This window comes from Sciurus vulgaris (assembly GCF_902686455.1).
Source record: "Sciurus vulgaris genome assembly, chromosome: 18".
In the NCBI taxonomy this organism is placed as follows: Eukaryota; Metazoa; Chordata; class Mammalia; order Rodentia; family Sciuridae; genus Sciurus; species Sciurus vulgaris.
In genome coordinates, this window is record NC_136479.1 from 35,285,939 (window position 1) to 35,353,032 (window position 67,094).

General features: G+C 55.7%; 5 protein-coding genes and 1 long non-coding RNA gene across 8 annotated transcripts; 3 read left to right on the forward strand and 3 right to left on the reverse strand.

Annotated features, from left to right (window-relative positions):
* Window positions 1-8,399: 8,399 nt before the first annotated feature.
* VPS37D (VPS37D subunit of ESCRT-I) lies at window positions 8,400-11,978 on the forward strand. Its single transcript, XM_079120713.1, is given in 7 exon segments — window positions 8,400-8,462; window positions 8,464-8,487; window positions 8,490-8,531; window positions 8,533-8,556; window positions 9,693-9,864; window positions 10,297-10,379; window positions 10,929-11,978. Coding segments are annotated over 7 exon segments (756 nt in total). The 5' UTR covers window positions 8,400-8,414; the 3' UTR covers window positions 11,292-11,978.
* A 4,301-nt stretch (window positions 11,979-16,279) lies between these two features.
* Window positions 16,280-18,991, reverse strand: DNAJC30 (DnaJ heat shock protein family (Hsp40) member C30). Its single transcript, XM_079121133.1, has one exon. The coding sequence runs from the start codon at window positions 18,927-18,929 to the stop codon at window positions 18,249-18,251; it is 681 nt and encodes a 226-aa protein (XP_078977259.1). The 5' UTR covers window positions 18,930-18,991; the 3' UTR covers window positions 16,280-18,248.
* A 39-nt stretch (window positions 18,992-19,030) lies between these two features.
* BUD23 (BUD23 rRNA methyltransferase and ribosome maturation factor) lies at window positions 19,031-28,518 on the forward strand. 2 transcript variants are annotated; one of them, XM_079121122.1, is made up of 12 exons: window positions 19,031-19,175; window positions 19,265-19,302; window positions 20,997-21,092; window positions 21,183-21,265; window positions 21,363-21,459; window positions 23,028-23,124; window positions 24,086-24,136; window positions 24,789-24,874; window positions 25,010-25,055; window positions 25,348-25,406; window positions 28,079-28,168; window positions 28,258-28,518. In XM_079121122.1, exons 1-12 carry the CDS (start codon window positions 19,128-19,130, stop codon window positions 28,310-28,312), a joined length of 846 nt encoding a protein of 281 aa, XP_078977248.1. In that variant the 5' UTR covers window positions 19,031-19,127; the 3' UTR covers window positions 28,313-28,518. The 2 variants fall into 2 exon arrangements, with proteins under 2 accessions (XP_078977248.1, XP_078977249.1); XM_079121123.1 differs by lacking the exons at window positions 19,031-19,175; window positions 19,265-19,302 and adding an exon at window positions 19,403-19,421.
* Window positions 28,519-29,262: 744 nt separating this feature from the next.
* STX1A (syntaxin 1A) lies at window positions 29,263-44,944 on the reverse strand. 2 transcript variants are annotated; one of them, XM_079121132.1, is made up of 10 exons: window positions 44,837-44,944; window positions 37,821-37,898; window positions 37,453-37,552; window positions 35,072-35,146; window positions 34,584-34,657; window positions 34,389-34,497; window positions 34,214-34,287; window positions 33,419-33,556; window positions 30,825-30,935; window positions 29,263-30,585 (listed from the first exon to the last, which is right to left on the reverse strand). In XM_079121132.1, exons 1-10 carry the CDS (start codon window positions 44,864-44,866, stop codon window positions 30,508-30,510), a joined length of 867 nt encoding a protein of 288 aa, XP_078977258.1. In that variant the 5' UTR covers window positions 44,867-44,944; the 3' UTR covers window positions 29,263-30,507. The 2 variants fall into 2 exon arrangements, with proteins under 2 accessions (XP_078977258.1, XP_078977257.1); XM_079121131.1 differs by lacking the exon at window positions 29,263-30,585 and having other exon boundaries at window positions 30,825-31,015.
* A 6,987-nt stretch (window positions 44,945-51,931) lies between these two features.
* Window positions 51,932-53,650, forward strand: LOC306649634. The gene is made up of 4 exons (XR_013760670.1): window positions 51,932-52,757; window positions 53,030-53,124; window positions 53,311-53,431; window positions 53,514-53,650. It is a non-coding gene; the product is annotated as an uncharacterized lncRNA (long non-coding RNA).
* Window positions 53,651-53,660: 10 nt separating this feature from the next.
* Window positions 53,661-56,124, reverse strand: ABHD11 (abhydrolase domain containing 11). The gene is made up of 6 exons (XM_079120746.1): window positions 55,898-56,124; window positions 55,589-55,724; window positions 54,763-54,936; window positions 54,440-54,610; window positions 54,151-54,332; window positions 53,661-53,949 (listed from the first exon to the last, which is right to left on the reverse strand). The coding sequence occupies exons 1-6, from the start codon at window positions 56,017-56,019 to the stop codon at window positions 53,817-53,819; spliced, it is 918 nt and encodes a 305-aa protein (XP_078976872.1). The 5' UTR covers window positions 56,020-56,124; the 3' UTR covers window positions 53,661-53,816.
* Window positions 56,125-67,094: the final 10,970 nt, after the last annotated feature.

Genomic DNA, 67,094 nt, shown 5'->3' on the forward strand with positions numbered 1-67,094 from the left:
TAACTATGGCTGGCAACAATTACTTATATATTTCAAAATAGCTAAAAGAAGGTTGTGAATGTTCCCAACACAAAGAAATAATAAACATGTGAAGTGATGGATACACCAATTACCCAGATCTGATCATTACACACTGTACACAAGTATTGACCACATCACACTGTACTGCAAAAATATGTTCAAGTTTGTGTCTTTTGAAATTTAACAATACCTTTTTAAAACAACCACAAATAGGCAGCAAATTGTTAGTGAATGTATAACATGCAAAAGGACCTACACCCCTGTCAGAAGGGCTAACATCAAAAAGACGGAGTAGCTGGGGAACGGTGGCACACGCCTATAATCCCAGTGGAACTAGAGTCCGTGGCAGGAGTTTGAGGCCAGCCTCAGCAACTTAGGCCCTAAGCAACTTAGTGAGACCCTCTCTCAAAATCAAAAGTTAGAAGGGATGGTGATGTAGTTCAGTGGTAGGTGCTCCTGGGTCCAACCCGTAATATGAAAACCAAACCAAAACAAAGACTTGTACATAACTGTCCATAGCAGCTTTGTTTATTTTCCTAACTGGGAAACAATTCAAATATCCATCAACGGGTGAATGGATCAACACATCGTGGTATGTCTGTGCAATGAACTACTATACTTCCCCAAAAAGGAAAAACTGTCGCCAGATTTAATGGCATGGGAAAATGAGAAGTAAGTCTGGGCCAAAGAAGCCAAATGAAAATCGAACACACGTATGATTTCATTTACATAAGTTCTAAAAACTGCAGACCAACCCTCGGTGAGAGAAAGCGGATCAGAGATGCTGAGGACGGGGTTCAGGGGGAGGGAGAAGGGATAGAAGAAGGGATAATAAAGGGACACATCAGCTCTTCAGATTGTGCTCTTTAAATAAGCACACTTTATTGTGCATCGATTGAACCTCAATACAGCTATTTTTAAAAAGCCAGGGAATCATCGCTCCCAAATTCAGGAGTGTGGACAGAGGCACAGCCTTGGGCAGAGGCACCTGGTAGGACATGCCTGGAAGGGTTTATTTTGTTTTTTGGTACCAGGGATTATGGTTGAGGTTTCCGTGGTGGAGCTGGTATTCATTATAGATTAACGTCATGGTTTGGATGTGAGGGGTCCCCCAAAAGCTCACGTGTGAGACAATGCAAGAAGGTTCAGAGGAGAAATGACTGGGTTGTGAGAGCTTTAACCTAGTCAGTGAATTAAGCCCCTGATGGGAATTGACTGGGTGGTAACTGAAGTGGTGGGTGTGGCTGGAGGAGGTGGTTCAATGGGGTGTGGCTTTGGGGTATATATTTATAAATGGGAATTGAGTCTCTCTCTGCTTCCTGATCACCATGTGAGCTGCTTCCCTCTCCCACCCTGATGTTCAGCCTCACCTTGAGCCCCAAGGGATGGAGCCAGCCATCTATGGACTAAGACCTCTGAAACTGTGAGTCCTCAAATAAATTTTTCCTCCTCTACAATTGTTCTGGTTAGATTATTGAGTCACAGCAGCGAAAAAGTTGAGTAAAACAATAATAAATACATAAATAATCTTTTGCAGTGTGGGGGATTGAACCCAGGGCACTCTCCCTATGAGCCACATCTCCAATCTTTTTTTATATTTTATTTAGAGACAAAGTCTCACTAAGTTGTTTAGGGTCTCTCTAAATTGCTGAGGTTGGCCTTGAACTTGCAATCCTCCTGCCTCCACATCCTGAGTGGCTGGGATCACAGGCGTACACCACTGTGCCCAATTAATATATAAATAAATTAAGTGAAAGTAGGGACGTATGGATCAAAGATGAGAATGTATTAAAATACGTGCACACACACATGAATTGGGATTAATCTATTTCTGCGTGTCAAGGTTCAGATTTTAAAAAGAGGTGTCTGCTGGGATAACTGGATTTCTACATTCGAATGTATGAAGTTGAATCCTTACCTCACACCATATACAAAATTACCTGGAAATGGATTCATATCGGAATGTAAGAGCTGAAGACATAAAACTCTTCAAAGCAAAGGTGAATCTTTGTGACCTTGAGTTAGGAAATGGTTTCTTAGGCATGATGCCAAAGCACACGCAACAAAAGAAAAAACAGACAAATTTGTCTTCATCAAAATAATAGTAAAATAATACAAAATTTTAAAATGTATGTACTTCAAAGGATGACCACCATTAAGAAAATAAAAAGATAACCTACAGAATGGGGAAAAATTGAGAATTATGTATTTGAAAAAAGACTATTTCCCAGAAACATTAAGCATTCTTATAACTCAATGATTAGAACCCCTCAAATATCCAATTGAAAAATAAACAAAGGATCTGAATAAACACTTTTCCAAAGAAGGTATAAAATTGACCAGGGTTACAGTTTTGATGTGAAATGTCCCCCAGAGTCTCACACACACAGAGGTGGCACTGTCAGGCAATGCTGGGCCATGAGGGCTCTGACCATTGACAACCGAAGGGACCACTGCGGTGGGACCCGGATGGAGGAGATGGGTCTCTGGGGACATGCCTGGAAGGGTTTATTTTGTTTTTCGGTACCAGGGATTAAACCCAGAGGCACTTAACCACTGAGCCACATCCCAAGCCCCTTTATATATTTGATTTAGAGACAGGGTCTCGCATAGAGACAGGGTCTCAATGAGTTGCTGAGGGCCTCACTAAGTTGCTGAGGCTGGCTTTGAACTTACTGTCCTCCTCCCTCAGCCTCCCGTGCTGCTGGGATTACAGGTGTGCACCACTGTGCCCAGCTAAATGCAGTTCTGATGGTGTCACCTTCTAAAGGTCTCCAAAGACTTCCTGCTACTTTCTGGCCAGCTGCTCCTCAGACCCCCACTCCTCCTTCATTGCCATCTGCCTCTTCAGGCCCCAGCCGGGACCCTAAACTGCCTTTGGTTCCCTCCTGAGTGAAGGAAGAGGGGCGGGGCCACAGGCCGGTGACTCCACCCCCCTCCTGATCCTGCCAAGGGAGGTTCCTCTACAGACTTGTCCATCAGCGGGAAGACCAGGGACCGGAAGTGTGCCGCCTTGCCCAGCTCCTGGAAGGGTTCATCTTCTCCTTGGCCCCTTCTCCTCGCTTTGCCTCCTGGAGGCCATGAGCTAAGCAGTTTCCTACCCCTCACCCTTCCACTGTGATATTCTGCTTCACCTCAGGCCCAAAGAAACGCAGCCAGCTCACTGTGGTCTCAAACCTCTACAACTGTGAGCCAAAGTAAACCTTTCCTCCTCTAAGTTGTTCTTGTCAGTTATTTTGGTCACAGCAACAAAAACTTGACTAACACAGCCAATAATCCCAGGGGTGCTTGATATCATCAAGAAAATGCCAATCAAATCACGGGATCCACTTTGCTCCCATTAGGGTGGCTATTTAAGGCAGACAATAAGTGTGGGCAAAGAAACGGCACCCTCCTACATCGCCAGTGCATGTTTAATACGGTGTGGCAGCTTTGAAAGACTGGCCTTTCCTCAAAAATGGGAAATGTTATCATCTATTAACTCTTTGGCATAGACACACAAGAGAATTTTTTTTTTAAAGTCACACAAAATCTCGCATGAAGATGTTCATCACAGCTTCATTCATAATAACCAAAAGTGGAAACCACCCTAATATCCATCAACAAGCAAACGGATGAACTAATTGTGGTATACATAACATGGAATATCATTCATCCTTAAAAAGGAGCGATAGTCAATGGAATAGTACTCAGCCTTAAAAAGGGAGGGAATTCCAGCACACACCGTACTGTGGATGAATCTTCAAAGGCATTGCTGCACCATGTATGATATGATTCCACCCACATGAGTTTCCTACAGTAGTCAGATTCACAGAGACTGGAATTTAGTGGTTGACTGAGGCTGGGAAGACAGGAAAGTTCTGGAGGCTGATGGTGGTGATGGTTGGGCAACAGCATGAATTTACTTAATGCCACTAAACTGTACATTTAAAAATGGATATACTAACCAGGCATAGTGGTGCATGCCTGTACTCCCAGTGGCTCTGGAGGCTGAGACAGGAGGACCGCAAGTCCAAGGCCACCTCAGCAACTTGGCAACATGGTGAGACCCTGTCTTACAATTAAAAAAAAAAGGGCAAGGGATGTGACTCAGTGGTAAAGTGTCCCTGGGTTCAATCCCCGGTACCACATAAAATAAAAAATCAAAAAATGGATAAAATGGCAAATTTTATATTATAAATTTCCACCACAATGAGAAAATAAAAAGAAATCATGTACCCATATATGCTGTAATAGGAATGAATTTTGAAAACATGCTAAATGAAAGAAGCAATGTACAAAAGACCATATATTATATAATTCCAATTATACAGAATGTCCAGAGTAGAGGAACTAAGTAGAGAATCCAAAAGAAAGAAAAATAGCTTAGGGGGCCTGGGGTGGGTGGGATTGGGTGTGTGACTGCTAATGGCTACAAGGTTTCTTTGGGGTGATGGAAATGTTCTAAAATTCATTGTTCAATGGTCGCACAACTCTATGAATAAACACAAAAAACATTGATTTGTACAATTTAAGTTGTTGAATTGTATGACATGTGAATTATAGCTCAACAAAGCTTTCTTTCTTTCTTTTTGAGAAAAGCAAAGGAATAGATCCCTGGAGAACAATGCACTTAAAAACTAAACCAGGGGCGGCGGAGTCCTGTGGACGAGGTCTGTCTTTTGCATGGCGAACCCCCTGGAAACCCCTGGCAGAGAGTAGGTACTTATAAGTTAAAAGCTGAGGGAAATTCCGGAGAAGCACTCTCTGGCTGCTGTTTTTTATTTTATTTTTTAGTTGTAGATGGACACAATATCTTAATTTTATTAATTTATTTTGCGGTGCTGAGGATCAAACCCAGGGCCTCACATGTGCTAGGCAAGCGCCCTGCACTGAGCCCCAGCCCCAGCCTCCTGTTGCTGTTTACCGAACCCTAAGAGCCAGACACTCATGCTCATCCTTGTCTGATCTCCCATCCACCCATTTTTTCGGGGGATATAATTGAGGCTCTGGGAATGACAGATTTTCTCTTGATCATAGTCAGGATGTGGCGAAGCTCAGACGGGATCCAAATCTGCCTGGCTCCAAAGCTGAGAACTAAGAACAGACCCTCAAAAATTCTTCATTCATTTTGTATGAAAACTCCCAGACTTACCCCAAAGCCTAAAGAATAATACAGTGTGTACCTGTGTATGTGCCCTCTCGCAGCTTAAGAGATCAAAATCTACCACAGGCTGGGGATGTAGTTCAGAGGTAGGGCAATTGCCTAGTGTGTCCAAGGTCCTAGGGTCAATCCTCAGCACTGAAAAAATAAAAATAAAAAAATTTAAGAAAGAGTGAGAGATATCAAACCATCCTTGCCACTGACATCTCCAGTGTCTACTGCCCTCCCTACCGCCAATTCCATATCCCTTCCATAGGGTAGCCATGCTCTTGAACTTGATGTTTATCATTGCTTCATTTTTACTCTGTACTTATCTGTAAGCAATATGTACTTTTGCCTGTTCCTGAACTTTAGAGGAAAAGTAGTATCCTACTGAATGGGTTGTTATTTTAGGGTGTGTGTGTGTGTACTGGGGATCAAATCCAGGGGCACTTAACCACTGAGTCACATCCCCAGCCCTTAATATTTTTTATTTTGAGACAGGGTCTCCCTAAGTTGCTTAGGGCCTTGCTAAACTGCCGAGGCTGGCTTTGAAGTTGGGATCCTCCTGTCTCCGCCTCCACAGCTGCAGGGATGACAGGCACTTGCCACCCCGCTTCCAGTTCTTTCTTACAAATACTGTTGCTGTGAACATTCCTGTCCTTGTCTCAAGTCCAGGGGAGCAAAGCCTGCAATGTCGCATTTTAGATTTCTCTCTGGCGATGACCTCTGCTTCCACTGTCACATTTCCTTCTCTGATTCAGACCCCCCTGCCTTCCTCTTATAAGGAACCTTGTGACTATGTGATCCAGGATCATCTCCCCATCTCCAGATCCTTAGGCCAATGGCATCTGTGAAGGCCCTTTTGCCGTGTAAGTTCACGTATTCACAGGTTCCAGGGGTTGCTTTGGGGGGAGGGCATTATTCTGTCCACTATAGAGAGAAATAGCTGGGGAGGGGGAGATACAAGATTCTTTTTTGTGTTTTTGGGGGGGTATGGGGGATTGAGCTCAGGGGCACTCAACCACTGAGCCACATCCCCAGCCCTATTTTGTATTTTATATTTAGAGACAGGGTCTCACTGAATTGCTTAACGCCTGGCTTTTGCTGAGGCTGCCCTTGAACTTGCGATCCTCCTGCCTCAGCCTCCAGAGCCATTGGGATTACAGGCGTGTGCCACTGCACCCAGCTTCTCTTTGAATTTCTTGTTTGTCAAACTGCTCTCCAAAGCGAGCGGATGCTCTCTCCCACCAGCCCTGTGGGTGCCCTGGTGTTCCCGTCCTCTCCATCACTGGATAGTATCTGACTTTTTAACTTTCACTAGCCTGATAGGTATGAAATGCCTGGTTTCTGGTGGTTATGTGTCAAAAAAAAAAAAAAAAAAAGTGGGGGTCAATGGTTTGGCATGTGAAGGAGAGGCTCCCTGGCAGGAAGTGAGGAGCGATGACCTTGCTGGACAGATGCCCTTGGAGTGGTAGGATGGTGGTGAAATGAGAATGAAATCAAGTAATGGGCGGGTGGGGGTGGGGAGGAAACGGAGGCAGGAGGAAAGCGTAGAGGGAACTTGAAGAATATTGGTGGGGAGATGAGAGGGAGGTGTAAGTCTAAAGGCAGAAATTAAGGGCAGAAGAGAGAACAAGAGATATTAGTGGCAGTGCCTCTAGGGCTCGGATGGAGGCGCAACTCCAAGCAAAGCATTTGGAATGAAGAAGGAGGGAAGCAGGGCCCTGGGCAGGTGCTCAGCACGCCCAGAGGGGAGGCAGGACAGGCTTCTCCCCGCTGTGCGCAGTGGAGTTGGCTCTGAGCTGGGGAGGAGTGGGGGAAGGCTCACCAGGGGCAAGGCTGTGGGCGCTGGGGCTCCGCCAACAGGGCAAGACAAGGAAGGCACCGCCTTCAGGTCCTCCTTTGGCCTCCTAGGAGGAAGGAGGTTGACCACCCCAGAACATGAGGCCAAGGGAGGCCAGGGACGGCGTGGTGTCCAGGAAACCCCTGAAAGCTTTTTGGAGATAGGGGAGCTCTGGGGAGGCTCCCATTCCTTGGTTTATGGAATTCTCTTTGGTTCCAGTATTTTCTCCTTAAGATTCAGAACTCCTATTCATCCTTTGAAACCCAGCTCAGAGTCCACTCCTCGGATTGAACTTTCTGATGACCCTGGTTTCACAGCAATGAGGTGATGTGCAACAAGCTCACTCATCGCGCTTCGACGCAAGCGACTTCATCTCTGAGCGTTTATTTCCTGAGATGGGGAACGTCAGTGGCTGAGCCCGCCTTTTCTTTGTAGTGCTCATTTTTTTTTTTTGTCGATGGACCTTTATTTTATTAATTTATATGCAGGGCTGAGGATCGAACCCAGCGCGTCATACGTGCTAGGCAAGCGCTCTACCACGGAGCCACAACCCCAGTCCGGTCAAGCCCACTTGTAAAGATAGGGTATCTTTCTGGTATCACATGGGAAGTGGAAGCCATTCTGTCTTGTACTAGAGTAAGCTCAGTGGGAATGTGACTGCCTTAATCGGACAGCTCCCCAAGGGCAGGGACAGTGTCCCCCCCACACCCCCCACAGGGTGTATAGCTCAGTGTCCTGCACAGACAGGCATCGTGTGCTCTCTGGACCCTGCACAAGAGGGAAGAACTGGTTTGTCTATCGTTCATCTGTAATGGGACTTTAGGGAGTTGACATCCTTTAAGGAGTTAACAGTAGCTCATATTAGGTACCTAACCACCTACTACGCTAAGGCATCAACATCCGCGATCTCAAAAGCTCGTTGTGTATCATCTTCCCATTTTACAGAAGAGCAAACTGAGGTCGGGAAAGGCGAGTGACTGGTCCAAGCTCGCAGCAGAGCAGAAGCTCTTGGAGCCCTGCGGAACTCCAAAATTGTGTAAATCCAAGGGGAAAATGAGAAATAGCCCTGCAAATTGTAGCCACGGACTGGGGTGGGACGGTCCACGCCTGCCTGCAGGTGTGGAGACCGGAGGCCGGGCGAGGGCGTGCGGAGAGAGGCCCTCGGATCTCGGGCCCGCCGCCGAGCTTCGGTGTCCCGGCGGGTCCCGCGGCGCCACCCGGGCGGCCACGGGTGCGGCCCGCCCCTCCCTGCCCCACCCCCAGCCCCGCGCCGCGGCCCCTTTAAGAGCGGGCGGGGCGCCCCCTGGCGGCGGGCGCGGCGGCGCGGCCGGAGCCGGAGCGGATCCCGGAGCCGGAGCGGAGCCGGGGCGGAGCGGGCCGAGCGGGCCGAGCCAGCAGCCGAGCTGGGGGCGCGGGCGGGGCGGCATGTACCGGGCCCGGGCGGCGCGGGCGGGGCCGGAGCCCGGCAGCCCGGGGGCGCTTTGGGATCCTCAGCACCGGGGCAGGCTGCGGGACCTGCTCCAGGACGAGCCCAAGCTGGACCCGGATCGTGCGGCTCAGCAGGAAGGTAGCGCGGGGGGGCGCGCGCGGGGGGCCGGGCCGCGGCCTGCCGGACCCGCGAACCACCGAGGCCGCGCCGCCGGGGCCGGGCGCGCCCGAGGGCCCCGCGGAGCCGCCCCGGGGAGGGGGCGCCGGCCCCCGCGGGCGGGGCGCGGGACCGGGGCGCCGCGAGGCGGGTCCTCCGGCGGATGCTCGGGAGGCGTGTTCCGGGTCCGGCCCGCGGCCCGCGCCCCGCGGTCCGGAGGCCGGGAGGGAGGCGCCTTCCGCGGGGACCGCTCGGGCCTGTCTGGCCGCGGGGCGCCGCGGGGCTTTGTGTCTGCCGCCGAGGCCGCCGGGGCGGGCGGCGCTGCCTAGGCCACCGGAGGAGAAAAGTTGCTATTCGGCGGCCGATAGGCCCGGGCTGGCGGCCGCGCGGGCGGGAGGGAGCGTGTGGCGGCGGCGGGGCGCCCTCCGGGGACAGGCGGCGGGAGCGCCTCTCGGGGCGGGCGGGCGGCCCTCGCGGACGCTCCAGGCCGGGCTCCTGCCCGAGGAGAGCCGCAAGCAGTGCTGGGCACCGAGGAAAAGGGGGTGTGTGTTCGCGGGGGCGTGGGATTCCACTGGAGGGCAGGGAGGGGGTGTGAGCGGAGGGAGAGGGCGACACCGACGGGGTGCTGCCGAGGGACAGGGGTGCAGACGGCGCGCCGGAGAGTAAGCCCGGGTGGGAGTGTTGTCGGCACCAACACCTGAGGAGGAAGCAAGACAAAGGCCTGGAATAAGAGCGAAGCTGCCCATGCATGGAAAATGGGACAGAGGAGGGAGGGGAACTCCTCAGGGACCCGAGCAGACATATTAATTGAAAAATTAAAATTAACTAACATTTGTAGAGGCCTTCATAGTTTTGCTCACTTAAATCTCGCAGTGACCCCGTAAGATAGGTGTTTTGAACTGGCTGTGTAGAGAGGAAACTGAGGTCCAGAGAGGAGCTCAGGGCAAAACGGAGTCCCCGCCACTACACTCCCTCCACCTGTAGGCTTGCAGCCCTGAAGGTTGGGGCCCTGCGGGCGCCTTCAGCTTGGCCCATGGGCACTACTGTGGCCCAGGATGGCAGCGAGGTGAGCCTGGGCAGACCCGGGAGTCCACCTCTTAGCTCTTCTCTGCTGGCAGTTCCAGGGCCTGCAGCTGGAGCGGGAGGCATGCTTGGCCTCCAACTACGCCCTGGCCAAGGAGAACCTGGCTTTGCGGCCCCGCCTGGAGATGGGCCGGGCGGCCCTGGCCATCAAGTACCAGGAACTCCGAGAGGTGGCTGAGAACTGTGCAGACAAGCTGCAGCGACTCGGTGAGGGGCCCTCTGGAAGGACGACGGGGTGGGGGAGCCGTTGGCCTGCTGGCAAGTTGACCCAGGCATGGACCAGGCTCTGAGGGGTGGGACTTGGGTAGACCTACTCCTGGCCAAGCTAAGGGTGCCATCCCTAGCCTTCTGGAAAATGGAGTTGGGCAAGGGGCTCTAGGTGGGTCGAGCTGCTTGGGGAGGCTGAGGGCGGCCCTGGGAAGTGGGGGAACTGGGTGCCGCAGGAGTCAGCGTGGCTGCTTTCTCTTCACTGGGACTGGGGCAGAGCCTTATTGGGGAGGGGCACACAGATTAATCACAGGGCACTGTACAGATGAGGACTCTGGGGCTCCAGAGAGGGCACGGGAAGTGTGGAGTCACAGTCAGTGGGCTCTGGCTTGTCCATCCTGGCTGGTCACTCTGTCCCTCTGTGACCCTCAGAGGAGAGCATGCATCGCTGGAGCCCCCACTGTGCGCTGGGCTGGCTGCAGGCTGAGCTGGAAGAGGCTGAGCAAGAGGCGGAGGTGAGGGGAGGTGGCTGGGCCTGCGTGGGGCCTAGAAGGGAGACCCATCCTGTTCCACTCCGGTGCTCGTCACATGGAAGATTTGGGAGTCATCCTCTGGGAAGCCTGCCCTGCGAGTCTGGCTACGGGCGAGCCCAGCGTGGCTGTTGGCACTGCCCCGAGTCCTGGACAGAAGGGCTCACTGTCCCCACCTGTGACTTTTGCCCTCATTCCCTTGTGAATGTCTGCCTCAGAGCAGTTATGGCGGGAGGGGTCTGCAGAGGACCTGAGTGTGGCACTCAGTGAGGTGAAGGACACAGGGAAGAGGGCCCTGCTGGGTGTCCTGATGAGACCCTTGTCTGTCCCCACCTCTGATCCTGCCTCAGCTCCCACCTGGCAGGTCTGGTGATGGCATCCTCCTTCTGGAAGTAAGGAGGACATTTACGCAGTCCCTCAGCTAGTCAGGCGGGTCCAGACTGGAACTCGGGCCCAGCGGCTGGTCGCTGGGGGGAGAGGGCCAGCCTGGGTCCCTGGTCATGCTCCTCCCAAGCCTTCTCTTCCTCGGTCCAGGAGCAGATGGAGCAGCTGCTGCTGGGCGAGCAGAGCCTGGAGGCCTTCCTGCCCGCCTTCCAGCGGGGCCGGGCCCTGGCACACCTGAGGCGGACCCAGGCTGAGAAGCTGCAGGAGCTGCTGCGGCGTCGCGAGCGGTCTACCCAGCCAGCACCCCCTGCTGCCACGGACCCCCCCCAACCCTTCCCGGCTGCAGCTGTCCTGCCCACTGGGGCTGCCCGGGGGCCACCATCAGTGCCCCGGAGCCTGCCCCCCTTGGACTCCCGCCCAGTGCCACCGCTCAAGGGCTCCCCTGGGTGCCCTCTTGGCCCAGCCCCTCTGCTGAGCCCTCGGCCCTCTCAGCCAGAGCCCCCCCACCGGTAGGATCCAGGGTGCGGCCCCCCAGCAGGGGGCCCAGCCAAACTTGATTCGTGGCTCCTCCTCCTCCCCCACTGCCTGGGTGGGGGGAGGGGCAGGCCCCTCCCCCTGGCCTCAGGCAGGCCCTGGCCCTGGAGGCTGAGCTGGGGAGGAGGGTCACCCCAAGAGGCCCAGAGAGGGCTGGGGTTGGGTGGGCAGGGTGTTGGGCCTCCAGCACTGAGGAAACTCTGCCTTTTTGTCTCCCTGGCTGGGGCCTCTGGGGTGAGGGGCCAGCCCCGATGAGGCCTGGAAGGTGCCCCTTCCCCTCAGGGCCTGTCGCACCCTACCACTCCACTGGCGTGCACAATGCCAGGGCAACGGGGATGTTTCCGGCACGTCTTGAGCCTACCTTCCCCCGTTCTAGGGCCCACACCACCTAGGAGCCAGGTGGTCAAGGGCCCAGCTGCGGGGGCAGGGATACCACCGCCCTGGGGCTGCTACGTGCGCTTATGCTCCAGACCCTGGGGCAAGGTAGGCCAGTGTTTCTGAACCTGCGCAGGTGAGAGTGGGCCATCCCCAGGGAAAGACCATTCTGTATTTTCTGTCCCTGTCTCCTTAGAATGGAACCTTTTTGAGGGGCAGGTCCTTGTCTTTGTATGTTCTGTCCCAGCCCCGCCTCCTAGGGGCCGTCAATAAATGTGATGATGAGGATGACATGCTGCCAGACTCCTCTCTGCTCCCTCCGCCAGCTGCTCTGCGGCACAGCCCCACAGCTCAGCCTCCGCTTCCTCTTCTTGAGATGCCCTCCCTTCCTCTCCGCCCATCCAAAGCCCAGCTGTCCTGCAGGTCCAGCACCACTGCTGCCTCTTCCGCCAAGCCTCCTCTGGTCACCAACCCATGAAAGCCCTTCCTAAATTTTACCTCCCAGCACTTCTGGGAAGCACATTCTGCTCCGCTGCGGTCTGCAGTTGCTTCACCCACATGCACCTTCCTTTGCAGGGTCTCTTGTAAGCCCAATCAGGATGGTACCTGCTCCCTTGGGCCTGCCAGATGACCACCTCCCTGTGGTCTGTAGGACGAAGGCCTGTGTCTTCAGCTAGGTCAAGACTGGTGGTCAGTTTGGCCTGTGAGTGTGGGGCAAGAAGATGGGTGAGCAGGAACATGCCCCGTCTCAGTGTGGGTTGTCTAAGGAGATGGATGACATCGGGAGGGAGAATGGAAGCTCTCGCAGGCACGGGGAACTGTTAGTGCCTGGAAGCTTGCAGAGCTGGCGTGGTCACGTGACCAGGAATAGCACCGTCTTGAAAGAGGGAGGTATTGGGTTGGCTCTACATCTTGCTGAAGTTTGACACTATGAGATCCCCTAAAAGGGCACCTTTGGAGTAATGAGTGGGACAAAGTCCCAGGAAGGATCTGTTTAAAAATACACGTGTGTGATGTTTAGCTTTGGAGTTTCTAAAGGACTGTTTCGTGTGGAGTCAGAGTCAGAGGCAAGACCAATGGAGGCAGACTGTGGGGAGCCAGATTGGGCTTGGTGCGAGGCCCTTGGTGGCTTTGCTTCTGTGTAGGAGACCCCCACTAGATGTGTGTGCAGTGCCTGGTGGGACCTTAGGGATTAGGCAGTAACTGGAGGAACTGGCCCATGTGAACCTTGGAGAGCCCTTCTGGGCCAGTCACTTGCCCCTGGTAGGGGCACAGTTAAAGTCCTGAGTGTCCACTTGAGAAGCCCCATTCCACCCTGGCCTTGTTACCCCATGGCTGAGATGACAGCAGCTGAGCATAGAGGGAAACTTCTTCGTTCTTGGCTCAGCCAGGGGCAGGTTGGGCCTCTCTTGCCTTGGCATCCCATTCCTGGTCCCAGCTTCCAGAAGTTTTGTGGTAATCAGGAGAGAAGGGGGCCAAGGCTGGGCATGACCAAGATTCTCTGCCATCATGATTTGGGGGAACAGCCTCTAGAGGCAGCAGCTAGGAGAGGGCAGGTGAGCAGCAAAAAGACCCAGGTAGATAGGGACCCGGGAAGGGAGAAGAGCGTTACCAGGGGAACTAGACGAGGTCCTTCCAAAGGCCTGGTACACACCTCACTTTCCACCCAGAGCTCAGACCCACCTTTAGAGGGAGTGAGGCCCCTCAGGGTTCAGCTCAAGCCTGGATAAGACCTGAAGCAGGTGGGGAGAAGGAGTGGGCATCCTGGTGGGCCATGCTAGAGGCTAAGAATTGGATGGCTAAAAAAACTTCAGAAAGCCCCTGGCTTGAAGGCACATGGAATATACTGGAATGTTCTGGAAGGGTTCAGGCAGTCTGGGCCCTTCCTCCTTCCTGAGACTTTCCGCTTCCAGGTTCTGAGGCCGGAGGGAAGTGATCCTGACCAGATCCTCCTGTGAAAGAGAACAAACTTGAGGGTCTATATCGAGGGCCTTTATATACCACTAGTGCTTTTACAAACCCAAACCAAAAAATCCCCCAAATAACAATCTCCTACCCTTTGGATAAAAACAGTTCTTGTTTCTCAGAAAGTCTTGCATATAGCCTCCTGGTTTGGGAATCATTGGCTTTCCATGATTTCCTAGGCCTCCCCTCTTTCCCAGAGACAACTGATCAAGGCTCACTGAGCTAAGCAGGCCTGAGCCAATGTGGCCTTGCAAAGCCCTGGCTAAGGGCTCACACCCTGACCTCCAAGATGAGAGGGAAGTGAATGGTTTCCAAGAGGACAGGCTGGTTGGACTTGCTGCAGGTTTATCCGTTTTATACAAGGATTTTCCACAGAAGACTGCGCTGGAGAAATTGGTGTCACTCTATTAAAAGGACTGTGGCTTTGTGTAAGACCTTGCTGTTGCTGTAGACTTCTCAAAAGATTCTTCTTGCCCCACAGTGAAAATAATATTTACACTCAGGGGCTGGGGATGTGGCTTAGTGCTTGCCTAGCACATGCGAAGCCCTGGGCTCTGTCCTCAGCACTGGAAAAAAAATAGATTTCCACTTAGCCTGCCTGTATAAAGTGTGTGTTCTTGCAGAGACATCACTTTAGCCTAGGGACGTAGGGGTCAAACGTAGGGGTCAGGGATGTGACACGGGTGCAAAGCAGTCCATTCTACAAATACGTAATGCGCCTGCCCCCTTCCTCTGGAAATGCTTTTCCTTCTTGGTGGACCTGGGGAAAGATGTTTCTGTACTCTGGGGGAAATGGGGCAAGAGTGTGGATCCAGGTCTTACGTACTTGACCTCTTCAGCTGGTGGGCAGGCAGCAGCCTGGGGAGCAATGTCGCATCTACAAGTGGCTGTTACTCGGCTTCTCCCACGGTGCTGGGCCGTTAAGTGAGCTCAGTGGTGGCAGACAGTTTCATTTTTCAAGAGGTCAGCAGTCTGTATTTTTCTGAAAGAATCTCCCAAGTTCTGAATGTTGGCCTAAGTTATTTTAAGGCACATCCCAGTCAGACAGGATGGCTGTGGCCTGTGAACCATTATTCTGCTCCTGGTCCTCTAAACAGGCCTTCTTTTGTCTAATGCAGTCCCTCCCAGGATTGCCATGGGAATGTCAAAGGGGCAAAGGCAGGTGAGTGGGAGGTCAACCAGCCTCCAGACTAGTGACAGGAGCCCAGGTTTGTGGCAGCCTTAGAGACTGGAGAGATGTCTCGATCAAGGAGCACATGACCTCAGGACGCCAGTGGGAGATGAATTCCGCATGGGCTTCGCCTTCTTGGCACAAGCAAGGTGACAAGGTCCATTCAGATCTCACCAGGGTTCTAACACATTAACAGAGGGACACTCAGCTGCTCTGCACAAACCCACCTGGGCTGCAAGCTGGATCTGAGAGCTGAGCTGTAGGGGGCAGGAGAGGCAGGTCCTCCCCCATGCCCTTGCTCATGGGCAGATGAATCGAGTTGGCTAAGGCCAGGTCAGAGCACTTTTTTGTGCACTGAATTCAAGAGTGTGGGTTGGGCTAGGGATGTAGCTCGGTGGTAAGGCATGTGTCTAGTGTCAGGTGTGAGTTGGGTATGAGGCCTGGGTTCAATCCTCAGCACCTTAAGTGAGGGGGTGGGAGGGAGAAGGAGATGACTGAAGGAGTACCACCTCTGACCAGTGTCCCATCTCTTGGCCTGTTTTCATGGGGTCTGGTGACCTCCCCAAAAGCCCAAAGGTTCAAGACACAGGTTTCTCCCATTTCTCAAAAAGGGAGTGTTGGTGGCCACTCACTTGGCACCTGTGAAGACCTGAGTCAATCGTGCCAGTGGAGGACTCCTCAGGACAACAACTTCTGGAACCATGACAGAGGCTGACGGTGCATCCCGAGAATGACATGCTGGAATCTCAGAAGAAAATAGGGAGAAATCCCACTGTCAACACTGGGGTCTGCAAAGTGTTACTTTACCCAGCAAAAAATAAAAGCAACGAGGGGAGAGCGGTTTGGCTCAAAAGGAATGAAGTTTGCATCAAATCCAGAGCTGCCTACACACGTGCGTTTTTGGTTCCTGCCTTGCTGCCTGAGTCTTCCCACCTGGGACTGCACGGTGCCTGCTGCTGGCTCCCCCTCTAATGCCCTTGCGCCCCCTTCCCCACCCCCTGAGCACAGCCTGGGGCAGGCTGGGCCCTTCTTGCTAGTTTCCCATTCTAGGTCCAAAGTTCTGAGGCTTTTTGTCTTTCGTCTGCAACCAAGAGAAGAAAAAAGACTTAAGACTGGACATGTCTGAGCCTGCAGCCTTGGGAACTGGGGAATAAGCCCTACCAGGCAGGGGCTAACATCCATGGCAGCCTCCTTTGCCAGGGCAGGTAAATAGACAGACCTGGAAAGCTGGGGATGGGGGAGACAAATGTTATCATGGGAACCAGTTGGTGATCCTTTAAAAGTTCTCCCATACACCTCCCTTTGCACAAAGGGCTCAGACTCAGTTTTAGGGACAGTAGGGAGTAGAGCCTCTTGGAGTTCTGCAATGGCCTAAAAAAAAGACCAGAAGCCTGTGGGGATGGACACTCTCAGAGTGCAGTGGTCCTTGTTGCAAGCCATAGGGAGAGGCTTACAGTTGGACTATGCTTAATAAACTTTACAGACTACCCTGTTCAGAGTTGCGTGGAATGTTATGGAAAGTCCCAGAATTTTCACGTAGCAAACCATCCCCCAAGTCTGAAACCTGTAACATTCTATGTATCTATGGGTTCTAGGCCACAGGAAACATTCTTGGCTGAGAGGAAACAAATGTGAGGTCTATGTCCAGGGTCCATGCTGTTACAGATCACCAGTGCTTTTACAAACCCAAACAAAGGAACTCAAGCCCCTCTGATGGAAACTGAATGCCCCTGCTCAGGTACGGTCAGGCCTGCTTTCTGGGCTGGGAAATCACTAACTTGTGCACTTTCTGCTAAGCTCTGCTTCCTCTAGTTTATATTTCAAAAAGAACAGACTTCCCCTCTTGTTTTCCAAACTTGAAACATAATAACATTAAATGTTCTTTTTAAAAAGTACATATATCCTCTACCAGGAAAACCAAGGCTCAGAGCCAAGCAGCTCAGAGCTTCCATGGGTTTCAATCTTTACTACCAAGTCATGATCACTGGGAACCTGCTGGCTAGTTTACCCCAACCTCCAGGGCAAGAGAATCAAATAGTTTTTACGAGATCAAGCTGGACTGTGTGGGTTTACCCCAATTTATACAGGGCTCTTACACACAACATCAAGAGCAGGAGTTGCCATTAACATACGTAAGCACTTTGGGCTTTGTTTAAACCCTAGACTTGGGCCCTCTTCCTGGCCTAGATGTCCTGGAAGGGATTTCCTCTCCCACAGAGTTATACTCAACTCCTTGCATAAACGCTGCCAAACCCTGCCTTCTCACTCCCCGCAGGTGGTGAGCCAAAGGAGCCTTACTACCCAGCTGCTCAGTGCCAAAGAGAAAAAAACCACAAATACCCAAGACAACCCTTCATCCAGCTGTGCACGAGGCACACTCTCCACCTTGACCAGCAAGCTTGGTGACCCCAGTAGGCCTGGCTACTCCAAACCCCCAAAGTTTCCCACAGCCTCTAGTGGCTTGGTTTTAAGGATATGGCTTGTGGGGTCTGTGATAAGCATTGCAAGCTCAACAGGAGTATGGGTCATCCTCCAGGGACTCAGTCTCTATTTTTTGGAGGAGATGGGCTGCACACTTAGCGAATAGACTGGCTAATAAAGGCATGATAGGCACACCGTCCCAAGGTGAACTCTGCCCTGCTACCATCATACTATAATCACTATGGGCCAGAACTGTGGTTAATAAAGGGTGACAGACCTCGGGAGGGCGAATGATTCACTCCTTTGCTGTTGTGCTCATGGAGAAACTTCTCCAAGGTCATACACTAGCTACAAATGGAAACAGGCACACACTCCTTATGTTGATGACCTTGTTTTCCCTCTTCCAAGTGCCACCAACAGAAGGGAAAAGTGGTGTTAGGCAGACCCTTAAGGAATGGCAAGCTTTCCACAGACCACATTCTTACCCTGGATGGTTCACATCTGCGGTGTGGGGGACACACAGAAAGACAAGTTTTGTACAGCCCCAGAATTTTTCTTTTGGCAGCCAACAACTGGACATATTGCACATTTCAAAAGTTACAGAGGAGCCCCGAGACACAAATACGGGGCAGGAGCAGAAAAATATTGCTCAGGGCTTTACCATCAAGCCAGAGCAAGTGTTCAAAAGTGACGTGGGCAACATCAGGAAGGCAACCTCTGGAAGCAGGCAACCAAGGGACTCCAGAAAACCCTCCACTTCCGGGCCTTCGGGACTTTTCATGCTGGGGCCTGCCTCTTGGGCATCGGAAAAAATCCTCCTTTTTTGAACCGCAGGGAAGGGATGTACAGGTTACCTGTTAGGATGGGCGGGTTCGGGAGGGCAAAGGGTCCCCTTGCCTTCGGACCCCAGCAGAGGTAGACTATGCAAGGCCAATGGTTCAGAGAACAGGAAAGGCCCTTTTCTTGGGGCTGGCTGGGCAGCTCTCCTTTCCTCCTCTCTCCCATTAAATACGAAGGCCGATGAGGATGAATACTATGAGGAGAAGGAAAACGAACGTCGTGTCTCGGGTTTCTTCCCACTGGAACCCCTTCTTGGCCTGGTCCTCTCGCCGTTTGCGAAGGGCCTCCCGCCGGGCCCGGAGGCGCCGCTCGCGCTCCAGTTGCTCTCCGTAGTGCGCCTGGTAGAAGGCATCGAAGTTGAACATGGTGCGGTTGGCGCCGGCAGAAGCCCCGCCGGCCTCGCGCGCCCGGGAGCTGGCCGGCTGGGTGCGGGGCGGACCCGGGTCGGGCGCGGGCGTCGCGGAGGGCCGGACGCCGGGTCCGCGTAGGTCCTGGTCGCTAAGCAGTCCGCGGTCGTACTTGCGACGGAGGGTGGCACTGCCCAGCACCAGGTAGGCTTGGGAGATGCGCGTGAAGCGCTCGGCAGCCTCCGCGCTCCCCGAGTTGCGGTCGGGATGGTAGAGGAAGCTCTGCCGGTAGTAAGCCGCCTTGATTTGCGCCTGGGTGGCGGTAGAGGGGACACCGAGCAGCTCGTAGAGCGCCGTGCGCGAGTATGGGCCGTCTCCCCGGGAATGAGTGCTCGCTCGCAGGCCCAGGCCTGCCGCCGAATTTTGAGGAAATCTCGGGATCTGCCACAACCTCCACGGTGACACCCGCAGCCGCCAAGGCCCGTGCGCGGCTGCCATCTTGAAGGGAGGTGGGCGGCACTGAGCGAGCCAATGGGAACCGCGCGTTGGTCGCAGCGGCGTCGCGGGTAGCCAACCAGGGGCAAGAGGGGGCGGGGAGAGGGGCGGAGCATGCGCGTTACACGGCGGTCGCGGGGTTGATGACGTAAACGCCCGGCTCCCGGAGGGCCGGCGCCGGCGTGCTGTGACGGCGGGAGGATGGCGTCTCGCGGCCGGAGACCCGAGCACAGCGGACCCCCGGAGCTGGTGAGGCACGGGGACCGCATTCTCTTCTCCGAGGGCCACGGCGTCTGAATTCTTTCCTCTACCCGCTTTTCTCTTTCTCTTCCCCGCAGTTTTACGACCAGAACGAAGCCCGGAAATACGTTCGCAAGTGAGGGGAACCTGGATATCGCGCGGCGTCGGGGGCCGGGGACCCGCAAGCCGCCCAGATTGTCGGCATTACTTGGAAAACACGCAGAATTTGGGGGTGGGGGAAAGGAGGGAGCTGGGGTGAGCCCGTTTCTCTGTCCCTGATAAAGTCAGCGTTAAGCCAGCCGTCCCTGTGGGCCTCGGGGACCTTAGCGCTAGAGAGGGTGCGATCGTGCCTGCTTCCCTGGGTGGCATTCCGAGTTAGTTCAGTGCGACAGCTTGTCCAAGCGTGGGGCAAAGTAGGCAGTAGGCGGAAGGTATAGTAAGAGCCCAGTTCTATTTGGGGGAAGGGAATAATACGTCTAGAAGGTTCACGTTCTCGATGTTCGTTATTGCATTGCATTTTCACAACGACCGACCCGGTTGGCACAGGGATCTGAAATTCCTAGAAGGCAGTGACTTGTATGGCTGCAGAGTAAAAGCTTAGGCCGGTGAAGCTTAGGCAGGGACTTCCAAACCTGCCCTTTCCAATGTGCTACTCTTTGGAAAATTCTGCAAGATACTCACATTCTCCTCCGTGTTCAAACTGGAGTCCAAGACAGAGGGTCCACCAAAACCTCTGGCCCAGTTGTCTTTACAAATCAAATATAGACTTCTATCTGCTGAGCTTCATGTTTAGGCATTGTGAAAACTATTAAGTGTGGTGGTGTCTCCCCCTCCCTTCCCCCATCTTGAGAAGGTTGGATATACTGTCTGTCCATTGTGGCAGCCTGTAGCCATCTGTTGAAATGTGGGTGGTCTGAATGATTTGGTGTGGAGATATGTAAAATGTCTTATAATTTTTTATGTTGATTATATATCAAAATAATATTTGGAACATATTAGGTTAAATAAAGTATTGATATATGGAATTATGAGTAAACAATAAATACAGTTTATCTGCTTTTTAACTGTGGCTACCTGAAAGTCATACAAGACTTGCATTTTGTTTCTTATGGATAGAACTGCTGTAGATGTTGTTGTTTTTTGTTTTGTTTTTGGTGCTGGGTATTGAACCCAGGGCCTGGTGCATGCTAGCCACATGCTCTATCACTTTTGGGGATTCCCAATCCCTGCTACAGCTTTTTTTTTTTTTTTTTAAAGTCCTAGGGATTGAATCCATGGGCTTTACCACTAATCTACATCCCAGCCCTTTTTATATTTTATTTTGTGACAAGATCTTACTACATAACTTAGGGCCTTGCCAAGTTGCTGAGGCTGGCCTAAACTTGGGATCCTCCTATCTCAGCCTTCTGAGATGCTTGGATTAGAGGTGTACTGCCATACCTGGCCCTGCTACAGGTTCTTGTTGCGCATTCTTGATCCTTGTATAGGAGGGTTACTCTTTCTCTGGAAGATTACATTCATAAGTAATAGAGCATTGAAGCCTGATAGAGCTGCAGCTGGTCATTGGCTGGCCATTTTCTAAAGGATTTGCTCCCTTCACATCAGCTTTGCAGGTGATGCTTATAATTTATGTCACAATAAAATAATATGTTGCTGTATTCCATGAACTTTTGGGACCACTCTTAAACAGATGTAAGTTAGAATTATCAGGTAGCGGGGTCAGGGGGGAGTACCTCTGGCCAATGGTTCCTTTCTTCTTTTGGGGTTTTATTCTGGTGAGGTACAAGCCCTGCACTCCTTTACCACTTACTTGGGCTTCTGCCTTCCTAGCTCCCGGATGATTGATGTCCAGACCAAGATGGCTGCGCGAGCACTGGAGCTCCTTAATCTGCCTGAGGGTCAGCCCTGCTACCTGTTGGATGTTGGGTGAGATCCTGGGGCCTGTTCAGATTGCCTGGGGTAGCATTTTTGCTGTTCAGCACTGTGAGTCCCTCCCTGTTCCATTGTGTCTTCCAGCTGTGGTTCTGGGCTGAGTGGAGATTATCTTTCAGATGAGGGGCACTATTGGGTGGGCATTGACATCAGCTCTGCCATGCTGGGTAAGTACGCTGCTTCACACCAGGGTGGGCTACTCTCATGAATATGGTGCACCTGCACTTCTTTTCTGCTTCCCTTATGATGTCTTCTCCCATGTAGATACAGCCTTGGACCGAGACACAGAGGGAGACCTGCTTTTGGGGGATATGGGCCAGGGTATCCCCTTCAAACCAGGCTCTTTTGATGGTTGTATCAGGTAAGGGTCTTCATTTCCTGTCTTTAATTTTGAAGTTTTTCTTCATCTTCCTAGCTGAGTTCTGTTCAGTGTTTGGAGCGCTCTGTTGCTGGGAGTGGAAGCAGGGGAAGGAGAAGTCACAGTCGTTCTGCTGGGGAGACTCCTTTGGTGATCCTAGGTTGAGGGGTAGGAATCTGGGCCAGGAATCAATATTTGAATTTCAAGGTTTCCTTACGTGTAGGAGAAAGACTTGGGTCGGGGGACATTTCAAGGGTAGCAGTTACTTTTTTCTTCAGTGATGATTAGGTTAGGTGTTTTAAGCTGTGAAAAACCAAAGGCCAACAGTGTAGTCTGTCTATTTCAGGAGTGAGTAGTTGCGTGGGGGCAGGGCTGGGGTAGAACTTGGGCCTCATGCATTTTTTGAGACAGGGTCTTGCTAAATTGCCAGAGCAGACCTCTAACTTGCAGTCCTCCTGCTTCAGCCTCTCAAGTCACTGGGATTAGAGGTGTGGACCACTGCACTGATTTCACTTTTTTTTTTTTTTTTTCTTGGTACCTGGGATTGAACCTAGGGGTGCTTTACCTCTGAGCTACATCCCTAGTTCTTTTTTTATTTTTTATTCTGAGACAGAATCTGGCTAAGTTGCTGAGGCTGGTCTCAAACTTGAAATCCTCCTGTCTCAGCCTCCTGAGTTGCTAGGATTATGCCACTATGCCTGGCTCATTTTTGTTTTAAAAAAAAAGAGGTGTTATGGCAGGTTTTTACAAAAACATTTGTATACGTAAGACATTATACAAAGTGCTATGGAATACGTAGAAATAGTCGCTGCTTTTAAGATCGTCTGTGCTTTGCGAGGGGCATAGACGGCCAGACCACTGAACACAAAGCCGCACGTGGGTTGTGCCCTGGGGAGTTGTGGAGAAGAGCAGGAAGGTTTGAAGGCGAGAAGCCAGGTGGGATTCGGGTAGTGAGGGGTCCTTCGCAGGATGGAGGAGTGAGCAGAGGGCAGTGGTGGGTAGGAAGGAGCCATGGAGCACAGGGTGAGCGCGGGGTTTCATGGGAGATGGTATCACAGGGGGTTGGCTCCTAGAAGGCTTTTAAGAGCATCCTGCAAAGTTGGGGCTTTATTCAGTAGATAATGGGGCTGGGGTGTGATGGGATCCGATCTGTTTGAGGAAGGCTGTTTGAGAAGGATGCACAGTGCCAAGGGAGGTTGTGAAGCACTTGAAATGCTCCTGAGTGCTGAGATGGGGGTGAGCTGGGAGAGGCGAGTCCCTTGGCTGGGTGTCAGTGAAGGGAAGGCCAGGAAGGGGACTTGGGAACTGCTGAAGGCTTAAAGCAGGACTGCGAGCGGGGTGGGTGTGCTCCCGTGACTGGGAAGGGAATGGGGGCAGTGGAGACTGGAGACTTCCAGGCCTGGCTCAGGAAGTGAGTGCTCCCTTCCCACGGCTGGTTTAGTCCATTGTCATAAGAGTGCCCAGGAATGGGCCAGCACTTCCAGGAAAGGTGCTTTGGGCAGGAGGCTGCACGGGTGGTGCCAGAGGCCTGGAACCGGGGCGGCCCTCTCCTGATGGGCCCTCCTTTCCAGCATCTCTGCTGTGCAGTGGCTCTGTAACGCTAACAAGAAGGCCGACGTCCCTGCCAAGCGCCTGTACCACTTTTTTTCTTCTCTTTATTCTGTTCTGGTGAGTATGAGGCCTCTTCCCCGCCCACGCTGGCTGTCCTTCTTCCGAGCCAGCAAGTGGAGTTGAGGGGTCCCCTGATGGGAGGGGTGGCAGGCCTTACTGTGGTTGTCTCTGTCCAGGCCCTTAGCCTAAATGGAAGTCCAGCTCAGTGGGCTGACACTAAGCAATCCCAGAGGACACCGGTGTCAGCCCTGAGCCCCGGGTGCTGACTTGGACTAGGGCTGCTTCTGTCGATACAGTTCCTGGGTTTGCTCTGCTGCATTTTTATCAGAAGTTGACCTGGGGACCTGGGCATGTCCAGCACAGAGGGCTCTGGAAGGTGTGCCCTTCCCATGTCGCTCCCGCCCCACCCCCCAGGATGTGGCCTTGAGGCGGGAACAGGTTGTTAGCTTTCTTCCTCTTTAACTGGTGTGGTGTTGATGTCCGCTTACTGAGATTCCGTAGTGGTTTGGAGTTCTCGATCCTCAGGAATGAGTTCTTTTACAGTTTGAAAGACTGGGGTGTATGCCTCCCTGGTCTCCCCTCCTCACCCCGCTTTCCTGGGGCAGGTGGTCCCTGGGATGGTGGTCCCTGGAGGTCTGTGTGTTCGCGGTTTCTCCCTCTTGCACCCTGGGCGCGTCCTGAAGCCGCAGGGGCCTTGGCGCTCAGCCTTCCTCACACATTCAAGCAGGCAGCTGCCCACCGCATCGGGGCTTTACTCCGGGGTCCCTCAGGGAGAGCCTGCCTGGAAGGAAAGGAAAGCCAGGAGTCCGCATTACTGCTCCTTTTGGCACTTGTCACTATTGTCAGAGCGTTGCCCCAATCAGCAGAATGTGGGATCCACGAGGACACCCCAGCCCGAGAGCAGCCAGTGCCCGCACACGCGCGGAGCCCGTGAGCGTTTAGTGAGTGAAGGCGGGAAGGCTGGCTGCTCCTGATCCCATGGGCGTTTGTGAGGCAGTGACACTTCTGTTGCTCCCAGGTCCGGGGTGCCCGCGCTGTCCTACAGCTGTACCCTGAGAACTCAGAGCAGGTGAGCCTTGGCTGCGGGGGGTGGCAGGTGGTGAAGTGCGCAGAACAGGGAGCTGCCTGATGCTCCCTTGGCTGCCCTCTGGCGGCCAGGAGGTGACAGAAAAGGAACCTCATGCTGATTAGTGGGAAAAGGGAATGAGTACCAGAGAGTGGCCCAGGGGCCCCTGATGGTGACCTGTTACCCTGAGAGGCCCCAGTAAGGCATCTGTCTTCTCCTGACAGACGAGGTGGCTTACAGGTAATGTGATGTGATGGTACCTGTTTCCTGAACCAGACAGACAGTGGCGGGAGGGCGAGGGCGGAGCAGGTGTCTGCTTGGCCGAGTGGGTAGGAATGACGAATTAGCACTGACTTGGAAACAGTGGCGAGTGCCCCAGCTCCTCGAGTGAGAGGCTCCCAGCTGGTGGCCATTCATTGAGGTTAGGTGGGGAGGTGGGTTCCTGGACTGGAAGGTGAGACCCAGGGGAGTCACTGTTCTCTGATTCCCCCAAGGGAGGGGTGTGTGTCTGCACAGCTTTGGGGGCTGCAGAACTAACTGGATGTGTCCACTGGGAAAGGCCTTCCGTCTCAGGACAGCACCCGGGCTTCTTGGGGTGGGGGCGTGGCTTCTCCTTCAGCCTCTCCTGCCCAACTCTGCGCCCTTTCCCCCTCAGTTGGAGCTGATCACAACCCAGGCCACAAAGGCTGGCTTCACTGGTGGCGTGGTGGTGGACTATCCCAACAGTGCCAAGGCAAAGAAGTGAGCATGGGGGCCGGTGGGCTGCCTGGGCCACCGAGTGGACCAGGGTGGTGCTGGGGAGGGTCCCAGGGCCAGCAGGACTCGCCACTTCCTGCAGGGCTCTGAGTCGGGACCTCTCTTTCATTCTCATTTCAGGTTCTACCTCTGTCTGTTTTCTGGGCCTTCCACCTTCCTTCCAAAGGTAAGGGACCCTGGGTTTGCAGGCCCACGTCTCCTGGATCTCCAGTTGTGGGTCTTAGCTGGAAGAGCATGCTGGGAGAACAGCAGAGGTCAAGGTGGCCCGAGCCCCAGAGTGCAGAGCCAGGAATGTCTGTTTCAGCAACCTGGATGCAGAGACGCCCTGCTCTGCGGATCCGGAAGGGCATCACGCTCTCTGGAACAGGCCTTGTTCCTGTTGCGGGGGCTCAGGCCTGGATTGGGGCAGAGGGTTGCAGATCTCCAGGGTGGTCTTCAGAGCACTTTGGTTCTTACAGGGGCTGAATGAAAATCAGGAGGAAGAGGAAGCCACCGAGTCCATGTTCACTAATAAGAGGTAAAGCAGCAGTGGAGCCTGCTGGGGGCACGGGCCCGCGGCTGCCAGTCCATGGTGTTCTCTGCTCTCCCGCAGACCTCAGCTTTAGATGCAATGGTGACAGCAGGGTGGGACTGCAGCTGGACATCCCTCTTGAACTGTGCCTGCTCCTGCTTCAAGCTGGGGTGTAGGGCCTTCTGGATCCCTTCATCAGCCCGGACATGCCCTTGCTCTTGCCCCTTGTGGCAGACTGCCCCCCCCTTCCCCGAGGCTGCCCTCTCCACGCACCTGGACCCCTTCCCGGCTTGGCTCTTGGCTTCCTCTTCCTTCTGCATCCTCATCTCGACTCTCCTGGGTCGACTCTCCTGTTGTTCACATCCGCACACAATCTTTCTTGTTTTAGAAAAGATCCTCCCTCAACCCAGATCAGCTGCCTGCTGTCACCGTGTTTGCTTCCCAGGGAAGCAGCTCCTCCTGCCTACCTCCGCCTGCTTCCTCTTCCGCCATCCTAGCAGGCTGCTTCCTGGCCAGTGCCCCACTCAGAGCAGGCCATCGGCTTCCCCACTGATCCCATCTTGCCAGCTCTGCCTCAGGTCTCAGTCCTATCCCCTGCTGTCCTCGTCTCAGCTGCCCACTCAGTGGGGTCTGACACAGGGACCGCTCCTTCTGAACGCATTCTCCTGGCTTTCCACCCCGTCCTGCTTTCTCGCAGCCCTGCTGCGTGCTGGGGCAGCCTGGCCTGCTTCTCCATGCCGCTTTATTTATACCTGCCAGGATTTCAGCGTCCTGAGTCTCAGTCCTGCTGCAGATTTCCCAGGTGCCTCATACCCTGGCCTGACGCCACAGGCATGTCAGACCCCCAGATTTCCTCCCCTTCTCAGTCATTCCTTCCTCAACACATGCCCCAAATCTGACCTGGACTGTCGCTCAGTCCTCACCTCTTTCTTGCTTCTTTTTTGCTCAGCAGTGAGACTGAGCCCTATTCCAAAATGTGCGTCATCTCCCGTCACTTCTGCGCCTGTCTGCGCTTGCCTCCCTTCGCTTCGTTCTCCACTTGTCCCTGCTCTTGGTCATGCATTTTTGTTTCCGTGGTTGTTATTTGTATCCCCAGCTGTAGTGAAACCTGGGTGGTCGTTGGAGGAGTGATTGATCGTGTGGTGGCGAAGAGGAAGCTCTTCCTCAGTTCTGCGTGATGAACTAGGTCTTGAGACCTTTGAGACCTTCAAGAGGAAACATAGGCAGATGGTCAGAGTTTGGGAGGCCAGCAGTAGTGAAAAGCGTGTGTGTCCCTGTGGCCACCAGAGACCACACCTCTAGCCCTGGGCCCCTCTGTGGTCCTCCTCTTGGTTCTCATCGGTGGTCTGCTTTGCAGAGGAGGTGCAGTCTTATTGGCTCCCACCTGTGTCTTAGGGTCCCTTTTCCTCACATCTGAGTCTGCTGACCACGTGTCCTTATTGTAAACAGGTGAGCTGGGGGACTCCGCCTTGTCACATAGCGTGGAGCACAGTGAGCAGGTGTGAGGGCTTGTGGCCCCTCGTGGCCCCCTTGCTCTGCAGGCTCCTGCTCCGTTCCTCTGTGTGGGCTGCTGCCTTCTGTTACTGTCACTTCTGTCTAATCACATGGAGGACAGTTACAAACAGGTGGATTAGGAACAAGTTGAAGCCTTTACCTAAGTGAGTCCGTGCCTGCGCTTCCCTCCTCTTAAACCCCCAAGAGGCCCCGCCCTCTCCTCTTACCACCCTGCTTTTCTCTTGGCCTGTGGGCCACACCTCAGCCTCACCTGCTCCCTTACATCCCCCAGGCCTTTCCCACTGCTGCCTGTGCTTCTTTAGAGTCTCCGGGGCTCTGCTTCTGCCGGGCACCACATGACAGGATGGGTTAAGTGGGCTCCTCGGCGCTCATCAGGCTTGTTTCTCTGGACCCTCTGGGTCTTCTGGGCCCTTCTGGCCATCCTTCCTCCCTCCTGGGCCCCTCTTCCTGCACACCCTGAGCAGCTCTTAGGCCTCTGCAGGCTTTGCCTAGAGAGGGTGGCCTGTGCTGCAGCGGGCTCCTGGGTGCTTGGAGGACAAGGCTGGTTCCAGGGGCTGTCCCTGCAGGTGCTCTGGAAGGGCCTGTTACGCGCAAGCGTTTGATCCAGCTGCCAGGTGGGGATGTAGCTTTGCTGGACCAGCCGGGCTTCCTCTCACCTCATGGCCTCTCTCCCATGGTGCTGTGGGGTTCCCTTCTCCTCAGCCAGAGCTGGGGGCCAAGATTAGCCTTTGAGGGTTATCGTCAGGGCTAGTTGGAGCTGGACAGCCTTGTTTTCCTACCTCAGACACTTCGCTGGGAGCCCCTTTGGTCTGTTCCGAGCGTGCTAACTTGAGACCCTGACAAGGGCCCTGTGTGGCAGCCCTCTGTCTCTGGCTTTCCTCGGGCACTGCCAGCTCTGTGACCTCCTGGCCAAAGTAGTGCAGCCCCTATAAGCAGGAAAGGTGCACCCGGCTCGTCTGCCACAGCGATGCCCAGGCAAAGGCCACACACCTCTGGCCCAGCGCCGGCTACTAAGAAGGGGGCTGTCAGGACCACACTGCCCTGGAAGGGAGAGTACTTCAGGAAGGGGTAACTGAGGCCACCTTTACCCGGGGACTCCCACACTGCCGGCACGTGCTGACTGGCAGCTCTGTCCATCGCTCATGGCCACGTCTCTGGCCCAGGGCTCGGCACAGGATGGCGCGGCGAGGTTTGGTAAAGAAGAGCCGAGAGTGGGTGCTGGAGAAGAAGGAGCGCCGCCGGCGTCAGGGCAAGTGAGTAGCGGGCAGGGGTGACGGCCACCGAGGGCTCACCTGCCAGGAAGGCTGCAGAGCTCTTCATTCTGAGACGGCCATCTTCACAGGGAAGTTCGACCCGACACCCAGTACACTGGCCGCAAGCGCAAGCCCCGCTTCTGAGCGGCTGCCACCGTGGGACGCCTGGGACCCCGACGGGAGCAGTGCCGTCAGTTCAGCGCTCGCCTCGGAGGGTTTCTGTTTTGAAGTGTTTACTTCTGCAGTTGACAACAGAGTATTTTAGAAAAGTTCTAAAATTATTTTCAATAAAAATGTAAGGACTTTTTGTTTTGTTCTAAAAGCAATAAACCACTTTATGTGGAACTCCAGCTCTGGCAGCGACCCTGGTCCCTTTGTTGGGGGCTGCACGACTCCCAGGCGAGAGTTTGTCTAGAGATCTAGCCGGGCGGGTGTTCTGTTGATCGGCAAGGAGATTGGGTAGGCTCCTTGAACTCGGCCCCGGTCACCTGTGACCTGCCGAGCTGGGCAGGGTGGTGAGGGCAGCATGTGTCAGTGGCGCCCATTGCCCAGGCCTCTGCCTCCTTGGTTTTGGCAGGTGGTGCTACCTAGTCCAGCACTTGGTTGCCTCAGGGGCCATCTCCTGTCCAACTGGAAGTGGTCAGAGGTCCTGGGGAAGTGGTTGGGGGCCATCTGCTGCCCACTTGGGAGTGGTCAGAGGGGCAGACCCTATTCTGGGGTGTGAGGCGCAAGGCTGGCAGGCTGATTCAGTGTCGAAGGGCTGGGCTGGGGTGGAGGGACAGGCACAGGCATGAGCAGGAGCCGAGCCCTTTAGGGGCGGCTTAGGGCCCGGAAGGCTCAACCCTAGTGGCATCTCCCCCAGGGATCAGGTTGTAGGCCTCGCCTGTGTCAAAGGCCCTGGCCACCTAACCAGGAGTGAGGGCGGGACTTTGGACCTGTCCTCACAGGAAAGGCTGGATGTTGCCCAGTGAATGGCCAGATGGCGGTTTTGGCACGTGAGCCAGGGGCGGCTAGGATCCTTGGTAGCTGAGCCCCTTCTGTTAACGCCCAGGGTCACTGCAGCCAGTAAGAAATGGAGAGCACAGGCCCTACAGTACAGATACAAATGTTTATTCTACATAAAAAGTTCACAAAATGGGCAGCTGGTTGTACCAAGACCTTTGGTGAAGGGGTGGAGGAGAAGCCGCAGTTCAAGAAGGCAACACGGACAGTGGTCACAGTCACTGGGCAGGAGCAAAGCCGAGGGACGCGGGCACCCCACGCAGCCCGTCCCTGCTGCATGCACTCGCATGCACACTCCCTGCCGGTCCACAAGAAGGGGATCTGGGGGCATGTTTCTGACTTGAAGCCCCAAGATGGCAGGGGAGGGAGGGAGCCCTCCATGGCTGGCTGCTGAATACTGCATCTGGGACCCTGACACCATGGGGCACATCAGTGGGGACGGCAGGGCAGGGTGAGCCTGCAGGCCCGAGGTGACGTCTGGTTCTGGGAGCAGGAAGGCAGGAACTGCTGTCTGCAACATGCAGGCTGGCTCCAGGTCCCAGCTGATGCGCCCACTGGTAGGTGGCCAGCCCACGCTGCAGCCTTCACAGGGAGAGGCCAGCCTTCCTGGTTCTGAGGGCCCCTGGAAACTGGGCACCAGCCATCCTCTTCCCGTGGGTCACCTGGGGTCAGGTCTTGCCCAAAGAAATTGCTCCCAGGTCCGGGGGCTGTGTGAAGGGAGGCTGAGGCTGAGGCTGAGGCTGAGGACCTGCGGAGCTTTGCCCCACTGACAGGGCCTGGTCTCGGCAGGCCAGCAGCCACAGCCCCGAGCCTCCTGGCAGTGGTCAGCAAGTAGAGGCCTAGTGCTGGGCCATCCCCCCAGGGAACCCCTCCCCTAACCCAAAAAGCAGCACCATGTGGTCAGCTGGTCCCCACCCTTCAGGGGGCTTGGCTGGGGGAGCAACTGGAGAGCCCAGAGGATAGGGAAGATGGTCAGGTGAGGTGGAAGCAAGGTTGGGGTTCAGAAGCAGCCTAGATCCCAGGCCTGACGGCCTGTGGCAGCTGGCTAGCTGGGCAGGACCTGCATCTTCCCCCACAGTCCCATTCCTGGCCCCCAGCTGTTCCCTGCCCTGCTCCCCTCTGCCGCCTCTACAGACACACACTGTCACAAATATCATGCACACGACATGGCTCAGGGCAGAGAGGGGAGAGGGAAGCCCAGGGCAGAGGGGGCAGAACAGGTGGAGGGAGGGGGCTCCGAGCCAGGAGGCGGGGTGGGAGGGCGGCCCAGCCAGGCAGCAGCAGCCAGGGCCTGCTCGGGATGGCCCGTCCAGAGTGGAGTGGCAGGTAGGTGGCTTCTATCCAAAGATGCCCCCAATGGTGGAGGCGATGACAATGCCCAGGATCACACAGCAGATGATGATCATGATTTTCTTCTGCAAGAGGCAGAGGGGAGAGCCTCAGCCAGAGCGGGGAGGTTACTATGGAGCAGTCATCGCTGGAGAGGGGCTAGAAAGAGGGTTGAGGGCCAGAGGATCTGGGAGAGCCAAGGGCAGGGGCGACAGCCTGGAGTGTGTAGTAACGGGAGGTGAGGGAGCTTGGTGGGGGCAGGGTAGCTGCAGGATGGGAAGGGGTGTGGGATGGGCCCAGGCACCAATGGGTGCTGACTACTGACCCGGCGCGCCTTGCTCTGGTACTTGACGGCCTTCTTGGTGTCAGACACGGCCCTCTCCACATAGTCCACTGCGTGCTCCACGTTGTACTCGATCCTGTCAATCATCTCCCCCTGTAGAGCCAGGGGCATCCAAACTCCAGAGGGCTCCCTCTTCAGGGAGGGGGCTCAGGAGAGGGCCCCAGAAGAAAACCCTGAAGGGGCAGAGAGAGAGAGAGAGAAGGGGGCTCGAGGAGGCCCAGTTGCAACTTCTCACCTGTGACCCCAGGCAAGGAACCCTGGCCAGGCACAAAGGCTCCTGGGGGCAGCTCCCACCTCTTCCCATCCTGGGGCAGCCGTCCTGGGGCTGGAGCCAGCCATGCAGTCTCAGCCAAGGGGTGGGGACCATGCAGAGAAGGCCCAGTTAGGACCCTGACACCTCCCCACCTGTGCCCAGCAAAGGAAGACACATGCAGGAGCGTGTGGGCTGGAGTCTGACCCTGCCCTGGCCATGGCTCACGAGGGGCCCACTGGTAAGTCCCCCACCCCATCCTCCTCAGATACAATGGTTCCATCCAGCTCTGGTTTAAGATCCCTTTCCCAGCCCTACAGCTCTCTTGGGCCCTGGGGTCTGGCCTCATGCTCCTTCCAGGGGCCAATCTGACTGGGACACGAGACTCCAGGCAAAGGTGTGTCATCCTAGGAATCAGGCCAGAAACTACGCCACTCCAGGGAGAGAATGTAGGGCCAACACTCCGGGCAATGACTCTCTCCACAGGACTCCTGACAAGAACTAACGAATGGGGTGGTATCAAATCAAAAAGCCCCTCACAGCAAAGGAAACAAGGTGGTGACGAGAGAACCTACAGAATGGAAGAAAATCTTTGCCAGTTAGTCTTCTGACAGAGGATGAACATGCAGAATACATGAAGAACTCAAAGTCTTCACACCAGAAATAACAAAAACCAAAACCACCCAGTTATTAAGTGAGCAAATGAACTGAGCAGATAATTCTCAAAAGAAGAAATACAAGTGGCCAACAAATATATGAAAAATGTTCCACATCATTAGCAATTAGGGAAATGCAAATTAAAACTGCACTGAGATTCCATCTCGCACCAGTCAGAACGGCAGTCATTGAGAATGCAAACGAACGCTGGCAAGGACGAGGACAGAAAGAACCCGGACACCAGTGGTGGGACTGCTCGTTAGTACCACCACTGTGGGAACCAGCGGGGAGGTTCCTCAAAAGACGGCACGGAACCACCCTAACTCGGCCATACTGCTTCTCAGAATTGTATCCTGAAGAGCTGAAGTCCTCCTTCCGGTGACACAGATGATTCACAATAGCCAGGCCAAGGAACCAGCCTGGGCGTCCATCGATGGATGGACGGGTAAAAAAATGTGGCGTAAATACAAAATGGAATTTTAGTCATAAAGAAAAATGAAATTATGTCATTTGCAGGAAAATGGATGGAACTTAAGAACAGTAAGTGAAGACGGCCAAACTCAGAAGGTCAAAGGTTGGATGTTTTCTCTCTGAGGAAGCTGGAGAAGAAAAAGAAAGGCAGGGGTGGGGTCTCACCAAGAGCCAGGGAGAGGAAGCAGGGGAGGAGGGCGGGGAGAGGGACAGCAGGGACGACGCCAGCTCCGTGAACGTGGAACACACCTGTTACCTACAACTACAATCACCAAGAAAAAGCAAGGGGGAGGAACAAAGGCCATCTCCCTCTGCAAGTCCAAGTCGCCAGGATGCAGCAGCAGCGTCACGGCTCCCTCACTTCCCGAGGCCACGTCACTCTCATGCTGGACCCCCCCCGCCCAAGCAGAGGCACCTCCAGGTGCCCAGCACAGCCCGCTGAGGCCTCGACATCCAGCAGCTTCTTCTCCCACCCCGCCTTCTTTCTGTTCCTCAAATAAGTCCAGCTCTTGCCTGGCTGGGGACCTGGGCAGTGCTGGTCCCTGTGCCTGGGGCCAGCTCTTCCTGCAGGGGAAGTCCTTTCACTGGATACCCAGTATCAGAGCACACGCCCCAGTGCTCCCCCGTGCGGCCCTCAGACCAGAAGCACCGGGCGCCATTGCATGTCCAGGCCTCTGCCTCAACCTCTCAGTTCCTGGGCATGGGGACCAGGAGACTGACAATAAGCCTTCCAGGTGACCCGAGGTACTCCAAGCCTGAGCCCGGCGTGGCACACTCTGCCTCTCCCTGGTGGCTCCAGAGCACCTGGCGCCAGGACACTCCAGGTGAGCTCTACAGGAGCTGCCCTTCCACCCAGAGCCAAGGGCTAAGGAAGCAGGGCCCTCCCTCTCCGGGTCACGGCTGCACCTCCAGCTCCTAGAAAAGCAGCTGGTCCGCAGTGGCCCCTGATAGACAGCTGATGAACAGACGGCAGGGCTGGGGAACATGCGGGGCCTGGGGGACTGAAAGGCCAAGCAGAGCCATGCAGAGGGAGGGCGCGTGGGGAGCAGAGGGTTCTGCAGGGCCTCCCACAGCTGGTGGGTCCGTTACCTGAGGACTTGGTCCTCCGGGGTGGGCAGCGTGTTGGGCAGAAAGGGGAAGGTCAGTGCAGCCCTGGGAGCCACAGTGGGCTGGGGCGGCAGTGGGCCTGGGCACTCACCTGGCTCTCAACGAGCATGGCCATGTCCATGAACATGTCGTGCAGTTCGCGGATGCTGTTCTCCAGCTTGATGATCTCACTGTGCCGGGTCTCGATCTCGCTCAGAGCCTGCTTTGAGATGCTGGAGTCCATGATGATCTAGGGGGAGATCAGTGAGCTGAGGCGTGGGGACCAGGACAAGGAGGGCCAAGGCCACAGAGGAAGGCAGAGGGTCGGGCAGAGTGGGTCTGGAAGCCGGGCGGGAGGCTTCCTCTCCGGCCACAGCCCCCTACCTCCTGCTCGGCCCTCCACTTTACGAGATGAGACCTGGTTTCTTTGTGACTCAATTGCTACCTGTCACACATAGCCAGTACACTCCCCACCTGTGCTTGCTGCACAGTAGGTGACCATCCTTAGCCCCAGCTGACCAGCTGACCAAGCCAGGTCCTGGCCTAGAGCGTCTTTCCCCCACACCCTCCCTCTCCTCTGGAACCCACAGCCTCTGCCACCTCCTTGGTGAGTCTCCTCCTGTTCGGTGGGGCACAGAGCTTCACCAGAAAGTAGATGGTCAAATGTCCTCCAGGAGAGGAAGCCAATCCTGGGGATGATGGGAGAGGCCCCTGGCAAATGACCACGGATAGCAAGGAAGTGGATCCAACCAAGGCACCAAGTACACAAGTCTGCGGTCCACTATCCCCACACTCCTCTAAAACCTGCCCCAGTGCGGCTGCGTCCAAACAGACCGGGCCGAGCGCCCTGCACACACAGCCGGGTGGGGCCTTGCTAGTGGTGGCAGGAGGGGTGGGTCACACTCACCCCGGAGGCAAAGATCGCAGGGTTCCCACTCTCCAGCATGTCCTCCAGTTCCTCGCTGGTGGTGGTCCTGCCCGCTGGAGGTGGGGTCATACTGAGCCAGCCGCTCCAGGCAGCCCGGCCCCGCCCCGTCCCTCCGGGCCCCGCCCCTTCCCTACAGGCCCCGCCCACCGCTCACTGATCTCCAGCTGCCTCTGGATGCGGCCCTTGCAGCGCTCGCGGTAGTCGGACTGCGTGGCATTGTACTCCGACATGACCTCCACAAACTTTCGGGACAACGTGGAGTGCTGGGGGTCCGAGACAGAGGGACAAGTGTCAGGCCCCATCGTGACCCAGAGCCTCGGATGCCCACCCGCCCTGAGTCCGGGCGCACCTGTGTCTTCCGGATCCTCAGGTCTGCGGACGAGCGGTTCAGGCCCTCCTCCTGCTCGATGCTCTGCTCGATGCCTTGGGGGACATATGGCCGCTGAGCCACAGCCTGCTCCACTCACCACCGCCCCCAGCCCGCACCCAGGATCTGGCTCCCCACAGCCAGCGGGGGTGGGGGTGGGGTGGTCTATGAATGACCTGAATGGAGAGGAAGCAGAAGGGGCCACCTGTGGGGCCTTGGGAGCACCCCAGTATATGTGCATCTGTTGGGTGCTGGGTCTGGTGGCTCAGGCCACCCTCTGCCCCTGCTGCTCCCTTTCCACCAGGAAGCTGTGCACAAGGGCCCAGGGTGGTGGGCAACAGGTGGTATGTCAGTGAAGGAGAAGGCAAGATCCAGCACCGTGGCTCCTGGGGGGATGGCCAGTGGACCCCAAGGGCAGCTGGCAGGAAGCAGACCGGGATCACCAGGTCTCAGCCCCGCCTGCGACTCACTCTTCAACTTGGACCGAACTTTGTTCGCGGTTTTCTTGATGTCCGACATGAGCTCCTCCAGCTCCTCCTTGGTCTCTGGGGAGGCACAATGGGCGGGGTGTGGACACCCAGGTCACCCCTGCCTGACGCTGGCTCCACCTCCGGCACTGCAGGCCTGGTGGGGGCTTCTGGGCAGACCCAGAGTTAAAGGTCTCCCCTCCCCTGGGCCAAGGCTCTGCCTGCACCCCCAGTCCAGGGCCAGGGCCTGGCAGCTGTGCCTCACGCCCCCTGCACTGCTTCCGAGGCGCCTCCTTCCTCCTTCACTGGCTCCCTCACCCCCTGGAGATAACAGATGGGGCTAAATTTAAGGCAGAAATAATTGTGGAGCAGCTGGCGAGGCTGGAGCTGGCACTGAGGAACATTTACTCGATGCCTGCCTGAGTGAGGCAGGGATGCAGGCTCACCTAGCTGTACTGTACCTGGTGGCTCCAGAGGGTACATGGCCAGCCAGTGGGCTGACAGGGGCCAGGCGGACAGAAGCCTCACCCACCCCGGACTCCCTGGAGTCTCGACTGCAAATGCCCTAGTGGGCAGACCTGGGTCTCCTTGCAAAGCTGCCCCACCCCAGGTGCCAAGCTCCAAGCAGCAGCTGGGTAAGGAGGCACCTGGCCTGGTGGGAGCTGAGGAGGTTCAGAGGCAGGCCCTCTGGGCACAGCTGGCCTGGAGGTGACAGATGGCTGTGGCCACAGGGTGAAGGCAGAGGAGGGCAGTGGCATGGTGCTTGTGGCTCTCATTCCAGTTAGGACCTTCCTCCTAGGCTGGCAGAGGCCATGAGGGTGCTCAGCTTGCCCCCTCCTTGAGAGGGGTCAGCTGCCTCTGCTGGGGCGCTCCCGGCACACCCAAGCCCCAGACAGCCCCTAGGACTCCCCCAGAAGTTGGGACTGGGCTCCTGGCTGTCACCTTGCCACCCATATGCTCTGGGGCTAGAAAGGAGTATCAATGGTGGTGTATCAGGCAGGGCCTGGGCATGGGCCACTCCCAGGAGGAACCTGAGTGGGGTGGAGTGGGGTCTCCACAGAGTGGATGGAGGTGGGCACCGCCTCCGTGCAAACAAAGGAAAACTTGGTTACCAGCTGCTCTGACGTCTCAGCCTCTTTTGCTCAGACCCAAAATAGCGCAGCCGGATGGCGGCCCCCAGAGGAGGCAGCGCCAGCTCTGCCCAGGAAAGCCCCCCACCTACTGCCAGCTTGACTTCACTCTGCTCGGCCTGGCGCCCGATGGGAGCCCCCTCCCCTTGCTGCACGCCTGGCACTCAGCCAGGTCTCGACTGCTCAGTTCGCGCACACAGTCCCCCCTCTGTGGCACACAGTGGGAGAAGTAAACGGTGGCACGGGGCCTGAGGGAGGCTCTGCTGCTGTGCCACCCTGTGGGGCAGTTGCGAGTACTCTGCTCTCACCCGCTGCCGCCACCCGACCCTCGGCAGGAGCAACCACACGGGGTCATGTGGTGACCCAGATACAGATGGCAGACACACGTCGTGACAAATCTCTGGCATGGGGGTGAAGTGTGACATCGGCACTGGCGTGTCCCTCTCCTGTGCTTCCTCATAGGCCTCTCGGGCTAGCACCTTCCAGAGAAGCTGGAGGGGTGAGAGGTGAGCCAGCTGCAAGGAGCAGAGCACCCACGGGCAGGCAGCGGGCTCTGGGTCCAGGTGGCCGCCAGGGTCCCGCCATAGGGGCCAGTCTCTGCCTCCCTGGGTCTGGGGCGAGTGCCTCCCCCTCCAGAGAGACGACCTTGGGCGGGTCTGCTCATGGCAACCTGGTACACGCTGGTGTATTAATCAGTATCTCAAAAGGAATGTGAGGCTGGGTCACCGGACTCGTCTGGGGACAGAGTGGAACCCAGGTATACGCGGCTCCTCGTGCACAGGGAGAGAGGTGGCTTCCTGGAGCCGTGAGAATGCCCAGCTCCTGGGTACCAAGTGGCCAGGTGCCAGGGCTGCCAGCTCCTGCCGGAAGCTCTGCCTGCTTGGCCGGCTTGCCCTCCCACAGCGCTGACGCCTCGGAGCAGCCATCTGCTCCCCAGGGAGGCGGCAGGGGCGGGGCTGGCAGGGCCACCTCCTATTGATCAGACAGCTCCCTCCTTCCCAGAATCCCAGACCTGTGGCCTCAGGAAAAATCCAGGGTGCCCAGGGAGGGTAGGGCTGCTCACATGACCCCCAGGCCCCAGGAGGGTGCCCCTCCCACCACCCAAGTCTCCCTAGAGTCCCAGGTCCAACTGGTGGCCACGGCATGGCCCCTCCACTGCAGGACGTGACAGTTGTTCCGCCAGCCCCAGCGGTGCCGGATGCTGAGTCTGGGAGCCCTCCCTGGCCGGCCTGGCCCCCAGGCCCCCAGACTCACTCTCGTCAGGGTTGGGGGAGGCCAGGATGGCGCTGTGCTTCCGCTTCACCTCCTCCACGTTCTCTGCAATCTTGTCAATGAAGCCTCGGATCTCCTCCACCTGGGGATCAAGGCCAGGGGATCAGGAGGAAAGCCGGGGACAGGCAGCATGGGCCCCAGGCTTGCTCAGAAGAGGGTCACCCCAGGAGATGCATCAGGGCTGCGCCAGGCCCGAGGTGGGTTCCGGGCGTGAGCTCTGCTCCACTCTGAACTTCAGCACATTCCCCCTCCAATGGGGCCCTTCGGGGTGTCCCTGGGCCCAGCTCAGGGGTGAGAGAGGCCACCGTGTCTTGCCAGGGCGCAGGGAGACAGGGCAGGCCGGCTCTCACCTGCTCAAAGAACTCATCCATAAAGCGGTCTCGGTCCACGGCGACTGTGACGTCATCGTCATCGTCGCTGTCCTTGGCCTGCTCAGGGTTGTGCATACATGAGTGGACCTGTGCAGGACCCCCGAGCCCCACTGGACCCAGACCCCGAGCTGCACAGCATGTGTATGAACGCAGCAGTGCCAACTGTGACTCCCTCAGGGGGGCCTCTGGGCAGGGACAGGGACAGTTCTGCTTGCCCTTGTCTCTCAGCCAGTGAGACCTGGAAGATCAGAGAGCACGTAGCCTAAGGACAGAGGTGGTGGCTGTCGAGCTGGTGACGGGACCCGGTCTCCCCTCCAGGTTAGGGACTCCCTCCCAGTAGCTGGAAGGCCGGGCCACAGGCAGGCAAGCCAAGCTCAGGGCGTGGTCCCAAAACTGAAGAGAGCCCACAGGTGGGCCAGGCCTCTGGCTGACCCCTCTGGGCCCCGTGCTGGCTGGGACAGACTGCCTGCAAGCAGAGCTCTGTCTCCAGGCCCCGGGGTCTTCAGCGAGCCCAGAGCTCCCAAGCTCCCTTCCAGGCTGGGCCCCCTAGGCGACGCCTGCCTTTTCAACCTCAGGCCTGGCATCACTGAACCCTGTCCCACAAGGTGGACGGCTCAGACGTGGGACCACCGCCTAGCACCCAGATGGGCCTGAGCAATGCTGCCTGTGTGGCGAACTACTGGTGTCAGCCTCCACAAGAGACCCTGCTGCTCCTTCCTCACAGCACAGAGCAGAGCCAGTGGGCAGGAGGGGCAGGTCACGTTGCCCCTCAGGCCATGGTCACAGGTGCAGCCCCGCCCAACTGCCCCAAGGGCACCTGCACAAAAGCCACCTGTCACAGGCAGACAGTGATCACGCCTCTGACTTCCTGGTGTGCTGGCCATAGTCATTACTGTCCACCCCACACCTGAGTCAGCTGGGATCAGTCCACACTGCTGCCCAAGGTCCCTCTCCACAGCGAAGCCGGGCAGCTGCCCAGGACAGGGGGTGCTGCCTCTCAAGCTGGGGATTAGGACTCAGCCACACCTCAGTGCTCAGGGTCCCTTGGGGACAGGCCCTGCCTTGCTCTCTCAGCAGGTGGAGGTCAGGGGCTAGGAAAGCTCAGGGGACCATCGGGCTGGGCCCAGGACACTGACCACTGAGGGACAGCCCTCTGTCTGTTTGCTCCTCCGTGAAATGGGGACACTGACGCCTGGCTTCAAGGAGGGAGGATGGGGGAGGGTGGACAGCGGAGATGTTCAGGGGCCCCACTACCCAGCCAAGTGGGGACCCACCGGGAGAGCAGGGTGGCTGGGAGCTTTTCTGGAGGCAGCTCAGGGGCCTCCTCCCATGGAGCTCACACCTCCTCCCCCAGCTGCTAAAATAAACCCGCTGCCCCTCCCCACAGGGGAGTGTGGCTGCTGCCAGGTGGCCGCCCCTCCCCCTCCAGCCCACCCCAGACACAGAATCTGGGCGCCACTTTCACACCGCTGGACCATGCCAGGCTCAGGGACTGTCAGAGCATTTTCTAGGGAAACCCAGGTCCCACTCTGTCCTGGGCGGCCAGGCAGGTTGGGAAGTGGCCCCAGGGGTCCTTGCCCTTCGAGCATCATGCACCCTCTGCTCAGAGAAGGACGAGGATGGGAAGGGGTGAAGGTTCCAGCTCCTTCCCCAGCAAGGAGAATGTCCAGAGGGGATAGGCAGCACCAGCCCTGCTGGGCCCATGTCATGCCCTCAGAGACCCCTGGGACCCGGGCCTCAGCCTGCCCATCTGTCAGGACCCCATCTTCCCCCGCCGTCCAGGGGGCTCCAGCCTGTGGCCACCACGACTCCCAGAGGGCTAAGGGCTGGGCCAGGAAATTTCTCCAAGACAGGGCTGGCGGGGAGGCGGGAAGGGGCCAGGGTCCACCCCACAGATGGCATTCAGGGTGGCTCAGGCCAGTCAGAGGGTTCAGGGCCAGGGCTCATGGCTGCAGTCAAACCAGCCGTGGTCCCTGCAGAACCGGGAGGGGATGCACCAAAGACAGGGGCACCGTCCCCCTCAGGACCTCCCACTCCCAGCCCCCGCTCTGTCCCACTGCCCCGTCCTGAGACCTGAGCGCACTCCTGTGGCTGGAACGGGAGGTCTCCTTACCAACCAGGGCGTCCCTCCTCTAGTCCCACGCACACTATTTACAGCCCTACACAAACCACAGCTGTAGACTCTCAGGCCCCCAAAGACCCGAGAAGTCCTGTGGCCTCCACTTCCAGCCTCAGCTAGCATGCCTCCTGTGGCAGAGAGCTCAGTAGCTTCCCTGGGCAGCTCCGTACATCTTGGGCAGACTCCATCGTTAGACATTCTTTCCCTTTCCTGTGGTTTGGCCCAAGGTGGAATGCCAAGGACATTTTAGTTTTAGACCAGGTTCACTAAATTGCCCAGGCTGGCCTTGAACTTGTGATTTGCCTTCCTGTCTCCCAAGTAGCTGGGATCGCAGGCATGTGCCACTGTGTCCTGCCTCCTTCCTCTTTCTAAATGGTCTACCTTTATTAATGTGGCCGGAGACACATTAGTGTAGTGCCTCCTGACAAGGAAAACCCTAAGCCCTTTCCCACCAGTGTGTGTGTGTGTGTTGGATTTGGGGCTCAAGCAAAGAACTTTTTTCTTATTTTGTGTCTTCTTCGTGTATGTTCTGATCCTCGTTGTGGTTTGTGAGATGCTGGTGGCTCTTCACCAATGATGCTCTTTGCAACCTCAAGTACATCCCCACCAGAGCCCTGTGGCACCTTCTAGAGACATCCTCCAGACCAACTCTGACCTTCAATCCATTTCCACGGCCTGGGGGTGGCAGACATCAGAGTTCCACCTGCCTCTCTCGGCTCCCCACCCTGATACTTTCTTGACCAAGACGGAACGGGATGATGTGGTGAGGCGGGCTTGCCGTCTCCCTGGCGTCTTGGCCAGAGTGGGCACCGAACCTGCTCGTGAAGTGGGCACCCAGGTATCTTTTGGGTGATTAGGGCCCCAGCTCCCTTGGGAATCTACAGCAGAAGCTCCGGAAAGAGGGCTGGATTAGGAAGCTCTGGCGTGGAGGTGACAGCTGGAGCTACGGGCAGCCACAGGCCCAAAGGCCCAAATGAGCTGGACAGATGTGCCCCAGTACCACGTGGGCATCTTGCCAGCCACCTGGCCAATGCTAGGCTCCACCTTTCTCCAGAGCCCCCTCCTTAAGACTCCAGCCAGAACCCCCTCTGCCCCAGGTCCCCAAGCCAGAAACCTGGGGTATCTTGCTCTTCTGTCCTCGCATCCCACCAACCTCCCATCTGTCTGGGTGGGGTTCCCCCCTTTTCTGGGGTTCTCAACCCTGGTCCAGCACCAGAATCCCCTGGAGGGGACTTCTAAAAATCTGCTTCCCAGGTTCCACCCAGAGAAGCTGGAAGGGGACTCGGGATGGGCTGGTGAGGCTCAGTGATTTAAAGCACCCTGCACCCCCAGCAGAGGCTGGTCTGCTCCCTGCTCCAGCTGCCGGTCCCGTCCAGCCTCATCACCCCAGCTTGCACAACCTGGGAAGCTGGAGGGCTGAGAGCAGGTGCAGCCCCCAAAAAGAGGCCTCACGCGAGCCCCCTCGGGAGCCGCCGGGGGCAGAAAGCCCCAAGCTTCCCCGCACAGCTACCGGCAGCCCCGGCGGTCTTCCTGGCAGAGGCTCCTGGATTCCAGGACAGCTTCCTGACACAAGTCTGATTCCCCGGCCGGCAGCCTCCAGCCGTCCCAGGCGATGGCGTCAGGCCAGCCAGCAGGTTGATTCGTCACTGCTCAGCCCAGCCCGCTGTTGTCTGCCTCCAGGGCTATTTTTTTCCCTTCCTCTTTTTAATGACTAATCAAAGTCAATATCACTAGTGCAGAGAGGCCCGGAGCCTAGTCAGCGGGGAAGGAGAGGCCACTCTGGGTCTCCAGGAAAGCAGGCTCCCTCCGAGGTCCGGGTCTCTCCCCTCTCCGTCTCTGGGGCTGCAGCCCGGGTACACCGTGTGCCTCCCACACCAGGTCCCCAGGCAGCAGAGGCCCTGTCACAGGGCCCAGGGAGGCAGCTTCCGGCCCTGGAAAGGGGCTGGGCTCTGCTGTGTGACCTTAGATAAACCCCTTTCTGAACCTCAATTCTGTGATGCTTAAGACAGAGGCTAGACTGGGTGGCCCTGCAAGGCCTGTTCCATCTGCACCCTGGAGTGGGGATGTGCCCAAAGTCAGTGTTCGTTCTGAGAACCTCGAAGGAGCTGATGGGAGGGTAGGAGGCAGCCTCCACCCTGCTCCGGTTCCGACCTCCTCTGTGAGGCAAGGAACACTGGGTCCATTTTACAGATGGGGACACAAGCTGAGTGGCTGAGGCAGCAAGGGGCAAGCTGGGGGCTGGGTCTCCTGGCTGCTCCAGACCTCTGTGGTCACCCTCGGCCTCCTACCGCAGCTCCCACAAGACCCACGTGGCCCAGGGTGTGCAGGAAGGCAGGTGGCCAGCCCCAGGGAGTCCCCAGGAGGCAAGTCAGGAAGGCCTCTGAGTTGGGAGGGAGAAGGGGACAGCTATGTGCCAGGGTGTGGCTGCCTGGGGACACCCTGCCCCCAAAGTCTCCCCAGCTCTGTCACCTGTCTCCCCTCTGAGGTCACCTCTACCCTGGGGTTAACCTGATCTCTGAGAACCTGCTGCAGGTTGAGGCCCCCACCCTGGTCCCCAAGGTTCCCTTCAGGATCGGTCTGTAGGACAGGGTGGCTCTGCCCATGAGAGGTGGGGCTGGAGAAGGCTGGAGGGCTGGGCCTGGCCCGCAGAGCCGAGGAAGCGCGCCAGCTCCTTCTCCAAGTGTGACTTTTATAAATAAGCTCCCTTCGCCTTCCTTCCAAATGTGGTGGCGTTGGGTGGGGGAGAGGAGGGAGGAGGAGGAGGAGGGAGGCAGGGGCAGGGACAGCTGCTGTCCTGAGCGCTGCCTCTGTCGAGCCCTGCCACCACTGGCCTCTTTATTCCTAGAGGTCCTGGGGTTCAAAGACTCCCCCAAAGGTGCAGTTGAAGGCAGGGGACTGGGGACTACACCTCTGGCCCTGAGAAGCTGGGTTCTAGGTTTTCCTATTTCCACTTCATGGGTGGAAGCCCCAGGCCTGGAGAGAAAGGGACTTCTAGGAAGGACCGACCTCCACCCCAGCCAGAGAGGGCTCCCACCAGCTGCCCCTGGCGGCTGCTAGGAACCCTCCAGCAGGGCCAGCCACAATGAGGTCAGCCTTCACGGGCTCCGAGTGCCTGGCGTGGGGCTGGGGTGCCTGGAGACAGCGCAGACAATTCAGAGCCAAGTCAAGTCCCACCGTCCAAGGGACCACCCAGGCTAATCTGGAAAGAGGGCAAAGACCTGGGTTCAAGTTCAATCCGAGCTCTCCTGGGGGCTCCCCAGTCCCAGCCAGGAACCAGGCAAGGCCCCTTTCTACCACCCCTCTCTCCATCTACTGGGTTTCCTGTGCCTCAGTTTCCTCCTCAGCAAAGGAGTGAAGGCTGATGAGCCAGGGCCGCCAGCAGGCATGTGGGACTCTGTTCCCCCAACGGATCGGTTCCCACGCAGTCCCTCGTGGGACCCAGCAGGCGCCCTAACACGGACATACAGCACGCGGCATTCGTCATGGGCAGACACGCTGCAGACCTGATGCGGCATAGGAAACTTGAGGGCAACCGCAGGGCTGCGGGGGAAGTGTTCAGAGACCAGAGATGACAGGAGAAAGCATCTTCTTCCTCTGAAGCCTCCTGGGGTTCACAGAGGGGCTGGGCGCCCAACCAGAAACAAGGCAGGAGGGGTGGCACGCAGGAGCCAGGGAGGTGGAGGTGGGCAAACACCCGTGGCTCTGTCTGCCCGGGAGACAAGACTGGTACAATGGGGGGCAGCCCAGGCACAAAGCCAGCCAGCCTCTGGCAGAGCAAGAGCCACGGAGTCCAAAGCTCAAGGACACTTCAAACTTTGCATATGAGGGGACATAGGGTTCTGGCTTTAAATGGGGGCACAGGAGGATTCTGGGGAGCCACGAACTAGGTGGCTCCCACAGATCAATGGGCGGGGCCAGTCCGGGGAGCAGATGAGACTGCCTGGTACTGAGCCTGGTCCGCGCCTGCCCTAGGCAGGCTTCTTTTCCTTCACTGCCCCCCCTCTCCTTGCCATCCCTAAGTGAGAGGCCAGGGGAACGGGAGCCCCGATGATGAGGGGCAGGTGGCAGGAGACCCCTGTCCGGGTTGAGAGTCGGTGGGCTCCGAGTCTGAACCTCTGTGCATCCTCCTACTCCCCTGAACCCCGCCCCTGGAACCACACCCCAGGCGCCTCCGAAACACAGAGGAAAAACAGACTGAGGTCGCAGGCAGACCAGGGAGCCCGAGGAGGGTCTGGAAACGCCAGGCTGAGCTCCTGGGAAGCCCAAAGGTGGACGGGGGGCAGGTGTGCCCCTCCCAAATCCGGGGTGGCCAGAGGATCCGACTGCGACCGGGCGGACGGGAGCCACAGGTGCTGGGCGGGAGCCACAGGTGCCGGGCTGCGCGGCGCCCCGGAGGCGGCTCCCGCCCAGGAGGCCGCCCCCACCCGGGCCGGGCTCCGTGCGGGGGGCCGCCCGGGCGGGTTCCGCGCGGTCCCGGCCGGGTCTCCACCCAGGGGGCCGGAGGCGCTGCACGAGGGGCAGCGGAGCTGCAGAGGCGAGACCTGCTCCGCGGGCGGGGGAGAGGTCAGCCGTCGTCCCGCGCCGAACCCCCACGTTAACCCTCCAGCCCCCCAAAACCAGGGGCCGCCGGAAAGTTTGTCCAGGACCCCAGGCTCCAGTCTCCCGTCCGCCGGCCAACGCGGCCGAGCTCGCGCGAGCCCGTGACCCCAAGTGGGTCCGAGGGGCGGGACCCGGAGGGGGTCGGGGTCCCGGCTGGCAGGCTCGCCCCCGCCGCGGCTGCGGGCGCCGGGCTGCGCCCCAGGGCCGCGCCAGCCGGGCGGGAGTGTGCGGCGCGCCGGCGCCGGCGGAGGGCGGCCGCGCGCGGGGCCGGACTCACCGTGCGGAGCTCCTGGGTTCGGTCCTTCATGCTCCCGGGAGTGGCAGCGGCGCCGGCTGCAACCGTGTGAGCCCCGCATGCGCGGCGGCCGCCCCGCGGCTGCGCAACGCCAGCCCGGCCCCGCCCCGGCCCCCGGGACCCCGGCCCAGCCCCAGCCAGCCCCGCCCAGCGCCGTCCGCGCCCGGCTGGCCCCGCCCCGGCCCCGCCCCCAACCCGGGCTTGGGTCCTACCCTCTGCAGGCGGGCTGTCTTCAGAGGCGCGAGTCCCAGACCCTGTTCCTCCCTGCCTCAACCCCCTTTCGAGTCTGCTGCTGGGTCTGGACCCTGTGTCCTCACTCCCAGGGCTCTTCATATCCCCCCTATTGGCTTTATTGACCAGGGACCCCCAACGCCCCTTCCTTCCCCTAGTCAAAATTCACCCCCAGAGAGTTCCAGCCTCTGAGCCTCTATTCTTCCCACTTCTCCATCATCTCGGCCTCCTAAGCCCCCAACTTTTCAGTGTTCTTGTCCCATGCTGGGTGACCACACTTTTCCCTTTAGTTTCCATACCTAGCAAAATGCAGGAACCCCTTGATATTTGGGAAAGGGAGATTTAAGTTACAGGTTCCTCCTTCCCCTTTTCCCACATTCTCAACCCTGAGCTCCGGCCCCAGGCCTGAGGTCCTAGTTCCTATGGAGAAGCTGGAACAGCTCAGTTCAGGGCCCAGGTTCCTGCTGGACCAATGGGAAGATCTTAGTAGCACCTGTGGAGGGCTGAGAGTGGAGGCTAGTCCTAACAGATGTACTTTCAGGTCCTCCACACACAGATACACACAGTGCCAGCATCCCCTCCATGCCACGGCTCAGACCCTCTTAACATCAGGCCAGCCACTCCCCTTTGCCTTATCCAGGGCTGCCAAAGCATTACTCTGCAGCCAATGCAGCTCCTGCTGCCCAGCGTTTCTGGGCCTGGCACCTCTCCCAGACTTCTGGCACAGGTTAGCTGGCTGAGTGACAGGCTAGGGCCACACTCCAGCCTTCCCTTCTTCCCTGGAAAATCTGGCACAAAGATGTAACCTGGCATTGGAGACAGGCTTGCTGCTTCCAGTTGTCCAGGTTTCAACCTTGAATGCCCTGCAGAGCTGGGGTTGGTGGCACCCCGTTTGTCACACCGGCTAGGGGAACTTGACCAGGGTTATGAGGGACCAGTGGCAGGGGAGGTTGCCTGGCTCCTGGTCCCCTGAGCTTTCATCAGTGCATCCCTGGAGACCAGTTCGGCTGTCTGAGGAGAGGGAGGAAGAGTCCCAGGGTCACCCAACATCAGTCATGAGACATATGAAATGGTAGTATAAAAAACAAATTAAGAAATGAATGTGTGCCCTTCACCTTAAACTCTTTCTGATGTAAGCTTTATATTTCATTCATTCATACATTCATTCTTTCATTAAATACCACAGGGAAGCTCTGCGGGGCCCACTGCTCTGCATATAGATCTGGTTTTAGTAGGATAAGGAGCCAGAGTGCCTTCCCAGAAGGTGACTGGAGACAAGGATTTTGACCTAAGCAACTGACATCCAAGTGGGGTGTTGAAGGAGTGAGGTTGCAGCACTGTGGACAAAAGAAAGATGCAGGAAGCTGGGTGCAGGGGTGCACACCTGTAATTCCAGAAACTTGGGAAGCTGAGGTAGGAGGATTGCAAATTCATGGCCAACCTCAGTAAGGCCTAAAGCAACTTAGTGGAGACCCTGTCTCAAAATTTAAAAAAAAAAATTAAAAGGCTGGGGGATGTGGGTCAGTGGTAAGCGCCCTTGGGTTCAATCCATGCTACCAAAAAAAAAAGGTAAAACCCAGGAGTGGGGTGACTGGGGCATGCTGTCAAACAGAGCCCTCTACTTGGAGAACTTCGAGGGTCTGTTGTGATACTCAAGTGAGCCTCAGTGGGTATAGGTGACGGATGAGGCCAGAGGGAGGGAGGACTTGAACGCTAAACTTCATTGTGTTGAGACGGAGGAGCCTTGTGGGTTAGATTTTCATTCCTTTATTTGAAAGGTATTTATTGAGCATCTACTATGCACTGCTCACTCTAGATTCTGGGGATATGGAGAAAACAAGCCAGACAAAAGTCCTTGCCCCTGTGGAGTCCTTGGTCTGTGACATCATGGTGACAATAATATGCTACAGAGAGGATAAAGAAGGAAAAAAGGAATAGGGATTGACGGGGCTGGGGTGGGGGAATTCCAGGTTACGTGGTGACGTTAGCTGGTGGGCAGGATCTTGCTAAGCAGGTGGCCTGTGAGCTAATGTCAGCGGAGGTGAGACTGAGCCTGGTCGGGTTTGCGGGAGGAGCATTTTGGGTCGAGGATGAGTAGAGAGCTTGCCAAGCACACCTAGGAAAGAACAAGGAGGCCAGGAGGCCTGGACCTCGCTGGACCAGGGTGGGGAGGACAAGCCCAGAAGGGCTGGAGCCCAAACAGTGCAGGGCAGGTGGGTCATGGGAGGCTTGTCCTTGGAGTTCAGGCCAAGGGCCCTGGGAACCACAGGCGGGTTTTGAGCCAGGAGGGATGAAATCCGTCCTGGACTGGGACAGCCTGGCTCTGGGTTGAAAATGGATGGACAGGGGCTGAGGGCAGAAGCAGGGGCGCCAGTTAGGTGATATGGCAGTGGCTGGGCAAGGGTGATGGCAGTGGTGGCCCTGAGGGACAGTCACACCCCAGGTACATCTAGAGGGGCAGCTGGCAGGATTAGCTACCAGAATGAATGGGAAGGAGGTGGCTCCGGACTGGGACATCGGGTGTCCCTTCTGCACGCAGGGGTCCCCTGGGTGGCCAGTGTGGAGTAAGATGAAGCAGGGGCTGGAGACGTGGGAGGCAGGAGCAGGCTCGCTTGGGTGAAGGTGGAAGTTAGGGGCTGCGGTCCAGAAGTGCGTGCGTGCGTGCGTGCGTGCGGACAGGGCTGAGGATCCACGCAAAGTGTTTCCCAGCAGATCAGGGATGGACAGACAGAGGAGCAGAAACATGGCTGGGGCCGAGGGCGTGAGACCCTGCTGCTGGGCAGGTCGCCATGGGCATTCATGGGCAGAGGTGTGGATATTTGAATTGGAAGCGGCCAGGTGGGCGTGGGGGCGTGACGAAGGCGGGGATGTGTGGGAGGGCGGGGCTTATTCCCCCTGGGAACCCAGTTAGAGGGGCAGCTGGAAGCCCCAATGCTGGCATCTGTTTCCCACCCCCGTGTGTGTGGCACTGGGAGGGAACCCGGGCGCTCTGCTGCCGAGCTGCACCCTCACCCATGAACAATCCTTTATTTTGAGACAGGGGTCTCACTCAGTTGCCCAGGCGCTTCCTCCTCCTGCCTCGGACCCCTGAGGCACTGGGATTCCGGACGAGCACCCCCACTCCCCTGTGTTCAGAGCAGTGAGGTCTCCTTGTGGCCTGGGCAATAGGAGGTCCTGGTACTTCGACGTGACTTGCCGTGTCCTCTGTGGCCTGGCCCTGCCTTACCTCCCTGAGCAGCTGGGCACAGTGCCCACCCACTGCAGTCCCTGCAGCCATGGCATGCCCCTCTTTGGGTTTTTCACAATGTCAGTATCCCAAGCCTGTGTCCTTCCTTTCCCCATGCACCTAGCTGTGACCGCTACTCCTCCCTCCTGGACATCACCTCCTCCAGTCATTCCTCTGTGGGCGCCCAAGGATGCGTTTTGGGCTCCTTCTGCATGTTCCATGAAGACCTAATGGTAGCACTTGCTGTCACGTGTGGCTACAGGGTCTGTCCCCTCAGTAGACTCAGGACATCTTTAGGGCAGGAACCTGGTCATGTCTGAGTCCCAGTGTGTTTGCAGATGGAGTGTTAAAAATTTGCACATTTGAATGAGCAGTGTTTCTCTAAAGGAGCCCTGGGGGAAGCTGGGAATTTGGGAGCTCTCCCAGGCCCTGGGCACAGCTTGAGTTTTCCATCGGAAGGACTTGGGCTGGGGCGAGCCCAGGGCCATTGGAATCCTGATGTTGGGGGCTGCTGCCACCTGCTGGACAAGACCGGTGTTGCCTCGCCTCCGCCGCTACTGCCTTGCACCTGTGCGCTGGGTCGTCTGGCAGAAGCCCTCCAGCTGATGGGAGAAGACTCTGTAATCAGGAACAGACAGTGATGGGGAGGTACAGGAACGGGAGGTCTGGAGCAGGAAACTTGTAAAAGAGTCAGGAACAGACATTCTTGGGCATAGTCATGCGGGGTGGAGAACAGGAAGGGCAGCTAAACCTTTGTGACTTGTGTTTGCAAGCACGTGTCTGTGTGCGTGCGTGCGTGCATGCATGTGTGTGTGCGTATGTGTGCAAAGCATGTTGTTGCTGTTGCTGTTAAGGTTCTCCTGTTGCTGCTTTCTTGGGTTCTGCAGGTCTATTCCTGTGATCTCCTTTCTTGGTCCTGACTCATTTACGGTACAAAGCACTGGTCACAGAGTGGGGTCTTATTTAACCATTACCCTGACCCTCTCAAGGAGGCCCCCCTACTAGATTCATTTTACAGATGAGGACAATGAGGCTCAGGGAGATACCCACAGATGAGGATGTTCGGACTGAGTGACAGCTTTTATAAACCACCCACCCCAGCAAATCCCTGCTGTTTGGAGCATGAAGTTCAGTCCCCGGTCCGAGGGGCAGCTCTCCCTGCCACCTTGTCCTCCCCCAGCCCAGTCCACCATTAGTCCAGAACCATCTTCCTGGGCTCAGCCATTATGGGGAGTAGGACGCAGGGGGTGTGGGCAGTTGTGTGAGAAGCTGGAGACAGCACTTTGGGATGGAATTCACTATACGCCTGGATACAAATCTCTCTATTCTTTTTTCTAATGATGAGATTAAAAGAGAATTGGCCTCACATTTTAATTTAAATATTTAGAGATGGAGATGAATAATTGACTGCCTACTTGGGATGAATGGTTCAAATATTGAAAATTTAAATATTTAAAGTCATCTATTTCAAGGGAGAATTTTATGTAGAAACAAAGCTTTTCCACTCTCCCGGTTTGTGAGGTTTCTCCAAACCCTTCCCTTGCATTTCTGCCTCCCCTTGACATTGATGGAATCACGTGTCTCCCGAGCGCCTCCTGTGGGGTCCCTGTCAGTTGTCTCAACCCATCTTTGTCACTTTTGCTTAGAAACACAGCACTTTTAAACCCATGAACGAAGCTGTCACTCACTGAGAATAATATTCCAAGTCCTGAGCATGATCAAGGTGGTTGTTTTACACTTAGGTATGTGAATATTTGGGATGTCCTCAGGGTAACTGCAGTATTATGTAAGATGGTTCTTTCCTGTTCCTTCCTCTCCTTGAAATCTTTCTCCATAGCAGTCCTTACCATTGATGTACTTATTCTTTTTTTTTTTTTTTTTTTTTGTTTACTGGGGATTGAACCCAAGGGTGCTTAACCACTAAGCCACATCCCCAACCCCTTTCATTTTTTATTTTGAGACAGGGTCTTGCTAAGTTGCTGAGGCTGGCCTCATACTTGGGATTCTCCTGCCTCAGCCTCCTGAGATGCTGGGATTACAGGCGTGCGTCACTGTGCCCCACTCTTTCTGAATATTTTTGACCTGTGGCTGGTTGAATCCAAGGATGAAGATCCCACAGATACAGAGGGACAACTATTACCCACTAAAAAGAACTTGGTATCCTTGAAGAAAAGACTAATCACAGGGGGAGGGTCAGGGGAGAAAAAGATCAGCCTGGAATAGAGTATTAATCCAGAAGGAAAGTGTTGACAGAATGATGGGACAGGTCAAAACAAGTCAGCAGGAGGCACCCACTGACCAAATCTGGGACAATCCAAGGTCCAAGGTGAATGTTAGGATGGATTAAAACCCACCAAGGATTGAACCCAGGGGTGCTCAACCTGAGCCTCATCCCCAGCCCACTTTATTTTCTATTTTGAGACAGGGTCTCTCTAAGTTGCTTAGGGCCTCACTAAGTTTCTGAGGCTGACTTTGAACCTTTGATGCTCCTGCCTCAGCCTCCAAAGTTGCTGGGATTACAGGCATGCACCACTACGCCCAGCCTTTTTATGTTTTTTTATTTTTGGGGTATGGGGGAATTGAACCCAGGGACACTTACCACTGAGCCACATCCCCAGCCCCTCCACCCTCCCCCCCTTTTTTTATTTTTTGCGGTGCTGGGGATTGAACCCAGGGCCTTGTACATGCAAGGCAAGCACTCTACCAACTGAGCTATGTCCCCAGCCTGCCAGCCTCTCTTTTAAAAAAATATTTTTTTGGTTGTAGGTAGACGCAATACCTGTATTTATTTTTATGTGGTGCTGAGGATGGAACCCAGTGCCTCATAATGTGACAGGCAAGCGCTGTACCACTGAGCTGCAACCCCAGCTCCCCAGCCCTTTTTTTGTATTTTATTTGAAGATTGGGTGTTGCTGAGTTGCTGAGGCTGGCTTTGAACTTGTGATCCTCCTGCCTCAACCTCCTGAGCCGCTGGGATCACAGGCGTCTGCCACCTTTTTATGCTTCTGGATCACCTGGTCCACATTACCACCACCAGTCTTGCTGGATACAAGATGGCAGCGTCCTTATGCCTCAGCCGCACAGCCGTGGTCCAATCAGAGGAAGGGTCAGATGGAGACGAATGACCAACAGTCTATGAAATAACTTCCCTGTAAACTTCAAAAATGTCAAGGTCGTGAAACTCAAAGGCTGCAAATTGTTCTAGATTGAGGGAGACCGGCGAGCTGAGACCATGGGGCATAATGTTTGACACTGTAATAGAATTTTTTTTTTAACTGCAAAAGGATTTTTTTTTTTTTTGGCCATCAAAGAGCAATTTGACATTGTTTCAAAATAAAAAAGTTTAAATGTCTGGCAAGCATTAGCCCTTCTCCTGGCTGACTGCTGACAGCCCGCCGAATTCACCTTGGCCAAGTTCCTCAGGACCCCCTTGACTGATGGGCATAAGGGGCCTCCTTTGTGCCCCTAGTCCGGGGACCCCTGCCACCCTCTTACCATTATCACTGTGCTTCACCCCCACTAACCCTGGAGCACCCCGAGAGCAGGGCCCATCTAGGTCATGGCAGAGCCATGTTTAGGGTACAGCTCAAGCCCACCTCTTGACCTGGGGTCATAAAATTCACTGAGCCTGGTCATTGGAGGCCAACCTGGCTGGGTGGGGCAGGAGATCAGGAGTCATGGCTGCGGGGCTTCCTGGAGGGTCTTGGAGGAAGCATTTACTGCTTGGGGCTGAGCTGGAGACTGATCCCCAGGACACAAACTCACTGCCAAGGCCTCTCAGTGGGCTTGAGTCTCTGAGTTTCATATTCCCAGTATACCACTCAGTGTGCCCACGGAGAGACTATCACCGAGGGTGGTGTGGGGTCCTGAGACCTGCCCCCAAGAGGGTAGCACCTGCAGCCATGCTCTCGGGTCAGAGAACGGAGCAAGACGGCAGGGAGGAGGGGTGGTCAAGCTGTCTAGAGGGCCAGGTGCCCGTCTGCAATCCCATGGACCCCGGAGGCCGAGGCAGGAGGACCGCAAATTCAAAGCCAGCCTCAGCCGCGTATCAAGGGACTACTAGTCTGGAGAAGTCTGCCGAGAATTAACTTTTTCTCATTTCCTGTGAGGTGAGATGGGAGCTGTGTGTGGACGATGCCACTCTAGGTGTCAAGGGGACAGGCCCTTCATTCTGGGGGGGCTGCAGCATCTTCCTGACCCTGTCGTCACAAGAAGCAGTAGAGGGAGGCCTGTGCCTGGGCACCACGCAGGACGGGAGGGAGGGGCCCCAGACTCCTTGTCCTGGGCCCGCCCCGCGGCAGGGCCGGGCCTGCCAGGAAGTGCCTCGCCTGGGAGGGGGGGAGGGAGGGAGGGAGGGAGGGCAAAGGGCCATGTCCTTTTCTTGCCCCACCCTGCCGACAAGAGTCCCGTCACCAGGCCACCCTTTCTGTCCAGGGCTCTCGAGAGGTAAGTGTCCCGAACCCACTTACCTTTCCTGAGGAGAGGGTGAGAACTCCTCTCTCCCTGGGGCCCCAAGGCCCAGGCCAGGCAGCGCGTCAACTGCGGCCTCCTGTGCTCCACTCTCCAGCAGTCACAAGGCCAGGGTACAAAACACCTCAGCTTCCTCCCCTCCTGACACCAGCATCAGGGTCAAGGCCAGGGCAGAAGGGCCCAGGGTGGGACAGCTCATTCTGAAAATCCCCAGATCACTGTCCCCGTCCTTTGTCGCCCTACAACAGAGCCCAGAATCCCAAGCAGCTGGAGCACTGGGGGACATCCAGACAGAGCCCTCCCTGGACCGAGTCCTGCAGGAGCGGGATGAAGCCATTGCCAAGTGAGGGCTGGGGGTGGGCGGGGGCGAGGGCCATCCACAGGCCCCGGCTAGAGGGGGCGGGGGAGTCAGGCATTCCTGGAGAAAAGCCACTACAACACCCCATGGTGTGGCTGAGGCTGGGGCTGTGGTCACACTTGCCCACCCCCAGGGACCTAGACCTCAGGCTGCGGTCCTTGCTGCCTGTAGGAAGCGGGCAGTGGAGGCCGAGCTGGACACATGCAAGGCCAGGCTGCGTGCGGTGGAGGCCCAGCTGCTGGAGGTCCTGGAGGAGAAACTGAGGCTGAAGCAGGAGGTGGAGGCCTGGGAGGTAGGGTGGGGACGCCAACCTGGCCTGGGGCAGTGTGGGGAGCTGAGCCAGTGCCAGTCCTGAACCTGCTCTCCTGGCCCAGGAGGACATGCAGCAGATGGTGAGGCAGCGGGTCCAGAGTCAGCTGCAGAGAGAATCCAGGGGTGCTCTGGGCACCCCTGGGGACCCTGGTGCTGCCAGGAGCCCCTGGGCCCGACTGGGGCGTTGGCGGTGAGAACTCATCCCAGAATCGTGGAGAACTGTCTTTATTCATTAAAACCTGAAGCCTGGCCACCTCCACACCCTCGCGCTCTCTCAGTGCCGCCTGAGTCCTGCGTGGAAATGTGGAACGGGCTGCAAGGACACGAAGCCTGGGGCCTCCTGCCCCTCCTGCAGGCAGCAGCTCTTAGACCAAGAAGCCCTGGACGGCAGCCATGAAGTCCTGCGGGCAGTCAGCGTGAACCCAGTGGCCAGCATTAGGCACAGTCTGTATCCGGGCGCCAGGAAAGAGTCGCCTAATCTCAGAGTGGTGACTGGGACTGTCCATCGCAGAAGCAGTCATTGAGAAGGGGTGAATGAGGACAAAAGGGGTCAGGCAGGGGTGGAGTGGGGAGAGAGGGAGAGCCGCGTGAGCCTGGTGGTTTTCGGCTCTCAGACACCCTCTGCCCACCCTCCAGCCCTCTCCTGGCTGGGGGCTGGGGGAGTAAGGTGCAGCCCTCCCGCGGCCGGGGCTGGCTTACCACACGTATTGGGAGTTTCCTCCAAGGAGGAAGAGGGCTGGCCCAGAATAGGATTCCTGTTGTGGTGGGAAGTTCATGATCTTGTCCAAGTGCTCAGCCAGGGCACCCAAGTTCACTCTCCACCGGAAGCGCCCATCTACCTCCACCAGGTTGGTGAGCAGGAACTGCCGCACGTCCATGTCCTGTGGGGGTCTGAAGCTGAGTGGGGGTGGGGGCCCCCTGTGAGGCCACCACTCTGCCCTTGACAGGTCCTAGTTTACAAAACCATCAGAGAGCTTGGGTGCATCACCTGGACAGTGTGGTTGAGCTGCTCGTCAGCTAGTTTTCGGGCTTGAGAACGGGGCATCTTATCTGGGATGTTGATGGACTTCATGGCTGCCACGTAGGTTGCAAAATTTGAAGTGGCTGTGGTCTTCACTGGACTGATGTCCACTACAATCAGTCGTTCCACCAAATCTGGCTGTGGCAGAGAACTGGACTGGGACCAGTCTCAGGACAGGCCCAGTTCCTGGAGCCCAAATGTGGTCCCCTAAGGTTTATGAGTCCCAGGTTGCCTGCTGGGCACCTAGGGTCTAAGCGGGATGGAGGAGGCCCCAGAGAGGGGCGGCTCACCCTCTGTAGTGCCAGCAGCATGGCTGTTTTTCCTCCCATACTGTGGCCAATGATGGCACAAGGCCCCAGGCCCAGCTGGGGCAGGAGGCTCTGCAGGTCCTGGCACATGGCCTCGTAGCTGGCATCTGGGCTGTGGGGGCTGTCACCGTGGTTCCGAGCATCGACTGTCAGCACCTGGGAGTGGGGAGATGGGGCAGCACTGGTATCCAACGTCCTAGGAAGGATTGCAGATCAAAGTGGGCGAGTCTGGGGACAGATCTTGATGAGGGAAAAGGGCTCAGATTGTAAGAGGGCCCCATGCCCAGACCCAGGAAGCCCAGAAGAAGAACTGGGGTCACTCGGTTAGAAAAGGGAAGGCCCAAGGAGTGTGGTCACATCTCAAGGTGTGGGCTGGCTAGGTGGCTACCCCAGAGAAAGCCCAGAAGGAGACTCCAAAAATTTCCAAAGAGGAATGTTAAGACACAGTGAGTTCCCTGTCGCCCCTGGGGAACAAGCTGGAACCTTCATAGGGAGGGTGTTGGTGGAAGTTAGCTCAGGGTGGTGCAGGGGAGTGGAGATCTAAAACATGAACGAAGGACCGCATAGGTGGCAGCATGACAGAATAGAAATGCGGGGTCCATCCAGGGCTTGGATTCGCCCGAGTAGCCTCCATCCTTGGAAGAACTTCGTGCATTTCTGCTTCAGGGTTACTGTGTCTAGAAAGCTGCCACTCCTCAACCACGGGCCCAGAAGTGAGGGCGAGAAACTGGCCCCGCCCTGGCTCCCTCATAGGTCCCGCCCCCAAGCACCGCCCTCTACCCCCGGCCGCGCCCCTCCCAAAACTCACCCTTCGACTGGTCTGCTGGGCCAAGGCCTTGGCGATGGAGTTGAAGTTGGTTTTGCTGCCGAACAGCCCATGCAGAAAGACTATGGCCGGGAGCGTCGTATCCCCGTCCAGAAGCCTGTAGGACAGCGGTAGCGGCCTGGGGGGAGGGGACAGGATGGGGGGAGGGCCTGAGCTGGAGAGGCGGGAAGGGTGGCGGAAGGGAGAACGGGGAGGGGGTGGGCCCAAGGGACGGAGATGGGCCGTCGGGGCCATCGGGGCTGGGCGGAAGGAGGAGCAGAGGGCACCACCCTCCCGGTGCCCTTGACTGACCTCGGCTTGACCTCTCTTTGGCCGCTGCTGCTGCTGAGTGCGACGGGCACCCTCGAGAAGCTGGGAGCGAAGGGACCGAGCGCCCCATGGGGAAGCCTGCAGGCCCGGGCCCAGCAGAGCATGCCGGCCGCTTCCCGGTGCGCACCTCGCGGAGGACGGCCCGCCCACGCTCCGCCTCCGGCCTCCGCTCGGAGCCCGGCCCATTTCTGTTTAGGGCTCCGCCCCCTCTCCCCGCCCTCAAGTCCCCGCCCCCCCGTCGTGTCCCCTACGTAATCCCAGAGACCCGACCTTCCCTGGCCCCGCCCCCTGCGCCTTTACGTCATCTCCGCAGGCTCGACTCGGCTGTGCTGGTCACGCCCTGGGCGGAGTCACTCGCCGCTCTGGCCCCGCCCCGCCCCTCCGTGCTCTCTTTGCTGGTGGCACAAGGATCTGGGAGTCTGGTCCACGCCGCTGCAGACGCCCCCACTTCAGAGCGCGAGCTTGCGCGGCTTCGGGGCGGGTCCTTGGCAAGCCAGGGAGGCTCTGCCTTAGCCGGCGCCCAGTCCCCCACCTGGCCTGTTCATCCGTCCTCACGCACAGCCCTGGGTGGTTGCCATTCTTTCTGTGCCGCCGGCGCGGGCGAGAGGCGCCAGGAGTGGCTCCTGTCGTCCGGGCGCCAGCTTGGTGGCGCCATGCTCCACAGCTGGGGCTCGACGGTACGCGAGCACCTTATCCATCCTGAAGTCCCCTCTAGAAAGAGCTAGGAGGAGCTTTAGAGATCACCTTCAACTCCTCTGTCCTCTTTACAGAAGAGGAAACTGAAGCGCAGAGAGGATAAATGATTTGTGCAAAAGGCAGAACCAGAATTTCGGTCTGGTCTCCTTCCTGATGGGTAGCAGTCCAGAGTCAAACCCCAGCCAGGTGTTTGCACTGTTGGGGAGCATTTGCTGGACCAGATCAACACCCTGCCATCCACCAGCAGAGTCACAGGCAATCCTCATCTTTCCATCCCCAGAACTTAGCCCATCTTGCATGGAAACCATTTCCTTTGGGAACCCCGGCCAGCTGCCACGGTCTCTCCTAGTCTGGGGTAGGTTGTTTCAGGTCTCAGCTGGCTTCCCCTGCAGTCCATCCTTCAGCAGTTTCAAGAGTAGCTGCTCTTTTTTTTTTCTTCTTCTTTCCCAGCTGGCATAATTAAGGGGTTCTTCTGCTCAAAAGCCTTCAAGGACTCCCTGTCCTTAAAGTTAGGAGTTGAAACGTCATCAAAGCACTCTCACGCTCCCCTAGTGGGATCCTGCACTCCCTCACCAGGCCCTTTCTGGGGCTGTGTTGGCCTTCCAGAGCCCTACTCATCTTTCAGGGCCCAGGATAACTGCCACCTCCTCAATTCTTCCCAGATTTCCTGAGTTGAAATGAATCTTTTCTACCCCATGTTCTCAAAGCGTTAGCAAGCTCCTGAACAGTACTCTAGAACTGGCCTTCCCTGTGCCTGCCCTAGGCCAGGCGCCCCTGGAGGACCAGACCTACGTTTTCTGCATCTGGTGCGAGGTGCAATAGTAATTTTACTGAATAATCATCAAGGGGTTCAAGAGCACCTGCAAGTGCTTACACAAAGCTTCAGTAGGTAGCCAGGCCAGTGCTTCCTCCAGATGATGACCCCTGAGCCCCCAGGGGCACCCCAGCCCCTCTGCTACCTCCTTCAGGCTAAGCTGTGTTCTCCAAGGCTCCCTCTCCTTGCCTTGGGGCTCTCAGCAGGTGTTTTGTTCTAATCTGAGGAGGGCCCCGGGGCCATGGGGACTCTAAAACACCAGGTGGTGTGCTCATTTGCTTCTAGCATAGTTATTAGGGGAGCGATGGGGACACCTGAGCCCTGGATGGGGCTGGTCCGAGACCTGGGAGGGGTCATTGGAGGGCACTTTTCTAGAGCTGGGGAAGGAGGAAAGGAGGATCTTGGTTCAGAAGGGTGGTATTTCAAAGGTGTTCTCAAAGAGTACCCCCACCCTACCATCTAAACTTGTCACCTGAGCCTGGCCTGACCTCTGGAGCCAAAGAGCTGGGAGTTAGGGGCCACAGCAACCTTGAGACAAATACGGAGTCCCCCAGCCCGGATCCCCAGCCCTGTAACCTGGCTGGTCAGGGTTGGACCTGGCAAGCAGAAAAACCTGTTGGTCTGAGGTTTCCGTGTGAACATTCCAGAGAATGTGGTGGGCGGGTCGCAGGTGCTTGGGAAGGATTCTGATGGTGTTGGGGAAGAGTCCTCCCGGAGCGCTGCCCACCCTCCCGATTAGTGCAAGTCTGCTGTTGGTTGGTGAGGGTCTCCCTCTCTGTGGGAATATCAAGCTAGCGAGGTGGAGCGTGCATTTCCACATCTTGTTCCCACTGATCCCCACCTTCTTAATTTATCCACAAAGAAAGCTGGTGTGGGGGGGCAAACTGACCCAGCCCTTCGTCACTCAGCTGGTGTGGCCCAGTCCGATTCCTTCCTGGAATCCGCCCTCCACGGACCCTAGTGCAATGCTGCTGGATTTCGTCACTGCTATTGTGGATGGGGACCAAGGGCCAAAGGGGTGTGACCGACAGCAGCAGGGACACTGCACCCTGGTGGTGGCGGCGTTGAATGGGTTAAGGTGGGAGGTGGCCAGCGTCCCACAACCGCACCTGGCCCAGTATCGGTCACGTGGCCAGGGTTTCACCTGCCCCGCTGAGCAGGGACAATCAAGCCGCTTGTTCCGCAGCCTGTCTCCATAGCGACAGGAGTGTGCCTGGGGGAGGTCACCAGGGCAAATTCCTGCCAGCTGGCTGGGTGGGGCAGGGGTGTCCGCGGTGCTGAGGGCCTTCGGGGGTTCCCCCAGGTCCCTTGAGTTTTCCCGGTGGGGCTGCCTTTCCAGTGCCCCTTCTGTCTCTGCACCCGGCGCCGCCTCCTGTCCTGGTCCCCGTCAGCCAGATTCTGAACCCGGGTTTATTAAGCTGCCTGGACTTTCACATACCGTATCTGGTTTAATCCGCACGGCAGCTTTTCCCAGCGGGAAATGGTAATCCCGAGGGTTGGTTACCTGGTTTGCCTCCCCACAACTCACTGAGCACTGGAGAATGTTCTCTTCCTCCTGCAACAATTGGCAGAGAATGGAAGCCTCCTAAACTGGCCAGGCACCTTCCCAGACACCGAAGAACAAAACAGCAAATTAATGAACAATGGATTGTGGGAGCATTTGCTTTCCTCAGAGCAGGGTAGGTGGGTGGGGTGTAGCTCAGCGGCAGAGCGTGTATTTAGCATGTGCGCCCGGGGTTCAATGCCCAGTACCAAAAAAAAAGAAAAAAAAGCAGGGAGGCCCACATAGGTGGGAACTGCCCAGCACCATCTGCTGCTCTGGCGTCAAGGACATCTCTGTGCCCCATCCTGCACCTTCTGCCCTGCCTAGGTATTCATCTCTTGCTTTCATCCACTGGCACCTAATGGGCCCCTGCTAACAGCAGTGGGTGACACTTTGTCTTCTGCCTCTGGACTCATGTGCAAATCCCTGTGTCCCTCAGGGACACTGGTCACACACGCAGATTCTTATACAATCAGGGCGAGTGAACTTGAGGGGGATGTGGAGGGAGTCTGGGTCTTTGGCAACCGGGAACCGCACTCCCCTGGAGAAAGGCCAGCCTCCAGAATATAGTCCCATCTCTTCTGCCTGCGTTTTGGAGCCTTCGTTGAGCACCTACCAAGTGCTGGGCATTAGGGATGCAAGAGTGAGCCCAGATCAACTCAGACCCAACAGACACTGGAGGACATACCGTGGCACACTGAGGGTCCCCAGGGGGCCAGGCCTGGCCCTGGGGCAGGCAGGGCAGCTCTGCACAGAGATGCTTGAAAGAGTGAAGGTCTGAAGGCTCAGTAGGAGTTGGCCAGGCGGAAAGGTTACAGAGGAAGAGAGTGTTCCAGAAGCTAGAGCACCAAGTGCAGTGGGGTAGCCAACCTACCTCCTCAGGCAGACGTCCCTCCTTACCTCTCCTTCCCCAGCCCAGTCCCTACCTAGCTCTTCTTCTGGTGGCTCTGATTCCCTTCCCTGTACTGCTGCCTCTTTGCTGGACTCAGTGACCTCCCCACTAGACAATCAGCAGGATCTACTCAGAACACACAGTGTTTCTTTTTTTAATTTCGTGGTACTGGGGATTGAATGCAGGGGCGCTTTATCACGGAGCCACAGCCCAGCCCTTTTTTATTTTTGAGATAGGTTCTCACTAACTTGTAGTCCTCCTGCCTCAGCCTCCCAAGCTGCTGGGATGTTCTGGTCTGTCTTGCTCTTTCCTACCTTTTCCTGTTTTTCTGTGCTTTGGGTTCTGTGCTTATTGCCCCAGGGGATGCATGTGGCAGCCCAGACAGTAGAAAAGCTGGTTTATGTGTTTCCAAAGCTGAAGCCCTTCGGGGAATGGAATGCCTCAGCAGAGACATCGCTGAGGGCCAAGGGTGGGAGGGGATCTGCCACCTGCGTCTTGGCTAGGTCCCCAGAGAGGATATGCATATCATGGATTGAACCTAGAGTACTTAACCACTGAGCCACATTCCCAACCCTTTTTTACTTAGAGACAGGGTCTCACTGAGTTGCTTAGAGGCTCGCTAAATTGCTGAGGCTGGCTTTGAACTCATGATCCTCCTGCCTCAGCCTCCCAAGCTGCTGGGATTACAGGCATGTGCCACTGTGCCTGACTGAGGAATGGCTGTCTCTTTTTTAAAGTTTTTAGTTGTAGGGGGACACAATACCTTCATTTTATTTGTTTGTTTGTTCATTTATTTATATGTGGTGCTGAGAATTGAACCCAGTGCCTCACACACACTAGGCAAGCGCTCTGCCCCCGAGCTCCAGCTCCAGCCCAGGAACGGCTCTTGAGCCTGCCAGCTGGGCAGGACCGTAGACGCTCACAAAGCAGTCCCCCTCCTCAAGCCCAAAGCAGACATGGTGCCAACTGCCGAACCCAAGGGGCTGCTGAGTTGCTGCCAGCTTGCCCTCTCCTCAGCCTCGCCCCTGTATTTGGTCCTGCTGAATATCCTGGGATTTTGTGGCCCAATCTTGGGGATTTTGAAGCTGCACTTGTTACCTGCTGCCTCAGCAGATGGAGCATTAAAGATGGACTCGAAGAGGAATTCCAGAAAAGAATGACACCATGCACTGATGTGTGGACTCATTGCCAGCACCCCATATGTATGCATTGGTCTGCGAACGACTTTGTTATTATTGTTATTATTATTATTAGTTTGGAACTGGGGACTGAACCCAGGGGCACTTTACCATGAGCTACATCCCCAGCCTTTTTTTTTTTTTTGTACCAGTGGAATTTTTTTCTCTTTCCACATTTTTTATTGGTGCATTATAGTCATACGTAATGATGGGGTTTCTTGCTACATACGTGTACCTGCACGCAATGTAACAATGCACTTTGGCCAGCATCCCTCCCCAGCACTGCTCCCTCGCTCCCCACCCTTTCCTCTACTGATCTCCCTTTGATGTTTGGGAGATTCACCCCGCCCCCGTCTTTTCCTTTTGCCTTTAGTTTCCACATATGAGAAAAGACATATGATCCTTGACCTTCTGAATTTGACTTAGTTCAGTTAACATGATGGTCTCTAGTTCCATCCATTTTACTGCAAATGCCATAATTTCATTTTTCTTTTTGGCTGAAAAAAACTCCCTTGTATATATGTAGACCACATTTTCTTTACCCATTTGTTCATAGATGGACACCCGGGCTGGTTCCATTGCTTGGCTGTTGTGAATTGCGCTGCTATAAACATGGGTCTGCCTGTGTCACTGTGGTAGGATGATTTTAATTCCTCAGGGTGAATACCGAGGAATGATACAGCGGGGTCGCATGGTAGCTCCATGTAATGAGACAAGGAAATAATAGGAATTGCTCTAGTTGTGTGTTATGTAGTAATAATAAGCTGTATTTGGTATTTGCCTGAACTTGTGAAACTAAAATAAAGGCGCCTGGTGACAAACTTGCTGTGTGGCAGGATGACACTCCTGAACAATGCCAAAATGAACCTTCATCTATGATTTGAGTGGTAGCTCCTAGTATAGTCGTGTTCTGGTCTTTATCAATGAAGACCGGAGCGTGACTGGGCTGAAGATCACTACTTAAACCCCTGGACCCTTGGAGCAAACTGTCAGTAGCACTGTGACCAGAGGTCTCCACATTGCTCTGTCTTGTGACTGCCCCGGCTGCTGTCCACCCATCACTGATTGCTGATGGACCATTGTCACCGACGCCAGACGACTGACCACCTCTCCCACGGCAACGACTGCCACCTAGCCTCCAGTTTATTGGACACCCGAGGACAGCCAAAGACATCCGAGTTGCTGAGAGAGGCTACGGCTGAGAAGATCCCCGCGGTCTTGCTGACTGACTTCTTGGCTAAGAGACGTTGCATTGAGTAAGTCCGTGGGGATTGGACTCTAGGTGAATGAGGGAGTGAATCTTCAATGTATTTGTGACTTGCTATTATTAGGAATGTTAAGTTGAGTGTGCATTGCATGAATAAAATCCACTTGTTGGAACCAAACTCGATTCCTCTCTTACTCACTGCTTGTGACACTCCATGCCTAGTCCTTTGAGGAATCTCCATGCTGATTTCCACAGTGGTTGTACTAGTTTACAATCCTACCAGCAGTGTAGAAGTTCCTTTGTCTCCACATCCTCTCCAGCTTTTATTTATCTATTCATTTTGGTACTAGGGATGCTTGACCACCAAGCCACATCCCCAGCCCTTTTTATGTTTTATTTAGAGACAGGGTCTCACTGAGTTGCTTAGGGTCTCAGTTGCTGAGGCTGGCCCCAAACTTGCAATCCTGCCTCAGCCTCCCCTGCCACTGGCATTACAGGTGTACATAGCTGTGTCTGGCTCTGTTTCTATCCTTTCTTTTTTTTAATATGTATTTTCAATGTCGATGGACCTTCATTTTATTCAGTTATTTATATGCGGTGCTGTCAGTTGAACCCAGTGCCTCACACATGGTAGGCAAGTGCTGTTCCACCAAGTCAGAACCCAGCTCCTTGTCTGCATTCTTGATGACTGCCATTCTGACTAGTTCCCAGAAGACACCTCTCAGTGTAGTTTTGATTTGCATTTCCCCAACTGCTCACCACGTTGAACATTTTATGTATTTTTTGCCATTTGTATTTCTTCTTTTTGCGGGGAAGGTATCGGGGATTGAACTCAGGGGCACTCCACCACTGGGCCACATCCCCAACCCTATTTTGTATTTTATTTAGAGACAGGATGGCACTGAGTTGCTTAGTGCCTTGCTTTTGCTGAAGCTGGCTTTGAACTCGCCATCCTCCTGCCTCAGCCTCCCGAGGCACTGGGATTACAGGCATAATCCTGGTGGCTCCAGGCTTGTATCTCTTCTTTTGAGAAGTGTCTGTTTAGTTCATTTGCCCATTTCTTAATTGGGTTATTTGTTTTTTCGTTGGCAAGGTTTTTGAGTTCTTTGTCTATGCTGGATAGTAATGCTCTGTTAGATGAGTAGCTGGCGAAGATTTTTTCCCATTCTGTAGGTTCTCTCTTCACATTCTTAATTGTTTCCTTTGCTGTGTAGTAGCTTTTTAATTTGATGCCATCCATTTATTAATCCTTGGCATTATTTCCTGATCTCTAGGGGTCCTATTGAGAAAGTTGCCTGGGCCTCTATGCTGGAGTGTTGACCTGACATTTTCTTCTAGGAATTCCAGCCCTTTTTATTTTTTATTTGGAGACAGGATCTCCCTAAGTTGCCCAGGCTGGCCTCCTCTTGCCTCAGCCTCTCGAGTCACTGGGATTACAGGTGTATGCCACCTTGCCCTGCTACCAAGTATGACTTTTTTTTTTTTTTTTTTTTTTTTGCGGTGCTGGGGATTGAACCCAGGGCCTTGTGCTTGCAAGGCAAGCACTCTACCGACTGAGCTATCTCCCCAACCCCAAGTATGACTTTTAATTGAATTGAATTGAATTCATTTATTTATTTATTTTCAGTGCTGGGAATTGACCTCAGGGGTGTTCTACCACTGGACCACACCCTTAGCCCTTTTTGGCTTTTATTTTGAGACATGGTCTTGCAAAGTTTCTGAGGCTGGCTTTGAACTTGAGCTGATCCTCCTGCCCCAGCCTCCCCAGTTAGCCAGATTTGAGGGGAAATGGAAGAGAGGAAGAAACATCAGTTAGGGGGCAAATGTAGACACTGGGCTGGGACTTCTGGGTGTGCTGGAGATGGAACCCCAGGCCTTGCATGAATAAGGCAGGCGCTCTGTCACTGAGCCACATCCTCAGCCTGCAATTGACGCTCCCTGGTGACTCGGGACTGGGAAGCAAAGGTGGAGATGGGGAGGTGGGGAGATTTGGGTCTTAATTTAGAGCTAGAGTTTCGAGTCTTGATGGAGTCGGTGGGTAGGAAGGGAGACCTTGGAGAACCCAAGGACAGCGTGCAGGCTGGGTCATTGCTCTGTTTACAGGGATGGAGAAGTGCCAGCTTTCATCTCTAGGGGATTGGTGGTAGGGAGACTCTAGAGTTCCACCTGGGGCATATTTAGTCTGAAATATCCCTGAGATCTCAAAATAGCTAGTATTTATGGAGGGCTTGGCATGTGCCGACCACCGTTCCCAGTGGTTTATATCCATGAGCCCAGCTAATCCTCCTAAGGACAGTGAGAGGGCACCTTGTCACTGAGATCCCCCTTTACCGATGGGGGAAGGGCACCTCAGAGAGGCTAATTCATTGCCCATGATCACACAGCTTGGAAGTGGGGAGATGATCAAAGAGAACAGCACCTTGGAGGAAGAGAAGAGGGCCAGACAGAGGACACTGGAGTGGCAGAGGAACACCTGCATGGGAGGGAGAAGGGGCGGAGGGAGGCGGGAGGCCAGGTGGGGATGGATCCTACAGGGCAGCCAGCCAAGGGAGGGAAGAGGAGCCCAACGTTCATGGTGGCAAACACTGCTGAGGGAGAGCAGCGACCATTGGCCGTGACAACATGGAGGCACAGGTGGCCTTGCCGGACCTTGGAGTGGAGCCTGGATGTGGGCATGGGCAGGCGGGAGTGGCCAACCCGGGAGGGCGGGGAAAAGACCAGAACTGGGTGGCTGCTGCTGGGGAGGGAAGGGAAGGAAATACCGGACAGGGCGGTGGGCCATGCCGGCCTCAGCCAGTCTCAGCAATGCAGCAAGATCCTGTCTCAAACAAACAGACAAACAAGCAACGAGCATATCCATGCAATCGGCCTTCTGCACCCGCGGGTTCCAGCTCTTGGATTCAACCAACCCTGGATGGAAAATAATCTGGAAAAAAAATTGTGTCCGTATTGGACATGCACGGACTTTTTTCTTGCCCTGAATCCCTAAGCGACACAGCACAACCACTTGCATGGTATTTGCATCGTGTTAGTGTTTATACATCACTCAGAGATGGAGGGAGGGGAACCCAGGTTACATGTAGACACCGGCCGTTTCGCAGAAGGAACTAGAACCTCAGGGAGTCGGGGAATCTGGGCGGTGCCTGATCCGCCCCCGGCCTGTCGAGTTTAAGGTGCAGCGGACGGGGAGTGGAGTTCGATCACACGGAGAAAAGGGATTTCTGAGTGATGCATATGCTTCTTATTAATATAAGACTATTTTTTTAAAAAAACTTTTATTACGAAAATATTTAAACATATACGGAGGGAGATAGAATGATACCGGGAAGGAACCCGGTGCACCCGGCGATCTTGTTCCATCTGCACCCAGGCACCGCCCCGCACCTACGCACTGTTTTGAGGTACACCCCAGATGTTATATGGTTTCATGGGTCAGTATTTCAGTATGTTCCTCTAAAGGTAAGAACTTTAGGGAAAAAAAACAAAAACTCAGGTGCGGTGGCCAGGCCTGTAATTCCAGCCACTCAGGAGGCTGAGGCAGGAGGATTGCGAGTTCAGAGCCAAACTCGGTGACTTAGCAAGGCCCTAAGCAACTCAGCAATTGGTCTCAAGATAAATAAATAAAAATAAGAAGGGCTGGAGACGAGGCTCAGTGGTTAAGGCCCCTGGGTTCAATTCCTGGTACCAACCAAACAAAAAATAAAAGGAAATACAAACAAACAAACAAAAACAAAAACGCCCTCACAAATCGTCATATCATTCGTTATACACTTTACAAAGAAATAATTCCTTAATATTATCAATTTATCCACTCAGTACCCTTTTTTTGTTTTGCACTGGGGATTGAACCAAAGCAAGGATAAGCCACATCCCCAGCCCGATAAGTTGCTTAGGGCTTCAAGGATGACCTCCAGTTTTTAACCTTCTGCCTTAGCCTCCAAAGTCAGTGGGATGACAGGTGTGCACCAATACTCAAATTTTCAGCTGTTTCACATATGCTGCAATGGTTATCAGTTGAATTAGGAATCAAATAAGGTTTGCAGTTGTGGTTTGTTGAGATTTTATGTGTGTGTGTGCGTGTGTGTGTGTGTGTGTGTGTGTGTGTGTGTATGTCTAAGGGTGCTTTTGATCTGAGGGTCCCCTACATCTTGAAAAAAAAAAAAAAAACTGGTAGGAGGGTCTAAAGGTGTTTGTCCATCAGAAATCTTCATATTCTCCATTTCACCAATTCTTTGTCTAATGCTCTCCCTTCTCCTCATATCTTATAAATTGATACTGGATCTGGAAAACTGATCAAATTCAGGGCGTGGGGGATGGCACGCAGGGCCTCCAACTTGCTGAGCCACACCCCCAGCCCCAAGATTCAGATTTGCTTCATTTTACTTATTTATTTTTTGCAAGCCTACTTTATAGGATTTGTTGTGCCTGATCCTTTTTATGGTGACTGACTTGTATTCACCCCTTGGGTTGAAACCCCAAGTCAATATGGGGTTGAGCGATGAGCCACATCTCCCACAAGCAGAGATTTAGAGGAAGCCGAGGTCCCAGGGAGGGCACCGTCACTGGGTGGAAAATGTTTCCGGGGCTCCAGGTTCCTCCTCTCCAGGCTGTGTCTCTGGCTTCGTGCTTGGGCTCATTACTTCTGGGGTTCAAGCTGATCCTAGCACTCAGGCGTCCCCATCAGACAAGACAGCACCCAGGGCAAGAGGAGGAGGCCCTCTCTTCTTTAGAAGGAACCCTAATTCCCCACAGACCTTCCCTATCTCTGACTGGAACTGTCACAAGCCCCCACTAGGCAAATCACTGTTGAGGCAAAGGGACGAGAGGGCGTGAAGGGCCTGGTCTGATC

Excerpts from the sequence above, each read along its gene's own strand:
- DNAJC30 (XM_079121133.1), bottom strand. The coding sequence starts at position 18,929 with ATGGCAGCCGCGCACGGGCCTTGGCGGCTGCGGGTGTCACCGTGGAGG.
- BUD23 (XM_079121122.1), top strand. The coding sequence starts at position 19,128 with ATGGCGTCTCGCGGCCGGAGACCCGAGCACAGCGGACCCCCGGAGCTG. Across the intron at positions 19,176-19,264 it reads ACAGCGGACCCCCGGAGCTG|TTTTACGACCAGAACGAAGC; the intron begins GTGAGGCACGGG and ends TCTTCCCCGCAG. Across the intron at positions 25,407-28,078 it reads TCCATGTTCACTAATAAGAG|GGCTCGGCACAGGATGGCGC; the intron begins GTAAAGCAGCAG and ends TCTCTGGCCCAG.
- STX1A (XM_079121132.1), bottom strand. The coding sequence starts at position 44,866 with ATGAAGGACCGAACCCAGGAGCTCCGCACG. Across the intron at positions 34,658-35,071 it reads AGTTCGGTCCAAGTTGAAGA|GCATCGAGCAGAGCATCGAG; the intron begins GTGAGTCGCAGG and ends ATGTCCCCCAAG. Across the intron at positions 34,498-34,583 it reads TGAGGATCCGGAAGACACAG|CACTCCACGTTGTCCCGAAA; the intron begins GTGCGCCCGGAC and ends TCGGACCCCCAG.
- ABHD11 (XM_079120746.1), bottom strand. The coding sequence starts at position 56,019 with ATGCTCTGCTGGGCCCGGGCCTGCAGGCTTCCCCATGGGGCGCTCGGT. Across the intron at positions 54,611-54,762 it reads TGCTGCTGGCACTACAGAGG|CCAGATTTGGTGGAACGACT; the intron begins GTGAGCCGCCCC and ends TCTCTGCCACAG. Across the intron at positions 53,950-54,150 it reads GGAAACTCCCAATACGTGTG|TCCCAGTCACCACTCTGAGA; the intron begins GTAAGCCAGCCC and ends TGCGATGGACAG.